Source organism: Ornithodoros turicata, unplaced genomic scaffold (assembly GCF_037126465.1).
Source record: "Ornithodoros turicata isolate Travis unplaced genomic scaffold, ASM3712646v1 ctg00000858.1, whole genome shotgun sequence".
NCBI classification, from domain to species: domain Eukaryota; kingdom Metazoa; phylum Arthropoda; class Arachnida; order Ixodida; family Argasidae; genus Ornithodoros; species Ornithodoros turicata.
Window position 1 is genome coordinate 63,565 of NW_026999407.1, and position 72,089 is coordinate 135,653.

General features: G+C 46.3%; 2 protein-coding genes across 3 annotated transcripts; both read right to left on the reverse strand.

Annotated features, from left to right (window-relative positions):
- Positions 1 to 30,143: 30,143 nt before the first annotated feature.
- LOC135375405 (uncharacterized) lies at positions 30,144 to 49,069 on the reverse strand. Of its 2 annotated transcripts, none has more exons than XM_064608125.1 (5): positions 48,989 to 49,069; positions 47,358 to 47,482; positions 47,125 to 47,220; positions 38,779 to 38,937; positions 30,144 to 36,580 (listed from the first exon to the last, which is right to left on the reverse strand). In XM_064608125.1, exons 4-5 carry the CDS (start codon positions 38,843 to 38,845, stop codon positions 30,846 to 30,848), a joined length of 5,802 nt encoding a protein of 1,933 aa, XP_064464195.1. In that variant the 5' UTR covers positions 38,846 to 38,937; positions 47,125 to 47,220; positions 47,358 to 47,482; positions 48,989 to 49,069; the 3' UTR covers positions 30,144 to 30,845. The 2 variants fall into 2 exon arrangements, with proteins under 2 accessions (XP_064464195.1, XP_064464196.1); XM_064608126.1 differs by lacking the exon at positions 48,989 to 49,069 and adding an exon at positions 48,373 to 48,388.
- Positions 49,070 to 65,459: 16,390 nt separating this feature from the next.
- Positions 65,460 to 66,383, reverse strand: LOC135375370 (zinc finger protein 239-like). The gene has a single exon (XM_064608086.1). It carries the CDS (start codon positions 66,381 to 66,383, stop codon positions 65,460 to 65,462), a length of 924 nt encoding a protein of 307 aa, XP_064464156.1.
- Positions 66,384 to 72,089: the final 5,706 nt, after the last annotated feature.

Here is a 72,089-nt window from a genome sequence, read left to right on the forward strand (position 1 = left end):
ACAAGACTCGGAAAAACGCTGAGTATTACATCGGTATTCTCTAGCCTTAAACGCATGATCCACGCGGTGAGATATATGGCTAGGGGGCAGCAGTATAGAGGAGTAGAGGAAGATATTGTGGAAGGCTTTGTGGAAAAGTAGCAGAGCAGAAATCCTACGACGAAGGGTCAACGTGGTTAAACCGAGCTTCAATTTTACCGCAGAGACACTGCTGTCGGGACGATAGTCACAGGCCATGAACCGGGCGGCCCGGTTTTGAACTTTCTCCAAAGAGTCTATGAGGTACGCCTGATGAGGGTCCCATATCGCCGCGGCATATTCAAGCTTTGGCCTCACTAATGTCGTATAGGCTAACTTTTTCACCGATACTGGGGCCAGTGTCAGAGTCCGCCGAAGGAATCTCAAGGTTCGATTAACGGCAGCTATAGTGTGAGAGATGTGATGGGACCAAGAAAGGTTGCTACTTAGATTAATCCCGAGGTACTTATATGAGGTAACGTGTTCAAGCAGAGACGAACCACAAAAGTATTGAAATAATGTGGGGTGGACCGCGTGAACGACATTGGTTTACATATCGGCGTTAATAGGTAACTGCCATCAGGAGCACCAGGAAGCGATATTATGAAGGTCATCTTGGAGAGCAATTTGTTCTGACGAACTTGATACATGACGATAAATGACGCTATCGTCAGCAAATAGGCGAATACGAGATGTCAATCCAGATGGAAGGTCATTAATGTAAATGAGAAATAACAGGGGGCCAATAATCGAACCCTGAGGGATTCCGGAAGTTACTCGGTCTAATGAAGGCGGGGAATTGTCAACTAACACGAATTGCTTTCTGTTACTTAAAAAGTTCCATATCAATGTAAGAATTCATAAGGTATCCATATCCTCCTCCTTTTTCAGTGTCATGCCTCTATCATTCCTGTCACTACTGTCACTCACACGCTCTGCACTTTTTTATTTATTTTATCTATTTATTTAATTACTTACCTCATATGCTCGAGGGCTTTACATGATATATAGGTGGGAAAATAAAGCGACACAGAATTACATTTTTATGAAATTCTGTGTTGGTTTATTTCTATTATTTTTAGAAGCACTACACAGTTGCTTCCGGAATTACCGACATATTCATCACTAGAGCGACTTTTGAGCACCTCAAACCTTCTTGATGTCCACCCTACTACACCCTTCCAAATACTGCCTCCGGTTCCTCCTCTAACCTGGCTTTCGTCATCCTCATCATCCTGCTTGTTCTCATGATGAACCTGATGAAAGACTGCACTTTCTTCCTCAAGTGCCCGCTCATTTCCTTATCTGCTTTTCCCGAAATATTCTCCCGCATTTCTACCGAATTTTCATCGCCACCATCCGCATCCGCCGAATTTTTCACATCCTCAGCGACACCGTCGTTCCCCTCCATGTCCGTGTTTCAAAAACACGGAAAATTCTCATAGGAAATCCACGGAGTGTGAGCAGGATCAGAAGCTCCTCCCCACGCCGAAACTCTAAGGTCGGCAGGGACGTTCCGTTTCCTCTCCTTTTCTGCCGTACACTTCCCACATTCTCCTTCATAGAAGGAGAGATACCACCGTCATCTAAGGGTCTTACAGTCACACTCAGCACCAGGGTGTCGAACCGAACCCGAACCCGAACCGAAATTTTCAGAACACTGCTGAACCCGAACCGGAGCAGAACCATAAAAAATAATAGCGGTAACCGGTTCGCAACAAAACGGTTCGGACACAGAAGTCAGCACAAGAGTTCCTCTCTATCCCCGAACGAAGACACATCGGTATCATCATCACGCGCCTATATCATGGATTTCAGAAATTTTCACCTAGCAGTCAGACGACGACGTATAGTAAGTATACTTTCAGCATCTTTTTAACATGTTGAAGCGCAGTTGTCCTTGTGAGCGCCGCGGCTGGCGCCCCACGCACGCGGTGATGCGGCGTCTACTCTTCAGAGACGAGGTGCCACGCGGACGAATGCAACAGGAATGGAGTAGGCCAGTTATGTAGCTCTACACGACGACTATGTGATCAAATAAGCGTCCAAGATTTATTTTTACACGTGAGCAGTAAAAATTAAACAAGTCAGAAACATGAGAAGCGGAGAAGGAGCGTAGGCAGAACGGTGCCTGTTTGATTGGTCGTGGTTTGAAAACTAAATGTGGTTCTGCTTATTGGTAGTGCAGTTGTGTCGTGATACATTGCCTTTGTGAGGTGGATTAACTAGTGCACTGCTGTGAGCTTGGACAGAGTAAGGCTGGCAGGCTTATTTTCGACATGCTTCAGTACGGTTTCAGATCGATTCACGCTGCGAAGGCAGTGTGCCGGCAAGTACTGTCGTCTATCTTACGCTGTCCATCTTATTAGGCTTTCTTTAAGTTTATCTTGCTGGCACTGTGCGTGTGAAAAAGAGATTTTGGCAACAGAAAGTAGCGAGACAACACCGCTTCATCAGCGTGGACTCTATTTGCAATAAGTGTTCATCCATTTCTTATTTCTCTCGCTAAAGAGCTACCTCACCGCTAAAGACGTCAATGCAGACAACAGCAGTAAGCTATTAGCCACGCATTTCCTGATAAAAGCAGTTTTATGGAACATATAAAACGGAAGCGTTGAACCGGTTCGCGAACCGGTTCGGGGCTGTGAACCGGTTTGCGAACCGGTTCGGTTTTTGGCGTGGCCGAACCGGAACTGAACCGGAAGGAAATCAAAACAACGCGAACCCGAACCCGAACCGAACCCGTATTTTTTGCGGTTCGACACCCTGCTCAGCACACCTTCGTGTAACCCCGTGGTAGAGACATTCAACGCGTGTCCCTCTCACCGTCAAAAAGCTGGGTAGTTCCCCTCTAAGCTCCATGAGAAGGAATTCCGTACCCATCTCGCAGTCCTCGTGGTCACCACTGTACTTCTCCTTCTGTGTTTGAATTACAACTCTGTATTGCCTCAGTTCCTTCTCTAAGTCTGTGTGAGGATAACCAATCGGGTACCTGAACACCGTGACCCTCTTCGTCTTTACTCCCAAATCAAAGACATCAACTTTACTCCCCCCAATCACAACCGATCCCTCCTCCTTAAGCAACCTCACTGCTTCCAAATCATTCATTACCACCTCATAATAACCGTACCTTTTATTCTGCCCACCACGAACTTTACCAGGCGCGGCAAGTTTAAATTCATCCAATACATCTTTTCCAAAGTAACGCTGAGGTGCTCGCACTTTGAACACCAATACACATTTGTTGTCGCACATTTTATCATAGCCCGTTGTCTCAAACGGGAGACACGGCTTCGCACCCAGTTATTCAAGAAAACAGTTGTAGTTACAAGGAACGAACGTGAAAAAATTTAAGGGAAATAATTCCACTAGGCCTAACAAAGCAGCAACGGTGCGTGTCTCCGTATTGCCAGCTGTAGGATGGGACAAATGAAAGCTTGCTCACATCACATTTCAAAAACAGTACTGCTCTCGTCCTAAAACAAAGAGCAGTGCACGTCTTGCTACCTCGTCGTCTTCCTACCGTTGCATTCTCATCAAGCAGGAGAATTACCTATGGAGGCTCTTTCGTGTATTGTCATCAAACAGCAGACCTACGTATGGAGGTAGTCCCCTTTGGACAGACACTAACTTTACGTTGCAGTCCCACAAGCTAGATAACAACATTCTCTAGGAGAGTTCGCTTTTCGTACTGAGCATATACCAAGCCAACAATCCAAACACTGAGGTGTCGCTGTGGAGTGCAGTACAGTCCTACGAGCTGGCTAGAACATGATATGCAACTCACCCTGAACGTGGCGGAGAAGACGAGTACACATCAGCCAGCGGCGAGAGCACTCCACAAGACAATACAGTGCTTCCTCACGGACAATGTTGCTACGAGGACAGCCCTGCCCTGACAGCCTGAAATATAGCTGCGTCTCCGAAGTCTGGGCCACCGAAAGCGAGTCGGCAACGATAGATTCAGATTTGAAAGTTGAGCTCGGTAATTAATAAAGCCAATTGTTTACGCGGAACGCGCGGAGCAGGCAACGGTTCCAGGAATTGTACGGTGGCCCAGGCGACAGTCGACAGCTGAAATATCTGGGTTACTCTACGCCACAGCAAAAGAGGGAGATGACGACGCCTGAAACAGTGCTGCTATTTCACACGTCCCGCAAGACGTGGAACCGTCAGAGCGAGAGATGTGAAAACGGTGTAGTCGCTCACGAAGAGGAAGAACATCGTGGCCCAACTTCCACTGAAAACTGGCGCGGCGGGCATCTAGCCAGCCCGCACTGATTCGACGCCAAGACAGCTACGTCAGAACCGAAGGAACGGGGGGACCAGTCTCCAACTCCCGGAGTGTGTATTGTTACTAACGCGAAATTCTACTAACTCCTACTAACGCTGGACGTGACTGTTGTTAACGCGAAATTCGGGTCTGGCGACTGTTACATATCATCAACGCCAGTCATCCAACTATGCTGGTGTGGCGGATGCGTTTAGAATAAAAATGCTGCTGCTCTCATAGCGGAACGCGATGACGACGACGCCTGAGTTAACTGGTGCCAGTGGCACAGTTCTGTGAAATATTCTGGCTAGGATCATGCCCAGGAACACGACCATGTCAGTCCGACAACGCCAAGCTCTTTTACCACCACCACCATCTAGGAACGCGTGTCTTGCGGTGGCAGTTTGAATCAGTGGTGTCGGCGTGGCAACGACTCCTAGGAACCACAGGACACTGTAGCACCGGGCCACTAGCAGGTAAGCGGGAAAGTGATGGGGAAATCAACGAACTTAAAGGGACCATGATGATTTCCGTGAATAGCGAGTCCTCCGCAGGACAACCTTCTCATCATCCTTGACTATCGAGTAGACACATCGACCTCTAACTGTATTCAGTACAACTGGGGCGGAGTTATCGGACAAAAATAGCAGGGGGCGTGACTGCTGGATAATTGCCTTTGAAATGGGCTTACTTCATAGCCATCCAATCTTCTCAGCCAACTGTGAACGACGAGGAGGACAGACGCCGCGGGTCCATGTGGGCGTTCCATACGCCTTATTCTGGTCAAAAGACACCAGTACCGCGGCTTGCTGACGGCTGTGCGCCTAGTGGATGACGTCACGCAGGGCCTGTGTATGCAAGCTGATTGACAGTCCAGGAAGGGCACAGACCTGACAGGGGGGAACTACAAGATACAGGACTAAGGAAATTACAACTATTACAACGGCATTCACCGCGAATACGCAATTCGGGTCTGCCGACTGCTATATGTCATCAGTACCAGTAAGCTAACTTTGCTGGTGTGGCCGGAGGCGTTTAGAAAATGTTCCTCACTCCTGATCCCCAAGCAGTACGAGATGACCATGACGCCTCAGTTAACTGATGCTGATTCGTTGAAGATCGTGTACTCATCTTCCTAAACGTTCCCTAACCATTTACTCCGTTTGTTGTCCGTATCTTGCATATTTCCCTCCTTGAAGCGTATTGCCAAGTGTGTAGGGTCGTACAAGCGAAGCCAACAGAGTGTATTGGCATCAAATGGAAGGCCGACCAGAGGGGCCGGCTTCCTGTAGCATCTCAAACAGACGCGAACAACATTCTGAATAGCAACTCTCGCCCCAGCGACAAAGGTTGTTTAGCAATTGCTATACGTGTCAGTTTCGCCATCCAACAGCCCATGACACAGGAAAGCCGCAAGAGGGAGAACGACACGAGGATGAGGACACCTCATAGGTTAACATCGAACTTGCCATTGTCCACCGGGAAGGGAATGTGAGAGGTCATCCAGCGGCGGTGAAACTCAACTGCTCCAAGCACCGCTCGCTCCCTGCAAACAACTCTGCGAATACCCGCGTTAACAAGCTGAATCACCTCCTGCATACTGCGGCTCTGCTGCGCATGCGCTCGTCGACAGCGTGAAATCGACTCCTGGTAATTTATTTCGACTACCAAGAGTACAATATGCCGCGTTTCCCGAGACATGGAGAGGGTAAACACCACGAACAGGGGTTCATTCAACAGTCAGGCTATAGAGGCCTGCTACACGATGCCACAGTGCACTCGGCAACAAGCATTAACTAAAAACATGTTCTGATGACTCCCTGTACTCGCAAAAGGGACAGCCGGGTGACGTTGCACCAAAACGCGTAAAACGCTCACGCAGCTGCAAGACATAATGCTCTAAGCGGCTCTGAAGACTGTCCCGGCGAGCGTCCAGCCAGCCGGCAGTGGTCGTATATGCGCCGCTATGTGACGCTGAATCCGCGTGGAGTTCGGGGGTGGCCGATCAAGCGCAAGAAGTGCCACGTAAAGGCGCCATACAGGCCATGATGTTATATCATCATCCGAGAAAGTAGCTCGCAGACTGCTCATTGCCACAACGTATGCCTTCAGGTGGGAAGTCCAAGCACTCTGAACACGAGCGTGTGTGTCTCATCACAAAAAAAAAGAGAAGAAGAAGAAGAAATGAAAGAAGATATCCTATAGGAAACGGAACGCGTTGCGAGTTATGACACTCGAATGACTGCAGGTGGCAGACATACAGCGGCGAGGAACAACAGACGACTGTAGTACAAAGAGGCCAGTAAGCGGGCACGGAAAGTGAGGGGTAGGCCTACAGATTTGAGTTCACTGAGAACAGCGGAACGTTTAAACACTGTAGGCCAGTTTACTCGAGCTACCCCACTACCATTGAAGACAACACCGAGGATTTTGACTTGGGGCTTTGAGGGTAAGCCATAGGGGGCAACGCGGGAAGATTCCGCATTAATGTAGAGGGCACCACTCTTAGCCCTGTTGAGTTGTGCGCCAGGCACTATACCGTAATCGTCAAATGCCTTCAGCACAGGTTCAAGGCAAGCTCCCCCGGTATCATGACAGAGGTATCATCTGCATCCGCGAAAACAGGAGGGGGGGGGGGGGCAACCACCAGGCAATCTAAGAAGCATAGATTGAGAAGTTACCCGTCTAAAAGAACTCGTGACAAGTTAAGTTACCGTATGGAAAATGTAGCTAAGTTAATAACGAAGCTCTTCAGCCTGAAATGTAACTGGCAGTTAGTGAGTTACCTAAAAATGAAAGAGTTACTTCCAAGTTACTTCGGACACAAAATAGTATTGCGCAGGTGCAGCGCGCGTGAGCAGCTGAGTTAGACTTTGAGTTGCCCGCGGAGGAGTGCAACACGCTTAGACCTTTTTGATTTATGTCCAACAGTAGACCTCTCCCTGTTTGTAAAAAATAAAGTTGTCCGTCTCAAAATAAAGTTATTGTTGTTTTGGCAGCGCCAAAATCTGGTAGAATTGAACTACGCTCGAAGCTAGAGGTGAACCAGGTCGCGCCCGAAAATAACGGTTTTGAGGGGATTACGGTATGGTCCCTTAAAGGGACGCGACCCTCGGTCCTAGTTTTCTTTCAATGGGAGGCAGCGAACAAGTGCAGCGTTCGTGGAATCCAACCCTCTCCTTCCAATTTGCTTCGGTTTCAGTCTGTCTACCAATGTTATGATGACGGAAGGCAGTTGCCTCAGTACAGAAGCCGCGGATATTTCGAACAGAGTTTGTTCTTCTTCTGGGCACCGTCCTCATCATTGGCATAGTATTTAAAGGGTTAGGTGTGACGTGTTTAAAGGTTCATTCAAATTTCTTTCCCCACGTAACCGCTGACCTCCTTATCTTTCGCTATGATTGCCAACTCTTGCCTGTTGTCCCGTTTCGTCCACCTGTTCGTGAACCTCCCATTATTCTGTAACCGGTCAGGAGCCTAGATCAGTTCGGGACGATGTCACGGATGGCCATCCTGTGGAGGACCGATGACCTGCCAGGGACCGAACAGGCTTGACATGGGTGCAAGACCTTCTGCGGCGAAACGCGTAGGACAGGCGCCTTGGCTAGAATTTTGTAGTCCCAAGTCAAAAGTGTTACGGGGCGACACGCATCCTGGTCCTGCTTTCTTGACGCTTCCCTGCAGAGAAGGACAATCACGCCACTCTGCATCGTGGAGCAGAGCGCGCCTCGCGACATTGGTTACATATACGAGTTAAAGCACCGCCAATTACCTTCCAAAAACGTTTGTAGAACTCGACTAGGGGGCCATCGATGCCGGGACACTTCCCGTTCGGTATTGACGAAACAGCAGCAAAAAGTTCATTTCCCGTGAGCGGTCCTGAGTGTGCAAACTCTATTTGTTTCACCGGGAGTGGGCGCTCTGGGCTAACAACCAGCTCGTCGGATGATGGCTCCTGATAAAGGGCCGCGCAATGCTCACGCATTGGAGCTCGAATGTCATCAGGTTGTGTGAGAAGTGAGCCGTCAGCTGACCGGACAACGCCGACATCCGAGGCCGTGTTTCCTGCCACAGAGCGCCGGAGGAGTAAGCAGGAGTAGTATGCTTCGCGACACCAGCGTTCAAGGTTTCGCTGCGCTGCGAAATTGCCCCAGGAGCGCCTTCTCATGGCCATCAGGCGCCTCTGCACATCCGCAATATCAGATTCAGTGTCATGGCTGCGAGAGCCAGGGTAGCGTAGAATAACTAAGACCTGCCTGAGTGCATCTTTACACTCCCGGTGTTCACTCGCGCGCCGTCTACCCCAACATCGAAAGCGATCAGCGGCTCCCAGCTTCAAAGCCTCCCAGTGATCGGGCGCAAAATCGAATACGGAACATTGTTCCGGCAGCCAATGTTGCATATCTTCTTTAATTTCTTGGTCTTCTAGTAAGGACGCGTCCAATCGCCAAAGGCAGCGACCGGAGCGAAAATTCTTCAGCCCTGACAGAGATAAAACGACTCCATGATGATCAATGAGGTCCCCGGTCGGTTTTGTGTTGCGCCCAGAGACAGAATTCAGCATTCCCGGAGACATATAGAAGCGATCCAGCCGACTGTGGTGGTTCAGTATCGGTCAATTCGTATCTGTCACCATGAACGTGGGACCAGGCGTCAGTTAAGCCAATGGCACTTACAAGACGCTCCAATTCTCTGCAGACCTGCCTACCGTGTTGGCGGTCGATCGTGCAACTAAAATCACCTGCAAGTATCAACTTTTGGCTGCCAAAAGGAAAGTGTGTATTGTCATCAAGCAGGAGAGACACCTATGGAGGTAGTCCCCTTTGGAGCAAGTATGAAGTTTTGGCAGCCAAAAAGAAAGATCGAAGAAAAAATCTTCCTGGAACAGCACCGCCAAAACGAAAGAATAAAATTCTTTCCCGGAACAGCACCGCAAGCGGTACTGCCCCGTCGACCTGTTTATCGGCCGTACAAGTCAAGGACACGGCCCACCCAGGGGCGGACCGCGGTATCAAGGGGCCCTTCTCCATATATGAAGGACCGGCTCCCTTTCGCCTCCCTCCACCGCGAAAGGTCGTGGCCACAAAAGGCGAAATATCAATGCGCGGATTTGAAAGGAGACGAGAGCACGAAAAGTGTGGAGGTAGTCCCCTTTGGACAGACACTAACTTTACGTTACAGTCCTACAAGCTAGATAACAACACTCTCTAGGGGAGTTTGCTTTTCGTACTGACCATACCAAAGCGAACAATCCAAGCACGGGAGAGCCGCTGCGGAGAGCAGTACGGTCCTAGCGAGCTGTCTAGAACATGACTTGCCACTCACCCTGAACGTGGCGGAAAAGCCGAGTAGACGTCAGCCAGCGGCGCGAGCACTCCGCGAGACCATACAGTGCTTGCTCACGGACAATGTGGCTACGAAGCACTGCCCTGACAGCCTGAAATATAGCTCTGTCTCCGAAGTCTGGGCCACTGGAAGCCAGCCGGCAACGACGGATGCAGATTTGAAAGTTGATCTCGGTAATTAATAAAGCCAATTGTTTACGCTGAACGCGCGGAACAGGCAACGGTTCCAGGAACTGTACGGTGGCCCAGGCGACAGTCGACAGCTCAGATATCTGGGTTACTCTACGCCACAGCAAATGAGGAACATGACAGCGCCTGAAACAGTGCTCTGCTGTTTCACACATCCCGCAAGACGGGCAACCTTCAGAGCGAGAGATGTGAAAACGGTGTAGTCGCTCACGAAGAGGAAGTACAGCGTGGGCCAACTTCCATTGAAGACTCGCGCGGCGGGCTACTAGCCAGCCCGCGGTGATTCGACGCCAAGACAGCTTCGTCGGCACCGAAGGAACTGGGGGACCAGACTCCAACTCCCGGATAGCTGTTATGAAAACCTCTGACAGCCCATAACTGGATGTCAGCATCCGGAAGCTGGAGTCGCAAACGTCACATCAACATAGGCACTGTAGTGATGAGGCAGGACTTCGAACCTATGCCGAAACCTAAGGCTCTCAACGAACCACCTAGTAGCACATAGTAGTACCCAGGGAGTACTGCACTAATGCGTACGCTGGGGTTCGGGAGTGTGCAATCCCTTGAAATAAACGCGCGACTGAAGTGCGAGGCACTTGTCGAGCACCACCAGCAAGGCTAAGCCGCCCTGGTCACGTGTACGGTGCAAGCGGGGCCTCGCGACCCACTCCACTGAACCGCCCCAGAGGAAACGGAACGCGTGCCTAGTGATGGCAGTCCGAATTAGTGGTGGCAACGACTCCCAGAAACCACAAGCGACTGTAGTACCAGGCCACTAGCAGATGAGCGCGAAAAGTGATGGGTAAATCAACAAACTTAAGCTGCGCAGGACAGCACTGCAACGATTAAACACTCGTGGCCAATTTACGGTAGCTATGCCAGTACAATCAAAAGTGACACCAAGAATTTTGTCTTCTGGCCTCAGTGGAACAGAGAAAGGAGCCCCGCAGGAAGACTGGAGGTTCAGAAACAGTGCTGCACTTTTTGATCTATTCAGTCTTGCCCATGAAACGGCTCCGTAATCCTCAAACGCCTTCAAAACAGGCCCTTGGGAACACTCACGAGAAGGGACCACAGAACGCAAAGACAGGTGGGGGGCATTCATTGGGCAGTGGCAATGTAACAGGAAGCGAGCACAGTCTCTCGAGTAGAGGGTTGATGGCGATGGCGTACAAGGCGGGAGAGAGAGGACACCCTTGACGGACCCCACAAGTTACGTCAAAGGGGGACGGCAGTCCGCCACCGACAGAGACAACGCTTCTAGCGCCCCTATACAACGTTTCCACATACCTGACCCAAGCAACGGCGAACCCATATGCCCTCAGCCGAGAGAACAGGTATGCGTGTCGCACACGATCAAATGCCTAGCACTGATCGAATGACGCCAGCACAGCGGGGGCATGACCACTGTTAATCCAGTTTGTATCGCCAACTGTGTGATGGGACAAGCGTTAGCTTGTCCACATCACATTTCAAAAATAGTACTGAGGTCCCTCAGAAGCCTTCATTGGGATCGCAAGCACCACGTGTTTGTGACGTGTTTGCAAAGAAAGAGATAATAATACAACAGTCGAATTGCCAACTGTAGGATGGGACAAACGAAAGCTTGCCCACATCACATTTCAAAAATAGTACTGCTCTCGCCCTAAAAACGAAGAGCAGGGTCAACTAGTGCTAGGCAGGCAGTCCCACGGAACTGCCAGTTAAGCCAATTAATCGAGTTTCTTTAGAAAAAATCTTCCCGGAAACAACACCGCAAGCGATGTTGCCCCGACGACCGTTTGACGGGCCGCGCATTCCAAGACACGGCCCACCCGGGGGCGGACCGCGTTATCAAGGGGCCCTTCTCGAAATATGAAGGACCGGCTGCATAGGAAGGAAGGACGAAATAGGAAGGACCGGAAGGAAAGGAAGGAATCGAGTTTCTGTATTGTTACCGCGGCGATCACCGCTAACGCGAAATTTGGGTCCGGCGACTGTTACATATCATCAACGCCAGTCATTCAACTTTGCTGGTGTGACGGATGCGTTCATAATAAAAATGTTAGTCACTGCTGCTCCCATAGCAGAACGCGATGACGACGACGCCTGAGTTAACTGGTGCCGGTGGCACAATTCTGTGAAATATTCTGCCTAGGATCATACCTAGGAAGGAACGCGACCATGTGAGGCCGACAACGGCAAGTCCTTTTACCACCACCACCATCTAGGAACTCGTGCCTTACGGTGGCACTTTGAATCAGGGGTGTCGGCGTGGCAACGACTCCTAGGAAACACAAGCCACTGTAGCACCAGGTCACTACCAGGTAAGCGGGAAAGTGATGGGCAAATCAACGAACTTAAAGGGACCATGATAATTTCCGTGAATAGCGAGTACTCTGCAGGACAACTTTCTCATCCTCCTTCACTATCGAGTAGACACATCGACCTCTAACTGTATTCAGTACAACTGGGGCGGAGTTATCAGGCAAAAATAGCAGGGCGTGACTGCTGAATAATTGCCTTTGAAATGGGCTTACGTCATATGTACAATTTTCTCTCGTAATTGCACGCATACCGCAACAACTCACGGGATGTTTTCAACAATATGTTTTCCAGTGTCACGTGACCAAACATGACGTCACTGCACAAGCCTCATTGAGGCTACTAGCCTGCCCTGACAGCCTGAAATATTGCCACGAAATGATGATTCGTGGCAATATTTCAGGCAGCCTATTTGAGGCAATTATCATAAAAATATTTAAATATTTGGCAATATTTCAGGCAGCCTCATTGAGGCTTGTGCAGTGACGTCATGTTTGGTCACGTGACACTGGAAAACATATTGCAGTCTGAAGTCACAGTAGGAGGGCATCCCGTGAGTTGTTGCTGTATGCGTGCAATTACGAGAGAAAATTGTAAAAGCATACGCTGCTGCCTCATTCGGCCCAAAGAAAGACTCCTCTGAAGCATCCCCATGTTTTCCCATGTCACGTGGCTCCAAGGCGCGCAAAAGCTGCGCGTGACGTCACGTGCACGAGCCTTATTCTCTCAGCCAACAGTGAACGACGAAGAGGACAGACGCCGCGGGACCATGTGGGCTATTGGTTTTGATTTGGACAACAACGACGTGGTATATCTGCCCGTCGAAATCACACGAAATACGGCGAAAGGCAAATATCAGGGGTCCGATTCACAAACGCGATCGTAAGTTAACGCTAAGATGCGCTAAGACGTCGTAGCCTGCGATGCACGTACGACGGCGTCGTAAGCGCGATTCACAAAGCTATCGTAGTGGAGAGGGTACCCTCTTTGACGAGGAAGTTGCGTTCTTCCTGTCACGTGCACCTCGGAGAGAGAGACAGCCAAAGGGTGCGAGACTATGTTTTCGCTATGGTAACGATGACGAAAATTTGTAATCGCACCAATAAGAGTCGTCCCTTTAGAAGTTGTTCGTCCCCAAATGTTGTGTTACTGCACGTGCTCTCGGTCTTTAAGGTAGCCATAATGGATGCCATGCAATCACAGACGAAACGCGTTCGATGACACAGCAAATATATTCCCAGTATGTTCGTCTCGGGGAGGGGGTGGGTGAGGGTGCTTTGTAAGCGGTGTGTGGCACCCTGATTTGCAGCTTTTATGGCTTCTTTTGCCTTTCTTGCAGACAATTTGGAGGGGTGTTGGGGGTGTCTTAGCGGGATGTAGGGGATGCTTGAAAAATCCCTGCGACCCTATTTTACGGAGCACAAAGTCGAAGCATTTGTTGAAGGTTACCGAGCAAAAAACTGCCTCACTGTCCCTTCGGGGATGGTCTCGAGGGTTCTGTGGCAAAGTGCAATGCGTTGGCGCGTATTACGGAGTTGTCTATTACGGTGTTGCGCGTATTACGGGGTCTTTGTTTGCCGTCTCCAAATCCACCGCTGCCAAATAACGCCGACATCTTTCTTCGTAAGACTGCTCGGGAGCTCTCGCAGGATTCCGCCGTAAGCTGCGAAGATTTTGCGACGCGCGCCCTTCGTGAATCTACACTTCGTCGCAACTTTCCCGTACGACGGAGCACCGACGGAGACAGATACGGCAGATTCCGTCGCACGAGCTCTCTGTGAATCCGACCCCAGAAACGGAGGAAGAGATTATGCGACACACACAGCGTCTATGGATCGTTCGGTACTCAACCGGTGTATGCATGTATATTCTGACGAATAAGAAGTTCAGAGAGAAAAACGTGCTCCAGTAACCATGCTGACATTCAACGACTACATTATAGGGTGTTTTCACATGACGTCAAACAAACGTGTTTGGCTGCCATAGTGGTGGTCACTTATTTGGCGCAGCTGCCGGGCTTATCCAGCGTTTGCTCGAATACGAAGCCTTGAATGGTGTTTGTGAAATCCGGGAGCGTCCGTACCCTTCTTTTATCCCGAAGACACTTCGTCATTGTCGTTCTCACATTTTCTTTGATGAAAACTATGGTTCTCGTATTGAAAAATAGCGCAGTTTCTCATCCTTCTATGCCGCTAGCACAACAAGTGACCACCAGTGGGAGGAGCTCACGAGCATGCACGTCACCGCGACGTCACAATGTGACGTAGATGAAAACTCCCTATAGTTGTCTCAGGATTTATGTGCAATCGTTCGTCGGGGAGCTTCGCTTAAAGGCAGTTACTCAAGCATTCCATCGCAGCATCATTTATTTGCGACCATGTCTCGCGGTACTCGAACCAAGAATGCACAATGCGGCATAGTTCTCTCTCCGTGAGAGGAACCATCGTAGGGCCTGTAGAAAACGCTTGCTGGAAATGTCCTCGGACAGCTCGAGTTTTCTACTGGACCTACGACGTAGTTGAAGGACGTTGCTTGTGGCATTATACCTCATCCATAACTGCGGAACTCTACTCCATACTTTTCTTTCTGCAGCACAGCCTTCCATTCCCCCCGGAATTTGGTGGTCTTTACTGACTCAGCATCCGCGCTGCAAGCAAATGAAAATTCTGCCATACGAGGCTTCTCCGCACCGTTGGTTATGGATGTGTTAACGTCTTACAACCTTGTCTACGGAGCAGGACATAGGCTCGCTCTCCAATGGGTTCCAGCCCTGTGCGGTGTGCAAAGCAATGAACTGGCTGACAGCACCGCCGAAGCAGCTCTCTCGTCTCGGGGACGGACGCGTATTACGCTGTTGAGAGAAGATCGGTGATTCATACTTCGACGCCTCGTGACTCCTCTGGCTACCCGCCAACGCACCGCTGACATTCTACCCCCCGCCATGCTGAGCAGAGGTGACCCAGCGCTCGCTTTCCGCATGCCAGCACATATCTCTCGGCAAGATGCCACATTAGTTCATCGAATGCGCCTCGACGTGGCCTTCACAGCACAGTGGCACTATCCCTTGAGACAAGTCGCCTCTCCCCCCTGCAGCCACTGCGGTGCTGTTGAGGATCTCGAGCACATTCTTCTCCATTGCCCACATTACCAATTTTCCCGATCCCCACTCTCCGCATCCCTCAACGAGCTATACTCCCACCCCCATCTCTCACAAAATTGCTTGACCCCTGGCCCCATTCAGCTCACCAACGCTCTGCCCTCAAGGCGCTCTTCGCCTTTCTGGACGCCACAATATTTCGATCCTTATTGTGAAGGGCCACATTATTTCATTCCCCGCTTCACCTCCAGCAACGAGGTAGAGTGTCGCCCCCTGGCGATGAAACTCCCCATCGGTCATCCCGAAATAAAGTTGTTGTTGTTTGTCTTAGAATCCTGTGTCAAAGGTTAGATACGATCTAGGTGAAATTAAAACACATTTCATGGTAAAGTATGCGAGCTTGTTTGCAAATTTTGCAGTTTGTTCTCAAAAGCCCGTCCACGAGTCGTCAACACATTCTGTGTATGGTGTCACTCCCAGTTCACATCGAAGGCGGGCAGTAACACCTACCGTTCCCTCCCGTGGTTAATATACAATATATTTTCTATTTGAACCATTTTAAACTTCGTATTTCACAGAGTGAATTATCTTGCTTAATTACTATCTTACTAATTACTAATTACTATCTTACTAATACAGGGGAACCAATTCGAAATGATCGTGGGATCGGTCCTTTCGAGATTCTGCAGGACAGCTCTAAAAACATGTGGTCAATTTACTCTAGATATGCCAGTGCAATTAAAAGTCACGTCAAGAGTCTTGACGTCTGGTCTCGCTGGAACACGTAGAGGAGCCCCGCAGGAAGGGTGCAGGTTCAAAAACAGTGCTACACTTTTTTATCTTTTCAGTCTGGCCTGAAGCAGCTCCGTAATCTTCAAACGCCTTCTAAACAGGCTCTAGGGAACACTCGCCAGAAGGTATCACAGAGATGTCGTCCACGTACAGAAGTAAAAAAAAAGGAGAGGTAGGGGCATCCATTGGGCAGTGTCAGAGTGACAGGAATCCAACACAGTCTCTCGTATAGAGTATTGGTGGTGATGGCGTACAAAAGAGGACAGAGAGGGCATCCTTGACGGACCCCACAAGTTATATTAAAGGGCAGCGACAGGCCGCCAGCAACAGTGAAAACGCTCCTAGTGCCTCCTGTACAACGTTTCCACATACCTTATACAAGCAATGGCGAACCATAACACCTTCTCCAACAGAGGTGAAACGCGCAACAGAAGAGTTGTAGCTAGGATCTTATAATCGCTCGTCACTAAAATAATCGGGCGATAAGAACCTGGGTCCAGTTTTCGAGACTTACCTTTGCACAGGAGGAAAACAACACGAATCTGCATGCGAGGGCATAGCAACCCCTGAACAAAGACGATGTTAAATACCCGAGTCATGCAAGAGCTTATTATGTTCTGGAAGCACTTGTAGAACTCAACTGAGAAGTCGTCGATGCCGGGGCACCTTTCCGCTCGTCATTGAGGAGACAGGCACAAATGCTTCATTTTGGGTGAGCAACCCTGAGCCAACATGCTCCATTTGTTACGCCGGCAGCGGACACTCTCGGCTGACAACAGGCTCGTCGTGAGGTGACCCTGATAAAGGGCATCGTGCAGAGAGTCGCTTACAAAGGCCTTTCGAGACATTAAAGGAGCCGTAAACAGGTATAAAAGGTGCTCATTTCTCTGGGTTATTATTGCAACGTCGGCAGTGAAAGCTCCTCGTAATTACTAGCTTTCAAAATCAAGAGGTACTCGCATGCGGATGAAATTAGGGCCTGGCCATTTTAGCTCCCCCCTGCGCTCTAACGTCACGTGGTGGTGGTGGTGGTGCTGGTAGGGCTTGCCGTTGTCGGCCTCACCTATGTGGGCAACGTCACGACTCACGCCCTGGGGAAATGTGCGTCCTGGGCCGACTTCTAAGGGAACTGTGCCGACATATGTCTGAAAGCGTCTGAGGAAAACCCAGGAAAAACCCCAGACAGCACAGCCGGCACCGGGATTCGAACCCGGGTACCTCCCAGTCTCGACCTCTAACTTCACGTCATTTTGATGTGGCACTTTCCTCACCAATTACGGTCAAGGGTTCCACGTATAATTTTGTTCCACTTTGCGAAATGAACTAGATGAAAGGGAGTCTTCTATTCAATATCAGAACAGTTACAGTTTCGTATTTAAAAACAAAGGCATTCAATTTACGTATCATACGCGCACTACGGTTTTCCGCGCAGTAGCACGCAGCACGCCGCGAGTGCGCATGGATATCCGTCATTACAGTTCCGGAATCTTAGGTAGGAGCGCGATGGGCCGTCTTCGTCATCTTCGAATGGTTCCGACGAGTAAACTGCCGTGCTTTGGTTTGAGTCACGCGGAATCGCGTCTCCAGCTCGCCTGGTACAGTGGTTAGCGTGCTCGCCATGTGACCCAGGACCATGTCACCATGTCACACGGTTTGAACCCGGGCGTCCAACGACAGCAGTCCATCTGCTGGCGTTTGCTCCAGGCGAAAATGTTGGAGATATCATGACGCTCAATTTCAGAACCACGGAACGCAGACTCAAGTTCCATACAAACAAACGGAGCACTCCGCCTTACAGCCATAGAAATCATAAGGAGAGAGGCTAGAAGAAAAGCTGGGAGAGAGAGTGATGGGGGATAGCAAAGGAGTTGTACGGGGGCGATACCCTCTCCCAATGTCCAAGCCCGGGAGGCGCCATAACCGACATTCTGGATTCGGCCGGATTTGCCGCAGCCTTTCGAATGTGAAGACCCGGTGCGTTCGGCGCAATGATATCCAATCCAATGCAAGTCGCTTCCGCTTCTGCTGGGTTCCGCCTGCCATGCCGTGTGCGAAGCAGGGAACGAGTATCTTACGGTTTAAACCCTGCGCTTCGACACGAAGTAGCGGCGCAGAGAACTCATAGGAGCCACCGTTCGTAACACGCTAGGCCTACCGTATCGATCACGGCGGCCCACATGTTGACATACTCCTCTCCGCTGGCTTGGTTTCTAGTTATTGTGAGAGCCCTATGGTTACAGCTGATAATGAAGCGTGTTTATTGACTGGTAATTTGAAACGTCATGTTCGGAGCTCTGCCCGGCGATTGGACGGCAAAAGGCTACGTAGCCATGCGACGTATGCGTGATGGAGAGAGGCTCTCTGGTTACTCATCGTTGAAAGCAGTTATATGGGTCACTGCGAGCTGGTATGAGCCGAACGAAATGAATATTTGGGTATTATGACCAGCGTTTTTTCACGGGGTCCCATGAGTTGTGAAATGTTCGGCGGCCTGGTTATGGTCCCTTTAAGAAATGGAGATGAATTCAGAGTTCCGTTCTTCCGAGGAGATAAAGGTTGTATTGGGTGCGTTTTCTTATTCAACTCTGGCAACTCCGAGTTACTCTCAGACGGCGAAAAATAGCCAGAGTAGCCAGATTAGCGGAAATGATGTCATAACTCTGCGGCGAAAATTAGCCAGAGTAGCCAGGGAGTCACAACTCTACTCTACTCTGCTCTGAAGAAGGGTAGCCGTCGTTCTGACGTCACACACAAGCTCGCAGACGACGATGCGTCGTCTGCTACCAACCGTCCTGTTGACAGACAATATGGGTGGTGTTCATTTTCGAAATGTAGGACTGGTTAAAAACTGTCGAGCATTTTCAAAATCTGCTGGAGTGCACGCATCTGTGTTAAGTTGTTAAACAGAGTGTCTGCCAGCCCTTCCACATCGTCTCGCCCGTCAGGTCAGTCCGCCATTTTGAGGGCAGAGTAGTCACGTGATGATAAAGGCTCTGACGTCGTTACCCAACTCCTGGCTACTCGGGTTGAATAAGAAAACGCACCCATTGCCAACTGTAGGATGCGACAAGCGAAAGCTTACCCACATCACACTTGAAAAATACTACTGCCCTCGCCCTTAAAACGAACAGCAGGACCGACTAATGCTAAGCAGGCAGTCCCACGAAACCGCCAATGCCAAATAACCCGTTTCAGAAATTCGAAATGTTACTGCGAATATCGCTATAAGAACCGAGTTACAGAGCGACCGGGGCTCCATATAATCACTGGCTGTTATCCAAAGTTGCCGGTGTGACACAAACTTTGAGAAGGAAAGTGTTCGCCACTCCCGCCGCTTAGCGGCACCGCAGCGATGACGACGACGACGATTCAGTTTTAAAATAATAGAGTTAATATAGGAAGACTCTAGACAACGTACTTGGAGCGCCGTCAATGGGATTCTCCTAGCCCCGAGCGTCGCCTCCCAGGTCCAACCATCCGTTGGTCATGTACAGTTTTAGTGGACGAATTTCTGCCCACTAACTACAGCGGAGCTGCTCCATTTGTTGTCAACCCTGTGTAGTCACGTGGGATAACAAACGGGGAAACGAACCGATGGAGGGAACAACGTCCCGATGTACGAACCTTCGGAATACGTGCAGAATTCAGTAGTGCTACCGGAATCGCAAAGTAAACGTTGTCATATCAAACGTGAATCATATTTTATCTATGAGATTACATGCGACACCGCCATCCCTTTGCTTTCGACTAACACACATGAAGATGTTTACCGCCTATGACGCGTTGAAGTGGCGTCTCTACGCTTTGCGAGCGAAATCAATAAATCGTTATGCATCGTAGCAAATGTAGGCACGTATTTCCGAAGACAACAATAATCCAAAGACGAATACACACGGTAAACCACTGATCTCTATGTATAAAGGTTGGATCGTGCATAGGAGAGGGGCTCGTGGGAGAGAGGTGCGGAAACCGGCCGCCATGTTGGAGGGCCCACTGGCGCCGGCTCTCCCATAGGAAACAATGGGGAGCGATTTGATTTGGAGTATTTATTGGGCGCTTTAAAGGCTCCTCATTGCTGATTAGCACGCATCTTTCTTAGGAATCAGTGTGCTGATGTATTCCAAACGTGCTTCAGCCGTGTTCCTCTAGTTTTTAATGGTAATTGCGTTCTTTTTCTTCTCCGCTGTATGCCGTGTATTCCGAATTCGGGGATCGTAACTGTCGTGCACAGGGCACATACGTATGATGGTGCATTTCGTAAATGTCAACCTATAAAATTAATTATTTTTACTCGGAAAGGTTTCACGCTGTTTGTTATTGTAAGGTACTTCCGATTTTATATTTTTTGTTTGTTTTCGTTTGTTGTTCGGTTTTCGTGTGGTGTGGCTCGTTATTTTATTCACCACATCACCACTAGCACCACTAGGTGGAGTATGGACCCTGGCAATGAAACTCCCCATTCCTCATCTTAAAATAACGTTATTGTCACGAGTGCTTGGCAGAAGTTCAGCTGTCAGCGTATTTCATTGCAGAAATTCGAAGCGCTGTGCACGAAGAGCACGCACATGCATGACATATCACACACGCTGTAGGAGCGACTGCACATGCGAGGTTAACACAGCAGTTTATTTACTTCCACCGAACCTCACAGATTAAAAGAACAGTGGAACAAATTGGCATATTGGCGTAGGTTCTGCATCCGGTTCTTCGGCACAGCTGAGCAGAGGTGAGCATCCTCACGAGGGCAAATGAGGGTGAGGGTGCCCACACCCTCACATCACCCTCACCTCACGCACATTGAGGTGAGGTGAGGAAAAATTTCTAAAAGGAAATTGAGGTGAGGTGAGGAAAAATTCTCAAAAGAGAGATTGAGGTGAGGTGAGGAAAATGTTTCGAGAGGGAGGTTGAGGTGAGGTGAGGAAAATTTTCGAGAAAGAGGTTGAGGTGAGGTGAGGTGGAAGATTTTTTTACAAAGACTTTGAGGTGGGGTGAATGAGGAAAAATTTCCGAAATTGAGATTGAGGTGAGGTGAGGTGAGGTGACAAAAAAATTTTGAGAGGAAGGTTGAGGAAATGTGGAACGGCTGTTTTCAATTGCGCGATCTCTTAAAAGGGCACCGAGAGCCAGCTTTTTCTAGACGTGTGTTTCTAGTTGTGCGTTTCTAGATGATAGACGTGTCAGATCAGATACACGTACAAGTGAACATAGCTTATGTGTGCTTTATATGTATTTAGCTCAGATTTCAACACAATCAAACTAGTCAGTTGAGTCACATACATGATGTGAAACACATGAACAACTCACTAGAGTTCCGTGTGCTTTGAGTGTTTAGATTTCAACAAAGCCAAACTGGTCAGTCTGTAAGCAGATGTCTTTCACGTATTATTTGGAACGATAGTACATGACAACCAATGGCCTTATCAGAGACTGATGTAAGAAATGGAGGCAACAACACGCGCTTTAAATGCAATAAGCGCAAATAGTGGCATATATTCCGTATTGCCACAAGTTGAAATATTGAGCTTTTTGTACGGCAATGAAGTTAGGTGAAAAGGCACAAGAGGTCTGTGTCTACATAAAGTAATTTAATTAGTAAGTCAACGCATAAGTCACTAGTAATCCGTACAGCACGTCTACCTGATTGCTTCAAAACGAGGGTCATGAAGAAAAGGTCCCCGAATTCCGGCTACAAATGAATACGTCCGCTATTTAAATAACATTGATCGATACTATGAAGTCATAACCGACAAAAATGCAAAATGTACAAGTAATTCGAAGTATAGCTGCATAGCATCCCGAAAACGACTTCCGCAGCTCCATTATCATTCTCGCTTGAGAGATACTCGATAAAAGCCGTTCCTGCCTTGTCAGTATGCAAAACAACTCAAAATTGCTCGGTTTGTGCAACTTCTCTACCCATGTACCCTACGTCCAATTTTTACTGCTCGTACATGTAGTGGATACTTGTTGCAAGAAGGACGAACCAAGCAAGGCAATGAATCTTAGCTGTGGGTACTTGTAACTTGTTGTCAGGAATCAACCAACGAAGCAGTAAAAAGCCAACTGCAACGTATACACCTACCCACTCCTAATACTTTTTTGATTCCGTGTTAGCACCACGAAGCAACTGTGGCTATGAGCGACGCCACTCCTAATTGAAAGAGCAATTGTGAAGTGAAAACGTGCACGCGGAATGCACGCGACAAATGCACGCGATACGAATAAACAGATTTTTCTTCAAAATAAAGAGCTTACCTGCGAAAAATTATCCCTCCTTCTCTGTCCGCGTGAAGTGTACTCAAAGCTGCAACAAACTGGCATGACATGCCCTTTAATTTAAAGGAAATTTTTAAAAAATACGGGCAGCACCGCTTGAACTAAATGCAGACGACAGGATGCAATGGGCCCACCAATATGGCGGCCGGTGACCACGCTGTGGACCACCCTATGCGCGATCGAGCCTATACTATAGAGATCCTCCCAGTGCGGTAAACCGACATCTTCATGCTGCTCTGCGCGCCAACGGGAACCGGAAATGGCGAAAACGAAACCACTCGCCATTCCATGCTCTTGTCTGTCCAGTTTCGCGATAATCATGTGACGACAGCACAGAAGCGAGTGATGTAGTGGGAAAATATTCACTGCCTATTTGTTTAACGAAGACACGTGAGATATCCACATAGTGCGCTGAGTTTAGAGAGCGAGTGATGAATTTAGGAAAAGGAACACGTCAAGTTTAGCGGAATGAAGAAGCCAACGTAAGGCAACACCTTCCATGACCAACGGATGGCAGCTCCATTGTAGCATTTTTTTTTTTTTTTGAGCGAGTACGACCCCCCTGTTTGATACCGAAATAAATGTCGACGATGGGGATATCACATTGTAATGGCATATTATCAGTCAACCGCTGAACTATTGATACTGCAAAGCTGTTAATTATGTAAACGACCAGTTTAACTCCGCTTCCCTGTAAAGTGGCGTAAAAGTCTATATGCAAGGAAAGGGTAATGATAACACGATAAAATCAACAGTTGAGACGTTATCCGACGTCCTTAAGAAAGTGACACGCTGACACGAGGACACCCCAGTGTGGCATGAGAAGCGAAAATGTGTGACGCTCAGCTCAAGCGTACATAATTTGTCTTTCTTCAGTTTGGAACTATATCTGTGAGTATTCTGGAGTAATGTGATCGACGTAGCAGACTGCACGTCCCAGGCAACACACACGGCACATGGAATGGAACTCCAACGTTAAGTGTATGGTTATGGAATGTGGAATGCAAAGCTTCCACTTCAGATTAACGTAGGTCACACATAAAATTTCAACGCGTGGCCCGCACTGCGTAGATATACCGCACTTTCCTCGGTGACCGACCGACGGCAAAGAGGGGAACGTTAGCGCTACTACGATTCTCTGTAGAAAAATTACGCGACAAGGAATGTGCACTGCACAACGTTTTCCCAGAATGTTTTACATCCAGGTTCCGCCTGGGAAATGCACTCATGAAAACAAACTTTGATATCTTATGGGTGAATCAACAGCATTTTTCAATGAAAGGTGAAAGTCACTGAAAAGGTTAGCTAGCTGTAGGACTCGAACCCACATTTTCTGGATTGCCGGTCCAGGGCTCTACCAATTGAGCTAAGCTAACACGCCTTCTCAGCCACTTCCAGGGTGCGTCATCTGAAGGGACAAACCAGCCACTCTCTCTCACTCATCCTCCTTTCACTCTTACATTTTCGCTCACTCATACACACATTCATACGACGGGATCGACGCAAGTGGCAACTGTTGAACATGAAAGAACTGATGTTCTGAGACTGGAACAACATAGAAAGCTTTGTATGTATTTGTCCCTTCTATGTTGTTCCAGCCTCAGAACATCAGTTCTTTCATGATCAGCATTTTTCAGTTCACCGTTCGAATTCAAGAACCCGCAAATAATTGCCGCTAACCTGGAATCAGCAGACCTAAATGTTTAGACAAAAAGGCACAAGACGTTCTCTTTTCTTTTAATGTTCCCCCAGGACGCAGAAAGGCGATAGTGTGCCATTTCACCGTCATAGTTTTAAAAGATATGTTTGCATTTAGCTGAGAAGTCCTGTACATGTGTATTCGAGCTTTTAGTGCATATTTGGAATATGGTTAGTGCGTAGTTGCGTGCACATTTCAATTTTATTTCCTTTGGGATGGGAGTGAGTAGAAAGCCAAAAGGCCTAACAGCAACAACTTTATTTTCAGAAGGAGAGTGGGGAGGTTCATTGCCAGAGGCGATACTCTACCCCATTGCTGGTGGGGATGTGGGGAATGACATACTCAGCCCCTCCACAATAACGATCGAAGTCCGATGGTGTCCAGAAATGTCAAAAGAGCTTTGAGCGCAGATCGTTGCTGGGCTGGATTGGGCCAGGGACCAAGCAATTTCGATAGGGAGAAGGGGCGAGAGTCCAGCTGACTAACAGACACGGAGAGTGCGGTTCGGGAAGGTTGGTAGTGGGGGCAATGCAGAAGAATGTGCTCCAGATCCTCTAGAGCACCACAGTGGCAGCAGGTGGGACAGTCAACTTGTCTCAAGCGGTAACGTCACTGAGCTGTGAAGGCCACATCGAGTCTCATTCGGTGGATTAATGCAGCACCTTGACGAGAAGGCCTAGCGAAGGCTCTGCTCCGAAGAATACATCATACGACAGCATTATAGAGAAATTACGCAGAAGAAGCGCATAAAATATAGAAATTCAATTAATCCCCGGATATAAACAAATCGAAAAATTCCGGTTTCGAAAACAAGGAAGTTTTTACTGACGCATCTATAAATTGATTAAACAAAGACGATAACATGTTTTGTACAGACTGTTTCTTGTAGTTAGTTCTAGATATCGGTACATCAAATTGTACGTCTGTAAGCTGATAGGAACAAGAACGTTTCCGAAGATTACACACATACAAGAATTCGGCACGATTATTACGAACACTTAGGAAATACGTTAATGTCAATTTATAATTAAAAACTATGAAATTGGCATAATGTTATAGCACTTAAAAACCTCTCTGGAATGCACAAGATAACGCGAGCCAGCAATAATTTTCGAGGCTCTTCTTTGCAGGACAGATACTACATTTACGTTCCTGGCGGTGGTAGTACCCCACACCATAAAACAATAACTATATCTAGAAACAAACTGTTAATTATATACTAGCAAACTTTACACTTTCTGTTCGCAGATAACAATATAACATTCCAGTCGTCGTTCCCATGTTGACGGACGGCGAAGCCGTTGGTTAGATTGGTGCGCCATGGCAGAAGCCTTGTGACACACACGAACCACCGGTAAAGCTGCGCCATCTCTTAGGCGAGAGCGGGGGCTTGGTAAGTGCTAGACCTCCACGTCTTCCTATTGGCAGGCATCCAGGAGGCGGAGCCTCCCTCGCTCTTGGTCAGCAAACACAAGGATAGTCGAAGGAACTCTGCATGAACGGCCTATTCTTGGGAAAGAGAAACCACGTGACACGATCGGTCCAATTGCGGACACCTAACGGCGGCTCCGGCACGGGAAGGAATGCGATACTCTGTACCCCTATTTAGTGACTCTATCCCCATCTTGCCATCCGGGACCGGAAGGAGGAGTTGCGAGTGTGCGAGGGAGAAAACGATCCTCTGCGCATGCGCCTATCCTCCTTGTGTGCGTGATCACGTTCGCGAACGGGGGACAAGTGTTGTTGATCTCTATCGGCTAGACTCGCATTGAACGCCTGTGAAGGCGATCACGATGGCTGCCTAATCACGATTTCACGCGATGCGGATCGCGAGTCAGTATGTTCGGGGTATTAGGCAGAGCAATGGGCAGCGAGAATTAGACGAAAATACGCAAGGAAGCTTTTCAATTGATTTCGTCCACTAGGTAACCTCCGTTTGCGCTATTTTAACCCGGTTTCACCAATGTCGAATCGCACCTGAACCGAGATCAACGTTCCCTAAACTTTAATTAAACGTTTAACTATGCTTCACGAGAGGGAGTTATTGTTACTGAAACATTCATCACGGAACCAACTAACGGTTACAAAAAAGAATTCAGCGATAAGTTCAAGTTTTAACAACGCTTCATCTCGGTTCAAGGGTAAGCAGCGTTGCTGAAAGCGGACCTCTCTAGTACAAGGTAATACTAATACTAATAATAATTCTTATTAGTAGTATGATTATTGTAGTAGTATCAGTTGTAGTATTGTTGTTGTGTCATACGTACTCTAGAAGTCCCGATGTCTGGCTGTAGCTCAGAACAGCCGGTATTCGAGCAATGCATCCCAGACTTACCCTCGTTATGGGTTTGCTCCGTGACTTCCTTGAGCACCGCCTCTCTTTTTCGCTAGGGGAGCAGGAATTCCTGCTTCATTGGTCTAATCGGTAGATATGGGCGTGTTGCTATACGGAACGTCGTGTTTTCAGCGAGGGATTCAGATAATGCAAATAGTGTAAATAATAAACCATTTCTTTCTTCCGTCGAATTTCGCCTGATATGTGTACATATACGTACGAACGGCTGCTAGATTGTACATTTTTCTTGCATATTTTTACATACTTATAACGCTAGTTTGCACGCACAGCATCTAGGTTGTTACTGTGTTAGATAAAAGTGAAGTGTAATCTGAGCAGTTAACTGTGTAATTAGATAATTATGTTAATAAAATATTCTGAAAAGTAGTGTCCATTTTGTTCAAGCAACCTGTAGTTGTATAGTTGCAATGTATTTTTATTTATTTCCGCGTTAGCGCCGCGAAGCAACTGTGGCTATGAGGAGCGTACAGATGTGGACAGATGGAGAGAGGACAGCAGGAAGGAGTGGGGGGTTAGTATGTGTCCTGGGCCGACTTCAGGGGGAACTGTGCCGACATTCGTCCGGAAAGTCTTCGGAAAACGCAGGGAGAACATCAGGCAGCACAGCCGGTGAGGGGGTTCGAACCCGTGTCACGTCCCAGTCTGGGCGTGGAAAGTGATCATCTTAACCCTCTGTGCCACGGGTCATATATATATATTGATCTGGGTATACATTTTGAGGGAGTAACTTACAACCACGACGATGAAAGATAGAAACCATTGAAAAGGTCAGCCAGCTGTAGGACACGAACCCACATCTTCTGGATTACAGAGTGGGTTCGAGTCCTACAGCCTGGCTAATTTTTGCAGTGACTTCCATCTTTCTCGTTAATTTCTTAGGCAATTTGAGACTTTGTATCTATTTGTCCTCTCTGTGTTGTTCCAGCCTCAGAACATCAGTTCTTTCACGTTCGAACCACAATTAAGTGAGATCTTATCACTGGACCAGCCTCAGACGTCCCCATGTTGTTCTTTAGACGGTTGTTATTGCGCAAACTACCATTTGTTGTTTTTGGAGGAGTATGTTCGCACTCAACCGGTTTGAGCTTACTCGAGAAAACACCGAGAAAATACAACTGCTTATCACAAACGCGCATTAGATGCACTGGCAATTACGACGATCGACACTACGAGTGCTACAATAAACATTTATTTTGAGAGTTGTTTTTACCCGGACCTCGTTCCAATTATACTGTATGTAACTGAAACAGAAATAAGTGACTTTACGTATTTATTTATTTAAGTACTTTAAAGACCTCGAGAGCGTATTACATAACGGAGTGGTGAGTAGCACGTAGGAAAAAGTAGAATAGAAACACACAACAAAAGTATTACAAAAAGTAAATAAGAAATATCGAACTGACAAGGAAAGAAGACCAGGTGCACCATGGGAAGAGCATGATGAATCTGAAGCCCTGCATTGGAGGAGAGCGGCCTTAAAACCAGCAGTGTCGTGTGTACGACAAACATGTTCAGGCTGAAGATTCCAATCACTAGTTGTTTTACGAGAGAATTATTTTAGAAAGGAAGTGATATTACGATGGAAAAGCTTAATCAAATGGATGTGGTCTAGACGAGATGAAATGTAGTAGTTAGCAGGGACTAGGAGACGATCGCGAGTGTTTGTGTTGTGATACATTTTATGGAAGAGACACAGCCTGGCTATCAACCGTCTTGACGGGAGAAGATCGACGTCAAGGTTTTTCTTTATACGTGAAACACTCGCGTCTCTGGAATAGTTAGATGTAATGAAGCACATTTTGAACTGACTCTAATGCTTGAATTAAGTACTCTTGATGGGGATCCCATATGGCCGATGCGTATTCGAGTTTGGGCAGCACGAATGCACGATATGAAAGCAGTTTTACGTGATGTGGTGCAAGCACAACATGCCTTCGAAGATTTAATTTGGTAACTGTAAATATAACTCTACAAACAACACACCATCATTGGTCCCATATCGGTCCAACATTGGCAGCCAATATAAGTTACGTTGGTCCAATATAGGCCATGCAACTCGGTCCCATAATACGACAATGAAACTGCCAATATTGGTCCAATGTTGCAAGCCCGTGGTGAGCCAACGTAGAATACGAATGGTCTGTAGCTATAGTAACTGCCACTCCGATCTAGTTTTAATTGGTTTGAATGGCAGCACGACAACGGGGAGGCATCACGGTACAATGCATTTTTTCTTTCGGCTTTTTTCTTATATTTATCTGTGTAGACACTGAAACTCTGCCATGGGTGGCACGCGGTGGTGAGATAGTAGGATCTCGCTCGGTCTTGGATTCGGGTAGTCCTACAGAACAACCAATCACTGAGAACATATCGACCAAAAAAGTAAGAAATAGTTGTTGCAAGAATACTTCGCGAGAGCGCGAGTTAAATTTTAGCGATACTATTCTGGTTTTTCCCTTACACACATCACGAGATTTCAGAATATTAAAATATAACCATCGGTTGAAAGCTGGCTACATTGGCACTTTATCTTAACGACATAGCAGTGTAACGCCAACGAAGCGACATCGTTCACTACGCAATTGGAGAAAGTAATTTTATGGGCGACATTGCTTCAAACCTCAATAACAATAACATGCTGGTCTGAGATAAACTGTGAGATAACCTTTTCAGTGACTTTCATCGTTGATTTCTTAGGCAATTTGAGGCTTGTTTGTATCTGTCCCTTCTATGTTGTTCCAGCCTCAGAACATCAGTTTATCTCTGGTTCAACAGGTGCCGCTTGCGTCGATTTCCGTCGTATGAATGTGTGTATGAGTGCACAAAAATGTAAGAGTGAAAGGAGGGTGAGTGAGAGTGAGTGGCTGGTTTGTCGTCCCGTCAGATGACGCACCCCGAAGGTCGCTGGAGAGGCGTGTTAGCTTAGCTGAATTGGTAGAGCCCTGGACCGGCAATCCAGAAGATGTGGGTTCGATCCCTACAGCTGGCTAACCTTTTCAGTGACTTTCATCTTTCATGCTGGTCATGTTAATTTTCGTGTACTTGCGGTTGAGCCAAGATAACACCACTTATAGCTCTTCCCTGGCTTGATTGGCCCTCATTAGCCTCATTCAAGCTGGGACAGTGCCAATATTGGACCAATATTGTGTGCTGCTCGGGTAGTTAAAATCCGCAAGAGTACCTGCAATAACAACTTAAGCACACATCCCGAGCTTTCACAAGCCGGCCATAACTATAACTTGTGCCCCCTCGAAACATGTGTCCGTGTCTGCTATGAGGCCCTAGGACATGTCCTGCGGTGTGTGCCAGCCGCTAATCCTGCATCTTCGCTCATGATGATGAAGGACAGAAGAACGGCCCAGAAGAATAACAGTCTCTGTTCGAAATATGGGGGGCTGTCTTTCTGGGATACTTCCATTCATATTTCTTTACTAGATTTTCTTCCCTTCTGCATCTCTTGATGACATGTAACTGGACACATTACTTCAAAGACAACTGCATGTAATCATTTAATCACACGTACACAAATCCAATTTGTGACGGGCATTTTTGAGCCAGTCCTGGTTCCTTTATACAAACCTTGATTACGTCAAAGTAATATGTTCCGTAATCTGTAACTACACTGTAATCTGTAATCGTAACTGGAAAAGCAATTTGGAACCCGTACATTTATTCGGTCGTAATAAAAGTACGAGTGTCTCGTACGTATGTTTCTCTAGACAATAGTTACTTTACACAACTCTGCAGCGAAGTGAGCGAGAGTTCCGAAATAATTTGAATTAAGCCTTCTCAAATGTGCGAAAAACACCGTTTTATTTACGTTCTTTGACATTTGGGTATATACAGTTGACACCAAGAGCTGTAACGTTAGGACCCATATACATATATCCAGTGTTGAAGCGTACCACACTGCGAGATGGATTCTACTTCACACATCTTTCGACTAACATTGGTGACAAGCTATTACCACCCTAAAAGGTATAACACTGAGCAACTTTTTTTTAAGAACGTGATGCTCAATCGCTGTAGTAGAGATATTAAAGGTGAGATACTCTATATGAACATATTCACATGCAGCAGTAAGGTAATACTTCGGTATACCGTAGCCAACCATATAACTAGCACATTAGGAATAAACTCATTTTTTACACATTTTCGGATCACCTTATGAACATACTACGGAACGGTACTTTGTAACATAAGGAACAAGAAGAACAAAAAACGCTTTAGCCACGGCCGCCACAAAAGTGATTTTTTGTTTCATTTTTGACTCGGGCTGAATATTTGTCCTTTCTCGGATGCAGGCAAGGTCTCAGTATACTGTGTTGAAAGCTCTAATAAAACTGCTATATCGTCTTCAGAGCTCGTGTCCACTGACAACTCGGTGCCACTTGGTACTTAACCACGACCGTTGCCAATCGTCAGCGTCATGAACGAAAGTCACTCAAGCGAGTCCATTTCTGAAGGAAGCTAATCAATTCGGGACCTTCGCTACTTTAAAGGGCTCCTTGTAATAGTTTCTTGCCTTCATCCTCCTTAGGAGAAACATTTGCATGTGGAAGCAAGAGAGAAATATAGTTCAGGAGTAGTGACATCTCAGTCTCTCTTGAACAGAGGATTGGATTACTCTCTTCATAAAACTCTCGAATGGTGTTCAGTGCTTCACGTAAACACTTATCTACTGCCCTGACATCTGAGTGGAGTACCATCAGTTTCAGACAAGGCGTAGTTCTCATCCTCGTATAGCCCCTACGAGATGACAGCGGGAGAATAGTCAATAAACTCGCTGCGTCATAATCACAAGAATATGGCAATAATGTCACCAGCTCTTCTCTCATATAACGTTTTGGAAAGAATCGCTCTTGTGAATCGCCTATGCAATGAGGACAGTTCATAAGAGAGTGAGGGATGAGACATCTCACAACATTCATTTTCTCTTCTATCGCGGAAAAAGCGCAGCACGTGAAACCCCAAGTGTCGCACATATTAGGGAATGAGTGGGGAAGAAGGAAGTTCACGACATCAACGGCACCACTGTAACAGGCCCAGTGAAGAGGTGTCATTCCAACATTGTCACGGGAACTCATACTAGAGCGGAGTAATAATAACTTCACAACAGCCAGGTGTCCATTTGAGGCGCACACATGCATGGGCGTTTTTCGATACACATTGATCACGTCCACTGATGTATAAAAAGGAATGAGAAGCTTCACCACATTTGGGTGTCCCTTTCTGGCGCTCAAGTGCAATGCAGTGTTCTCTTTTTCATCTGTAAAGCACACGGATGAAGGGGAGAGGTGAATCTTAACAGCTTCCACATTTCCTTCCTCTGCTTCTATTAGCAACTTCATATTGCCATCGTTGTCGACCATTTCCGTGTCGACATCGTCAATGTGTTGATGATCGGTGTTATTCATGTCCGACCACCTCCGATATAAGGTAACAATGTCCTCATTTTCTACTCCACGTTCTACATAATCCTGCTCACTGAGATTTAAATGCGGCAGTAAGAACTTCACGTAATTAATATAATTTACTTCTTTTATCTCGCGTAGCTTGTCCTTGGCAATATTATGTAGCAGTTTACGGCTATGAAGATCACCAGCGATGACATCTAAATGGAGGAAGAGAAGTTTCAGACACCAAATTTCTTTTTGGAAATCCCCGTTCGCAGACACATACACGGAGCTTCTGCTGATCCTCTGTGCATGCCTAGGGTCACTGTGTCGCAAATAAGGCCATAGAGTTTGCATCACTTTCCTTCCACCACATTTCGCCCAGACGTACAACGGTGATGAGCCGAACGTTTCAGGTGAGTTCACGAGCGAGTGTGGGATGAGACACCCTACAACGTTGAAATCCGACCTGAACCGATATTTCAGACTTGGCGTAGCAACGTCTAAGCACGTTTCTCCTTCGCAGTTAAGCAGGTGCGCACTTGTGTGAGGTAGAAGGAACGTCACAGCTTTAAGGGAATGAGACTTCGAAGCCACATGAAGTGTTGTGTTCAGTCTCATGTGATGTGTGTCATATGTGCCAGTGCGAAGGAGTAACAACTTCATGGCCTCCAAATCATCTCTCTTTGCACATATATCCATCGGAGCGTGTTGCTCATAATCGAGAACATTCACTGAGGAAGGAAGAAGTAGCTTCACAATCTCTGCATCTCTACTCAAGTGCAAAGGAGTTTCAAAGCGTCTATTTCTATTGTTAACGGATATATGTGCGAGGTAAAACTGTGTTGTCTCCAGATTTCCTTCTTCCGCGCTAATGTGCAACAATGTGTTTCCATCATAATCAAGAATTCCCATATCGCAGTAAGGAAGGAGCATGTTGAAAACAACCTCAGACTCTGCGTAAAAAGGAACAGTTCTACCGCTACTATCTGTAAAACTATCAAGGTTTCCAATTACCGAAGACTCTGCAGAACATCTCGAGCTTCGATTCTTCCGTGATTCTAATTGGTCCATGGTGTCTCCGTTTAGATTTCCTGTACTCTCTCTCGGGGACACATAGCTCAGATACACGTCTAAAACGCCTCGTAGGTCGTGTATCACAGCCGTGAATATTGCTCGTTCAAGAAAATGTCTCTTTTGCTCGAAGGTTTCACACCTGCGCAGATTTTGTGTGGAACGTCTCACTGCTTCCTCACTACATCGATCGCATAATACGTTGAGTCTCTCTCTCACAGGTGAAGTCTCAGTCCGCAGATATTTCTTCAGATCCGCAGTCCGGAAATAATTCTTCCAAATATTCGCATTCGGCAAATATGTCATAAGAGACCTTTCCCGCAGATGTCCTTCCCACAGATGTCTCATCAACTCTGCGTCCCATGGGGAAAAGAGTTCTACGTACTCGAATGGTGACATTTTAAACAAATCATCCATGATTAGTTCATCATCCATTGGAAGCCTCTTCAATGCCGTTTTATTAGCATGCAGGGCAGCTACGTGCAATGGCGTCCTTTTGAGCTCATCCACCTTCAACATATCCTCTCTTTGGATAACATGTTGCCTAAAATATGAGACGTCGTTGTTCATCACGGCAGAGTGAAGTCGATAGGACTCTGACGCCAGTCCATCGAACAACAGCATTACACCCTCGTAGTCTTTTTTACCATACGATTCTAGGACTTTGTTCCTAAAGCTCGGTTTTTCTCTGATCTTTGCCTTCTCCAGGAGGTAGTGAGCTGCGAAAAATTCGGCGAAAGTCTTATGAACGAACTCGGGCGTTCCTCCATCGTTAATTCCATTCACAAAACCTTCTTTGAGATAATTGTCCGCAACGCGTTTGATGAAACTTCCTCCGGGATCTAACTGCACTAATTCTTCTTCACTCAATAAGGTTTTCAAGGCGTCCTGAGGAAATATACACTTCATAGCGAGGAGACCATGGTTTGCGTAGAACGGAGATTTCGTGGCGTCATTGTCCCCTCGCACGGCACTTAGGGCAATGTCTTCCTTCACCTTTTCCTTTCGGTGCACAAGGTGCTTGTACTCGACAAACATCTTGTAGATGTGTACAGTGTATATACTTCCGCCAGCGGAGATGTCAGCAATTTCGAGCAGCGAAGAGTAATCGCCCGACTTCGTGATTTCTCCGCTCTCCATCTCAGCCATCATACGAAGTAGGAGAGGGGTTTCCAGAATTGTCTTGTTTTTCTCCTTCAATGTCGCGTATACTTGCTGGAATTTTTGCGCAAATGCGTCATTCCTGGTGGCTGGAGTTTCTATTTGGCCCCTATATCTTGTGAGGAATTCATTCTGGTTTTCATCAGAAAAAGGAACGAGGTCATATGACACACTGTGCAATGTATCTTGTACATGGGGTTTAAACACAGTGCGAGTAAGAAGGTACACCTTGTAAACTTTTTTGTTAGCTAGAAACCGTATAAGGTTTAGCACACAGTTGCGGCATTCCTCGTTGACTTCATCGAAGCCATCCAATGTGACGACGACCTCGAAAGGGCTTCCATTGTTTAAGCTTTCTTCGAACAGAACGAACTCCAGACCACCTTTTCGTACTTGACACAGATCCGCTAGATATTTCAGACTAGGCGATGCAGTTTTAACCGATGCCATTCTCTGAGGAAGGTCGACGTAGAGCACCCACCGCTTCTTGTCTTGACTTTTTAACTGTGTACACAACCGAGATGCTAGCACAGTCTTTCCCATACCGGGTGCGCCAGTGACGAGGACGACCTTCTCGGGCACTTTCAGCAAAGTCTCTGTAGTATAATAATGACTTCCCATCATTGGAAGGTGACTGAGACGGTCATTTGATTTAATCCACATCAGTCCCTCACCGGATTCACTGATCCGCAACAGATGCACTACCTTCCCTTGGTAATTATCATTTTTCAGGAGAGCTTCATAGTCACGTGGCTCCTGAAGGACCACAAATTTTTCAAAACTCTCTAAATTATCCTGATGTTTGGCTTCGTAACCTTGAGGTACAAGTCTTGCAGCACAATCATCCGGACACCCCAAAAGTGCGAAAGCTTCATTCTCGTCGTCCATTCTGCACTTTTTCAGGTCAATTTTCACGACCCTTGTAAACACTCGCTCCACATAACAGTTTTTAACACCTTCTTCGAGTTCATGAAGAGGAGGTCCCACATCAATGTACAGTGATTCACATAGCTTTAGGAAAACCGAAGTGTCAACAAAACGTAAGAAGGTGTTGATATTCATTGCTTCAGGAAAGCCAGAAACATATTCGCCCTGAAGTTCTACGCGAGATTTTTGAAAAACTTCTGTTTTGCAGCTCTCCGCGACATGCTTCAAACTCGCTTCAAGGATGTTATGCTCTACAAGTCCAGCGGCAAAGAATGCGTCTTCTTGCACTTGCTTCAACAAGTCATCCTTGTCTCTGTCTTCCACAAGGAAGATGACTTTCGCTCCAGTCACACTGGACACTTCACTCAGAAATTTGAGATCCATTCCTAACTCTGTGTTAGGGCGGACCGTCACGAGCACAAATGCACATTTGTAGTCCATTAACAGCTCTTTCCACTCCTTCTGGGATGTTTCGAAAAACAAGTATGGCTGGCCTGAAGATTTCACAGCGTTGTGAACCATTATTTCCAGAAGCCTTATTTCTGGACCCGTAAATACGTGAAGGGGCCCTTTGTTCCACACACTGTTCGTTAATGGTTTCTCGAATTTGACGTTAAGTTTGCCAATCTTGAGAGATCTTTTGAGTCTGGCATTTCCTTCTCTGATCTTTTCTGCGTCTGCCGAGGGGATCCCACTCTTAATGTATTCTCGCATGTCTAGGATGACACGGTCCTTGAAAAAATTTAGTAGTTCGGGTACTTCTCGTTCCAGAATCCTATGACCTTTTTCGCAACCATATTGAACCAGAACGTGAGGGATCCGTACAATTAATTCTTCTTCTTCATTCTTCTTGCTCATAAAAGCTTGCTGGATGAGAATTTTCATACCTTTTTGCTTCGGTTTTATGTTATTCAGGATGTTTTTGTATTGCTTTTCCCGCTCCGTATCGTCACTGTAATAAGGCTTGCCATCGTTCCTATACACTAGAAAAAGTGCCATATGGCATAACTCATGAATAAGTGTTCCCCAGACTACGGCTTCTTCAGCACGTCCCCCGATGAAAACTCTTTGTTCTTCGTAGTTAGTAAGGCCGATGTCGCTTCTGTTGCAGCTTCCCGTGGTCCCTTGAACGTTTTTACTGCTGTAGTCGAATTTTATTTTTAGATGCGGCGCTGTTGCAGCCACTTTGAGAATAATCCTGTTTAATTCATCACTGGAGAGCTGCTTAAACATCTTCTCCTTTCGTACACCGAAGTCATCACATCTGGTGATGCTTTCTGATTTGCTTTTCAAATAGTCGATGTCAGAGTCATCGCATTCTGTGGTGTAATATTGTTGCCGTCGAATTTCAGCTCGTTCAACGCGTGTGAGACCTTGGTAACACGATGATTCTTCGTCGTCTTTGAGTCCACATTCCCGCGAGACTAAGAGGCCATGAATACGAAAGGCTTTCTTTTTAAGTGCTTTGTAACGAGCTGACTCATCTGTGACAGGATCCAACCACAGTTTCAATGCAGGTGCAGCATCCAGGCACTTTAGAACACGAGCCTCGTCTTTCGCTGCAATGGCTTCGTGCATTTCCTTCCTGACGTCTTCCCACTCTTGCGACCTTTCCAAGTCGAGATCAAATTCAGATGTCGAAGCCATGCCTTTGGAGATGAAGCGAGACATTCCTGTAATTTTAACGAGGAATTTAGGAACGTAAGCAACACTAATTTAAATACAAGAAATAGGTCAAGTGTGGTAATTTGTCTGGACCGCGACTCTTGTTTTTCGGTGTTTGCTCCGCGAAGCAACTATGTCTGCAGGGACTCTTGTTTTCTACTCTGGGATCACGTTGCATAATAAAAGCAGCAACGATCTGTATTACCCTGCTGTTTTTTTTTATGTTGTTGTCTAGTGTCTTTGGTTTTTCAGTGCTTATCGATACCTTGACTTGTTTCCTTATTTGACTCTGGAGGCCACGACGGTCATTTCACGGGAACAGGTTTGTTTCATCGGACACATAACAAGAGACAGTGGGGTGGAAGTGTGCGGCTTCCTTATAGCCGTCGACCGTATCATATCCTTGCAAGAAGACAGAGGTAGACAAAATGTGGACAAATGCATGTACACAAGACTAGATTCAAACAAACAATGAAGCATTTCATACACTGAATCCAAAGGAAGACACAGAAACAGAATAAAGAGAAAGAATACACTTGGACGTCTCGTCGATAAGGAATGTCATGTATGTAACGTGAATTTCTTAATGAAAATACAGGAGCATTAGAACTGCACGATGAAGCCGATATGGACGATCAAACATTGAACAGCATTGTGAAGCAACAATAATATTGCGATAAAAGATCAGTACAAATGATTAATGAATTCAGAACAATGCTAGGACAGAATACGAGTGAAGCAACAGAAGTTTTCGAGTATGTCCGTTCCAGTTAGTAGTGTTTGTTCGTCTGCTTGTGTTACCTAACACTTGGGTAGGGTCCCAGACAGACAAGACAAACGGACAGAACAGGACTCAGACAGCAAATGAATTATTTTTGTCACAGGTACGCTAGGTCGGAGTAAGGAGGTCATGCATACACAGTAAATTTATTTACACCTCTATGAGTGTAAAATGAGTGTTGGATAACTCACACCCTTATGGGTGTAAAGGCTGCACCCCAATGATGGGTGTAACAGGGGTGTCACATATTACACCCAAACGAAGGGTGTTTATTGGGTGTATTGACCCCAAAAACGAAAAAAAAGGCTTGCTCCCAAGACAGAAGGACGTGACGGTGAACGGTAGGGAACAGGGGAGTTAGTATGCGTCCTGGGCTGACTTGCGAGTAACTGACATTCGTCGGAAAAATCTTCGGAAAACCCACACAGTGACAGGATTCGAACCCGTGTCACCGACGTAGAAAGCGATCATCTTCACCACTATACGACGGGAGCTGGTCTCTGGGAGCTTAGCTAGCTGTGCACTCCAAGAGCTTCGAAGAGCTTCGCTAGCTAAGCAAGTCCTTCCGGTTTAACCAAGTCGACACGGCAACAGCAACCTGCCTTCGACATTTGCAAGTGCTGTTGAAGGCTGTTTCTGTCCAACTTCCCTCGTTTTTTCTTAGCTGTTCGTAATCTTCGGTTTTTCTACTTTTTCTTTTCGTATATTAAGTTCACAATCACTCGCAGTAGTTAGCTCTTTAGTTACGTAGACACGTGTATTTTAATTCCCATGTCACCAGCACCAGTAAACCTTCCAGCCAGGGAGTCAAACCCCTGTCACCTATTTTCAGATTTAGTCCCGTTGAAAGCAGCGCTGACTGCAAAAAACGTCGACCCCTAACTATGAGTACAGTTGTCCTACAGTTGGCAATAGGACTGTAAATCTATCTCTCGTAATTCCCGTTAATTTTTAATGTAATAAAAGTAGCAATTGTTTTTAACCCCTGTACGGCTTCCCAAGTCTCTCTATTACCTGTGGTCGGTATCTTTTCGCGTCCATCCGCATGTACCAAGTTATCCATACACACACACACAAGAAGATATAGACACTGTATATATTACAAACATTATCACAATTAAAAAGAAAAACACAGGAGCTTCGAGCATTGTGCGGCATACACCCCTTTTGCACTGATATGAGTGTTCCAAAATTTAGCATAGTGTGTAACAAAAGTGTGATCGGGGTGTATTGGTACATTACACCCCTTTGACACCAACACGGGTGCTTAGTGGAGTGTAGTATAAGTGTAATTCGGGTGTGTCCCCATAGTACACAGTTTTCACACCGGGAAGGGCATAAAAAAATTACTGTGTAGACCGCGTGGGATCGTGAGGGGTTGGGTAATGCATTCTGGAGTCGGGGCTAAATAAAAAGATTACGTACCGTACAGAAGAGCAAGGAAACCCTTCAAGATGGCGCGTATGCAGGCAAGCTGGTGGTAGAAGTCCATTATGTAAAAGCCTGAGCCTGGGCACTCAGACTGTGTGCTCCTGTGTTGATGTCGTCCTGGGCAGCTCAGGTAGCAGAGTACGAGCAAGGTATCTGGAGCGAGAGAAACAGAAGAATGTACTACAAAACACCGTATAGACTGCACTTAAGTCCAAGACATGATTTTCTTTCCAAAGCAGGGAAGTGACCTGATGAATTAAAAAAGGGGAATTCACTTCTCTTTTGAAAGGACGCTCGTATCCAGAAACTCAGCCGTGAAAGCGGAACCACTGTACTCGGTATCGGTCGACAATCCACATGGACATTTTTTCATTTTCTTTTATCGTACGAAAAGAGCTTCGACATTAAATGGAGGGACTTTAAATCCCTTTAAAGACATCACGCCACCGGAGCCTCCGCTGCTCCGGCGTCCTCTTACTTCCTACCCAGCTCATACCACACAACATTCACACCAGGACAACTAAAAGTATGATAATACCAAGACTGCTAATTTCGGGACAATTTATACCAGGACGTCATGCAGTGCTAGCACGATTTATCGCTTGGCATGAGTTGTCAAGGTACAGGTTGTGCTAGTCTTGGTCGAGTTTGATACGAGTTGTCTCGTATGAGTTATCCGGCAGGATCTAGTACGCCCCAAAACTATGCGATGCACCTGCACGGTTGCGGCATTCTTTTTCTCAATGCCGCGACTTCACTGTTTCTTAGCCAGTGAGGTTTGGTCGTTCACCAAGAGATGAAATTCCGGCATGCCATCAACGTACGGCGTCTGCATTTCCCATGGATTCCATCGAATGATAGTCAAGCTGCGCCACTCTATCGCGTGGGGCATTTTGGATACCGCAGTCTGTCGTCCACGAAGAACGACGTAAGAGTACAGTTTGGCATCGACTGGGACCGAAGAGACCATGCCTTTAAGTGGGCTCTGTTATAGGAGGGTTGGAAGAAGTTCACAAGGGATGCGGCAGTCCGGGTGGCCACTCTGCGGTCACTCTGCAGGGGCTCGCCCCAACGTCACGCAGACCTTTTGAGCAGGTAGCCTGGTATTCTGTCGTATTCTTTTTTACGGGACTTCCGGCATTGACGTATATCAATTTTGTAGAATTGCGTCTCTAATAAACGCGTACTCCGTTTCTTCCATTTAACAGGCATCAGTATACTGTCACAACTTCTGTGGTAGACGGACCCGCTTCAAACCCGGAGGTGTGCATTTATGTTAGTCTCTTGGATGAAGACTATCCTTTTGCAAACCAACCGAGTGCGTGAGTGGAAATATATTTGAAGCCCTTCCGCACGCCTTGTAGCGTGAAGGAATCTGCGCCATCCGCCGCATCCCCGAAACAGGTCAAAAGAATTTGTAGGCGGTAATGGCGTATCCTGCACTACTTTTGTACACCGGCCTTGCAATGTTGTGGGGAAGAGAACGTTTTAAGTGCACAAAGTTAAACAGCTCCTTCGACTCCTCTCGTAGCACCCTCCTCCTTCACTTTCCTCCACGCCCTCTCCGCACTATCACCGTACGTTCCTCTCTGCTTTCCTCCTCCCATACTTTCATCCTTTGCTTCCCTCCTCGTTCGCTCTGTTCATTAAGGTTGGCTTAAGGCGGTGTCACACTGGGCCGACAATCTACAGAACCTGTCGACTGACATCCAAAGGCGTCGAATCAGTCACACTGCACATACAAAAGACGGTCGACACACACATCCGGATGTCGGCCGTCGCCGAATGCCGCTATCGACGGACCCCCCTGACAAACAAGCCTGGCGCACTGAATGGCAGCCACAACGGACAAGTCCCTTCTTTTAACATGGCGTCCTGAATAAGCCTTTTGGGAAAAGTACGTCGAATTCTCGTTGTTTATACTTGGTAGTCATTATCACGAACATCGAGGCCAACACAGACGCAGTTGTATCTCATTTCTATGACGCTATGTCTCCCGTGCTTCAGTTCTCCTTGGAAGGCTTTGCAATGCGCTTTCCGTGGCGGCCCTTGGTGACTGCGTCAGGTGAAGTGGGATTGTGTGCGCTGTCATGTGTGTTGTTTGCCTTCATGGACCCCTATTCAGTTTTGGGATTTGTCAACTGTGCTCCGAGTGGTGACCTCATAACTCTTCTATGTACGCTTCGATACCCCACTTCTGGACAATCGGACTCCGCAACTGCAAGTTCAATTTCTTCCGTCTTACTATTGTACCTTCAACTGTTGAGTCAGCTCTGTCCTCCAAGCTGAGTTTGTTACAATACTTAATGTCCCCGCATAACTAGTAGAGTGTTTGTAATAAATTATGCTACCGAAACGAGTGTGTAACTGGATTACTTAATGATCGGGTGACCTGCATTCCCCGTGCTTAGGCTATGCAGGTTTCATGCACGAAAGCTTTTAATATAGTTGCTGTTGTTAAGAAAATGCAAATACTTCTACCATTTAATACCGTTCGTGAGTAGGAAAGCCACAATCTTTGCCCGAAAAAAAAAAACTTTTCGTGCAGTGTGTGTCTGTTGTCGGCGATATACATTGAGCAACGATCAAACCGCTGACGACACATCGTCGGACACTGTCTGTCTTCCGATTTTCTCATCCAAATGTATCATACAGAAGCGACATTTTGTCGAATTGCGTCTGTCGCTGTCGGTCGACGCAGTGTCACAGCCGTGCTTTGCAATACAAAGTACCGTGACAAAGTCTGTCTTCCGTCGGCGCCATGTCAGTGTCGGTGTCGTGTCGGTCTAGTGTGACAGCGCCTTTAGAGTGAGACGGAGTGGAGCGTAACGACACGAATCATCAGGCACCGCCGGTGAGTTCATAGTTCGACGGCACTCGGTGAAACGCGATGCGTCAGCAGCCGTCGGGGGAGCAGAGCAATGCTCAACATCTGGCACCGGCCACCGAGCTGTGCACGGCGTGGGCTCTGATGGGCTCGCGTTTCTCATGCAGGAAGGAAACACAAGGAGCGGCTCTCCGCGCCAGGCTAACGTAGCCACCCTCTAGCGGTCGCTCGAGTCAACATCGCCCATTGCTTCCTGTCCACCACGTGATCCCCTCTAAAGTTTCGGTTCTGCGATGCTTTGTTTCTCGCGCTGCTCTCCGTATGATTTTGCTTTTTGAAAGTAATTTATTGTGAAAACGTGAGCACCATCGTAGAAACGACCTATGGTAATGTGTTACGGCTACGGCTACGTGTTGTTCGTAAGTACACGGTCAGTTGTTTTACTTTTAGTCGGCCTTGTGTGTTGGAGTCATCTTGAATTGTTCATTTGGGACCTCAAGCTGTGCCACAGATTCATTTCATATCTTCTGTTGTTGTACAAATCTGATTAATGGAACGGCATTCTTTTCCACCTAATCAAGGGACGTACATTCGTTGGAAGTAACCGTTGCAACACGTGATGTTTCCAGTCCCACGGAATCCTTTTGCGTTCTGCACACTGTTACTGGTCTTCTAATCGAACAGTAAACATTCGAACACACAGAAATAAAGCGCAGGCACGCGTTCAACTTAATACTGCCATATAAGCTGTGTGACACAACTACAGCTCGCATCGTCTGCTCTGCTGGCGCCATGCTGTCTGGAGGGTCACGTGAGCGGTCAAGTGGTAGACAGGAGTATCCCAGAATACAATGCGAAGCCGGATACGCTCGTCCCGTCGGAAGGGCCGCTCCTTGTGTTTCATTCCTCCATGGCATTTTGCATTATGGCGTCGCCCATTCTCATTGTCCTGGACTCTCTGTTAATTTGTTTTGCCCACACCGGCCTTGTGACGTCACCCGCGGAAACTGGTCTATAGAATACACTACCGATGGTCTATAGACGCGCGACTTTCTTCTTCAACTGAATGTGCACATTGGGGGTCCCAACCCTATTACAGCAGTACAAGCAAACACAATGGGAAAACGGATTGTTTTCTGTCGAATTCCAGCACGCGTGTACAGTTGCCAAGTATGACCGCTTTCCCTAAGTTACGAAGTGAGAAAACCTTTGATGGCTTTTTCGTTAGATTATGACCCCGGTAGGATTAAGATGAGGAAGAGTGGCGTAGCGATAGGTTCCTGTAGGCACGGAGTTATGGCTGCGACGGGCGAAGACTACGTCTGACTCTAAACCAGCTTCTAAAGCGCCGGTGCTTCTCAACGCTGGTGCGGGCGCCTAAGAGGTGCGTTCCAAAATGACACACATTTAGCCACCATGAGTATGTGACATCATGGCATTCTTCCTGACCCACATGAAAATGAAGGGAACCGAATTCGACCCGCACATTTAGATATGGGGAAAACAATCACGTAAATGTGCAAAGACTAAATGCCTACAGGAATAATGTAGAGGTATTTTTTTTATTTTTCGCTTTTTCGCGCATTTCTCCACAATCGCGAATTTAAGTTCCCGCGGGTAAGTTTGGCCATATCGGGGCAAAAATTGTGCGGCGTTCTACGCTGTACCGTGATTACCTCGACCCTTTCTACTCCATGCAGCATATAAAGTTGAAGCAAGCCGCAGAAGAATGGTTTCTGCCATCATGCAAGATGTAAAGAAATGAAAATTGATCACGCTTTCGTTACCCCTACAAACACATTGCACTGTACACGTATATTCCACCATAGGCTTCGTGCGAAGCGTCCACCGCGCCACGGAAAATCGTGGCGGCAGCCATAGGAACTAGTTGTGTGAGTCCACTCGGTTTTCGATTGCTATTCTTACGCTTTCAATCGTCACCTTGCATCGCTGACGCCGCATCTGAACTGATAACTGCGAAAGGTAATGCCGTACCGCACAATCTGTTGCGTCCTTGGGTGTACAAAAACATATGATAATGCCGGGTATGGGGAAAACAAAGGTCCCTGGTTGTGTGGGCAGAAAAATGCTTCCCCTAGGCTCCTGCGCACCCAAAAATACAAGGGTGTGGTTGCGGATAACTGATGAAACACGTCACAGCCGATCGAGTTTTACCATTCGCTCTCCCCATTTGTTGAAAAAGGAGGCATAGACCTTTTCTCGTATGTTAATAGATAATAATATATGCACGCGAATGTAATCGCTTTTATGTTCACCATTGAATGTCGTGTGGCTTTTATTCTTCATAAACATCAATGTTAATTAAGAAACCTGTGTCCCCCAATTTCTAAAATCAGGAGGGTGTATGACAACATTTGGTCAGCTAGGATCAGTTTCATCGAGTTTCCAGAGTGATTGCTCTATTTTTGTGTACACGGAACCCCGTTAGACCATTGTTTCCGCCCACGCAAGCAGGGACTATTTTTTTCGGGACCCGAGAACGCCCCACGGGGTACAAGGTTCTAGAGTTTCCCACCAAATCCACACGAAGTGGACATGAGAAGAAAATTAATGTCGGCCGTCAAACGTATACGTGTCACAAAATAAGCTACTCCGTGGATTCTATCTGTCTTCTTTTTTGCCAATGATCCTAATTGCTTGCCGTGATCAGACCGTATATCGTTCGTGTTGCGTTGAGTGATGATGTATGTTCTTCATTCAGAACCGAATTTCCGATTAGCTTGGACCTTTTCGCCTTTCCTGACTCAGCTAAAGAGAATTCTGCATCCCTGTGCTGTAGGTGCAAACTTTGCAAGGTTGCTGTAAAAAGTATAAAAGAAAACACAAGCAAGTGCGGTGCTTACGAAGAAAAGCTAAAAGAATTGTAATAACGCAGACACGCCTGCTTCTGCATGCCTTATAGTCTGATGACCGCTGAGGACCCAAACTAGTCGTTCGGAGTTTGAAGCGATTGAAATCCACAAAGTTACAAAACCGATTCACACAATTTCGATGTTCATGACGCTCGCCATACACTTTTGACTGGCTTTCATATCGGACGACTCACACAAAAAGTTGGCTTTCCCACCGCAGTGTCCGCGCGAAGCGCCACCTTTAGTTTGTGCACGAGGCGTATACCACGAAGCCGCGACATGCATTTCCCCGCCTTCTCAAAGCCAACTTGTATGATAATACGACATCTCAACCAAACTGTGTGTGCCCTGAGTGATAATGAATAAGAACTGGCTGACATGCAGGTACTATGGCCTCCTGCAGGGTCCTAAAAGGCCATTGTACAGGATCTTTTCTCCCATTACCCATGTGAGGAGAATAAAGGGATTGACCTAGAAAGTCGCCATCCCCGTGAACAACGGATGTCTTAGTAAAGGTCACGACAAAAGTTTGCGGAACAAACGAGCACTTTACTTTCACCTCGGCACGACACCCTCGCGGCAAGCGGAAGCTGGCGAAGTCAGGTCAGTTCACTGCTTCAGAGGGGTGGACGACTGCGCCGTTAGAGACACACTGCGGTAGTTTCGGTATGGTGCCCGCAAGGTGAGTTGATTTAACTGTTGTGCTCGCCAGTAGCACGTGACTCAAAGATTGCTAAGACCGGGAGCTAGGGGGTATTACAGTGATAACAAGGATGAATCGTGGTGGCGGCACTTTACAGTGTATTGCTTTTATTGGAAAGCCCTAACAGACAAGAGAAAGAAAGATAGCTTGTAAACAGTTCGTTTATTATGGAACTGCCCAAGCAGCACAATGCACTGAAAGTCGAGTGCAATAGGGGTGGAAGGTATGTGTTTCATCAGTGTTCTTTAGTTTCACGAATCTGTTCAAGGCTTTCCACCTACCCGTCCACCCCTATTGCACTTGATTTTCAGTACATTTCGGGTCAGTGGTGACCAGCTGATAAACAATTGACGCTGACATTGATTATTCATTGATTGACTGCAATCCAAATTCAACTCACTCCACTGGCGCATACAAGAGTATTAATACCGAAACTACCGCAGTGTGTCGCTAAGAGAGCAGTCGTCCACCCCTCTGAGGCAGTCAACTGGCCTCATTTCGCCAGTTCCCGCTTGCCGCTAGGGTGTCGTGCAGAGATGAAAGTACACAGCTCGCGTGTTCCGTAAACTTTTGTCCTGACCTGTACGTGCCGAAATATGCCCGATATTGACCTCGGCACGATATGCAAGGGCAAAACACCCCCGGGAACCTGTGTCGCGAATTTAAGTTTTCGCGAATCACTCCTCAAAGCAGTTTCGTTCGAAAACGCGAAAATATTTTCCACGCGAAAAAAAAAAAGAGAAATGTCTACAGTAATAATATAGGTACAAGTTCCTCGGCCTGATATTTGCCGGAGCGCGTTTTGCCGTCACGCGCCTAATGTATTGGTGTGTACGAGTTCTACAGTGGTGTACAAGAGTGCCACAGTATTTTTATGAAAGTTCCACGTTATGTTCCTTATTTTGTGATCGAGGTATCGTATATCATATTTTATCACCGAGTCAAAAACGGAACATAAACAAGGTCCCATGACTTGAAGATGACTTTTCGTGTGATGTGGAGCCAGGACACGAGCGAACTCTTGCTTGTGGTTTAAAAAAAAATGTGCCAACCTTGCGCGAACTTAGTGGAGCAATGTGGCCAGACGTGTGGCAGATCGCGCAAACTCTGACGGCGCACTTCTCAAAACTTAGACATCAACTTGATGATACTTCACAAGTAGAAGCAACACTTTGAGAGAACGCAGTGTGGGTACAAGGATTTCAATGACATAAGTACACTAGAGTCCCCAATACTACAGGCTGAGGAAACTTGAGCGATGGGTGACAAAGAAAAACAAATACGACGTGGCTGTGTCGCCCATCGCAGAGGCTTGCTCAAGCTGAGGTTACTCCAACAGCTAGTCTGCATCTGCGTCATATTATGTATAGGTCCTGAAGACACGTGACTTATTCCGTTGTTTGGTCTGGCAACCCAGAGTGTCCGAAGGGGAATTCAGGAGGAATGAAATCGATACTTTGCAGATGCGGACGTATAAAGAAGGAATAAGGAACGATTGATTGATTGATTGATCGAATGGTGAAGGCAAAAATGTAGATGCTAGTCCCAAAGCAGTCAAGATTTGCTAGTCCAGCATTATTCGGGACTCGTTTATCAGTAAAATAAATTTGTCTTTTAAACTTTATTTTCTGCGACTTTATTGGCACGTCGTAGATACAGACCATCGACTTTGGAAAGTTTACTTTCAAAGTTCGATTTATGAGATTCATTTCTCAATTTAGTCTATTTTTACATTGTTTACTTCAGCGTCGTCCCATTGTTTCGATTATGGGTTCTGTATCAAGGTCGACGACTGTATCCCTTTAGGAAGGAACCTGTGACGTCAGCAGACATTTCTTTTGTTCTCTATCTTGGCAGGGAGGCGTAAGACTCCCATTTTGAACAGATCAGAAGACGAAATAAGATTCTGAATGACAGAAGGCTGTGACAGAACTTACCTTATTCGATGTTATAGAAGTGTAAGGGCGTCGCAGTTCCCCTGGGTGCCCTTGGTTGGATGAGAGAGTGTCTTCGAATGACTCAACGAATACCTTCTACGCCAAAGTAAAAAATAAAGAAATAAATGTCGAGGGAATGCGAGCGTGACCAAGGTCACAGGGACCAACTATGCTATGTGGCTCACCGCAACATCGCACCATGGAGCCTATAGTAGTATTAGAGTCTCACATACCTTTGTTGGACATGACGTGATGTTTGTCCAAGTACCCCGCGGATCACGTGTCAGTCTTTGGACCCTGCACTGATGGTTTCCTGGTTCGTCGTCATGGGCTTTCCAAGGTCAGACCAATGTCCCTCCTGTAACGTGCCACGTGACTTACAAACCGCCCTGATGATCTGCCATCGTTAGAGATGACACGTGACGTCACAAGCGTGGCGGAAAGCGTCTTGTCTTAAATTCCATATAAGGCCCACTCCATGCTTTGTAATTACATACTTCACTTGACGTGCCAAGGTGTATGTGGTAGAAAGCATGCTACGAAACGATGATTGGTGGACGGTCGAGGTTCACTTTAAGATAAGGGATAATGCCGAAACTAGCATAGTGGTTAGGATGATCGCTTCGCCACGCCGAGACTGGGAGGTGACACGGATTCGAATCCTGTCACCGGCTGTGCTCTCTGAGGTTTTCCCTGGGTTTTCCGAAGACTCAGACCAATGTCCCCCACAGTTCCCCCTGGAGTCGGCCCAGGGCGCGCATTAACCCACCTGTCCCCAACTCCTTCCTGCTGTCCTCTCTCCATTTGTTCACGTCTGTACGTCACTCATAGTCACAGTTGCTTCGCGGCGCTCACACGGAATTCAAATAACACTATATATGAAAGAGATAATAACAGTTGCGCTAAGTATTCGGGCAATAAAAGACGTTTATAAGGTCATGCCCAAAAACTGTGAAATATCTCATAAACTGTCCATAATCTTTTAAATGCCCCCTCCCATGTCTAATATTATTGAGCTTTAATTCCTCCTAAAACAACCGCTCATAGCCATCTCGTTGATAGACACACCCTTCACCCTTCATGGAGGACATTACGTTTATATTTTTCACGAATGACCGTTAGAATTGTAATATCATACACTTGACAAACTGCACAAATATAAAAATGTGTATTATAACACGCATTAATTAAGCTAGAAGGGAAAATTATATATTACGATAACTTATCCCCTATGTGAGCAACACTTACACACACTCACTGCACGGTGACTAAGGAAAAGACAAGGTTCGAGAGGGTACTTCACGTGATGCCTTCATGGGTTCGTATCGTCTTATCAGTTGTTTTTGCACCTGCAGACCACCCAAGGTGACCTTTCCTAGCGAGGACATCATTAAACTTACACTTTATAAAACGAACTATGACAAACAGACGACAACAATTGTTCAGAAAGACACCACCATACACGAGAAGGGATGGCAAGTGAGATTGTTCCCCACTGCGGATGCAACAGATCGTGTTGAGATGATAAGGGGGATACTGATGAGCGAACTACGCAGATATTTAGTAACGTTAATGACGAATATTCGAATTGACCGTAACATACCCGCCAAAAAAGGGAAAAAGAGGCAGACGGCACAAATAGGTGGGAATTCTGAGCGCCCATCGGTGAGAGTGGCGCTTTATATTAATCCAAGGAGAAACAAGGGCACGCTTCGGTGATCCCTGTGAAATTTAGTTAGCCAGACGCAGGGTACGTACAATTTACAATCACTGTGAGAACAGCAAAAAGAAATCGGGACTACACAGTGAAACGCTACAACGCAGCATAAATAATAGTGAAAGATATACGCATTGGGGATCTCACCTTACTCTTTAGTTTCACTGATGTTCACGTGAAGAGATGGAGCTCCATCGATCACCTGGCGGGGTCTGGAGGGACGCTTATGGGAAACCTGCTTATGTGGAAGGCAGATAAGGCGTTATCTTTCACCGCGCCTTTGTTTGTCGTGCGAGTAAGTGTCACCTCCTGGTGTGGGAATGTGGGTTTAGAGTAAGACCGAAGGAATAGAGTTACACCACTACACTGCAAGCAGTATTTAAATGATAAATCGTGGCTTGAGTAGTAAAATAGTATGGAATAGTAGCATAGCATGGTTTGGTACATGATGCCTTTTAAGCAAATATAGTATAGAACGTGGTGAACTCACATTCATAGTCTATGCCTTGACTGATAGAGCAGAGATGACGTCATCGGGTATCATTGCTTTGGAGCGAGTATCTTAGTAAATGAAAGTGGTATAATGCGGAGAAAATTTAATAGAGGAGAGGATATTGTTGGCACGTTCCACCAGAGTGAGGGCGAGATTCAACACAATCCCTTTTAAACTCTGCATTAAAGAGTGTACGTAATCTCTTTGATACAATCCCTGCTATCTTCCAAGACATTATGCACCCCTGTTCTATCCTTTCTGAACTACAGAAGGCAAACAGCTTTGCAGGTCCTCTGGGGTTATAGGGAAGATTGGAGTGAATCGATGTGCTCGATTTGGCCGATAAAATCTCGAGACCATGTTCGCATAAGGCATCAGTCCGAAATAGACGGTAATGCGAAGTTATAACGAATATGAGATATGTTTATATAATATGTTATATTTATATATATAAATATATATATTTATTATATAATATAAATATGTTTATATAACGAACTATGAGAAAAAGCCGACAGCAATTGTTCAGAAAGACACCACCAGACACGAGAAGTGATGGCAAGTGAGATTGTTCCCCACTGCGGATGCTACGGATGCGGAAGAGTGCGGGCAATGCTGGGCAAACTACGCAGATATTTAGGGATAGTAACATTAATAAGGAACAATCGAAATAACCGTAACACGGCCACCGAAAAAGGAAGAGAAAAGACAGACGGCACAAACAGGTGGGAATTCTGAGCGACCATCGGTGAGATTGACGCTTTATATTAATCCAAGGAGAAGCAAGGGCACGCTCCGCGGTGATCCCTGGGGGTTTTAAGTAATCACCTTCCGGACGCAGCGTACGTTATTTACTGTGACAATACAGATTAATATACAATGAGTCGCAGAGGACTTGCAGGATCAGGGAAGATAAACGCAAGAAAATCCCGCTTCTAAAAATACGCTATACAGTTGATAAAAAATAATTTACGAACCCTGTGAGAACAGTAAAAAAAAATCGCAACTACACAGCGAAACGCTACCACGCAGCATAAATAATAGTGAAAAATATACGCATCAGGGACCTCACCTCCCTCTGGATTTCTTTTAAGTATAGTAGTGTAGGAAGTGGTGATCTCACATTCATAGTCTATGCTTTATTTGAGAGAGCAGAGATGACGTCATCACATATGGTTGCTTTGGAGCGAGTATCTTAGTAAATGAAGGTGGTATAATGCGGGTGAAATTTAATAGAGGAGAGGATATTGTTGCCACTTTCCCCCATAGTAAGGGCGAGATTCCATTTTAAGCCTTTTTCTTTAAATTTCTGGATTGAAGACATTATGTAATCTCTTTGGTACAATCCCTGTTGTCTTCCCAGACCTTATGCAACTCTGTTCTACCCTTCCTGGACTATAGAAGGCAAACAGCTTTGCAGCTCCTTTGGCGTTATAGGGAAGATTGGAATGAGTCGATGTGCTCGATTTGGCCGATAAAATATCGAGACGAATTTCGCATAAGGCACGAGTCCGAAATAGACGGTAATGCGAAGGAGATTATAAATTGTAAAGTTAACGCTACCCACACGAAAGTTATTCGTTTGTAGAATGCTCCAATGGAGAACGTTCGAAATGGTGACGCCATATTTGCCTTGTCTCTGTATTATTTACGACGGAAATGTTCCTGAAATGATGATTAAGTGATGATATTCGACATAAATATGTTTGTAGAGTGGGTATTATAATGGAACTGCATTAAAACCTTCCGGGTATTTGCTTCTCCCTACAATATGTCTTCTGTAGTCCATCATTCGAGACAACTTGGAGAATATGACTTCAGAACAGACGTCTTCCTTCAACTGCACTACATCACGATGGAAGAGTTTGTCAAAGAATGTTGTCTGTAAATCGAATAGCGCTTTGTTTTCTGATTATGTTATCGTACAACTAGAGTTTGTTTACATGCATCCATTTATATCTGTATGCACGCATGTCATGCGCGTGCAAGATGTGTTTCCTTTTGTTTCGTAAATTCATTCCTCGCTGCTCTAAAGTCTTCGACGATGCAGATATATTAATAAACTAAACAGACATTCTAGCCAGTCCTACTGTCCTCTCTCTTGTTAAAACCAGTAAAACTGTGCAATCCTCCTCTCTAGTTGTCGCCGTCTCTTCCCCGTAATGGCAGCTGTTGTCTTAAAGAGTTGTCAGGAAATAATAGAAAAAATAACACGGCGGCTTCCAAAGTCTTTGATGCAATTATGGTGCTTATCTATTCTCAGAACCTGTTGGAAACGGCGTGTTTGATGGCCTCTTCGCTAGATAAGGTCTCCTCTTGGGTCCCGCCGGCACGAAAACAACTGATAAGGCGATAAGAACGCACGAAGCCATGAAGAGCAATTCCACTCGAGAGTTGTCGGGAAATAGAAAAAATAACACGGCGGCTTCCAAAGTCTTTGATGCAATGATGGTGCTTATCTATTCTCAGAACCTGTTGCAAACGGCGTGTTTCATGGCCTCTTCGCTAGATAAGGTCTCCTCTTGGGTCCCGCCGGCACGAAAACAACTGATAAGGCGATAAGAATGCACGAAGCCATGAAGAGCAATTCCACTCGAGAGTGGTCTAATCGATGAATGTTTTATAAAAGACACCAACATTCAAAGTTCGCACAACGACGTGAAACAACGACGGCAATAACAACAAGTAAATTAGAGTGAATGATAATATTGGGCCAAACTTAAGACTCAAAAAGCAAACTAATGGTGAGAAAGGATAAATAGGTAACTATAAACTATTTAGGACTACGCATTCATATTAGAGATGGGATGAATCCAAATGGTTCCGAATTCGAAATCGTTACCAAGGAAAGTTCTTCGAATCTTACGGAACTCCAATCTTTCCAATCATTTCTTTAAAAAAAGGTCTAAAGAACGAGGAAAAAACAACGTACAGCAAATTGTTTCGTCCCCCCCTGTCCACCAGGAAAAAACAACGTACAGCAAATTGTTTCGAATCAGCATATGATACCTTTGTTTAATGAAAAACAAATTAAATGATTTTTGAATTTCAGGAGAAAATATAGCCATATTGTTCTCCTTAAAGTTAATTTCCCGTATTCACCAGTCCCACTTAGCCACTGGTTTAGTGACGTCTGGTTTAAGTTGATCACGTGAGAACTTCGTCCGCCAATCACGAGCAATCCTCCTCCCCAGTTGTTGCGGCCTGTTCGCCGTACAGGTGTCTTTGGATTGTCTCGCGGCATGGCTGAGTGGGTTAAGGCTCGTTGGTGGTAACAAAGGTCGTGCTGTAGACTGGGAGGTGGTGGGTTCGAATCCTACCACCGGCTGTGCTGTCTTAGGTTTTTCCTGGGTTTTCCGAAGACTTTCCAGACGAATGTCGGCACAGTTCCCCCAGAAGTCGGCCCAGGACGCATACTAATCCCCCACTCCTTCCTGCTGTCCTCTCTCCGTCTGTCCACATCTGTACGCCGCTCATAGCCACTGTTGCTTCGCGGCGCTAAAATGCAATAAAAAAAATAATAATACTAAGAAACGGCGGCTTCCAAAGTGTTCAATGCAATGAGGGTGCTTATCTATTTTCAGAACCTGTTGCAAACGCTGTATTTCACGGCCTCTTGGCTAGATAAGGTCTGCTCTTGATGATTGATTGATTGATTATGTGCCGGTCTGCTCTTGTATGCCGCCGGCACGAAAACGACTGATAAGGCGAGAAGAACGCACGGAGCCATCACGAAAGTGGTCTCGGCGTCGAATCTTGACAATGGACACCTACGTTCAAGCTGTGCACAATGGCATGAAAAAAAAACCAGGACGAGAATAAGGACAAATAAATTAGGGTGAATGATAATATGGGGCCAAAGTTACGACTCAAAACAAAAGTAACAGCGAGAAAGGATAACTAGTTAACTAAACTATTTACCACTACCATTCATATACTATGGATCGATATCTTGTGCCCTCAGTATGTGATTACCTCTGCATTCCGATATATTTGCCTCAAAATTTCACTATTTTCTAATTCGCTATTTCACTATCCTCACCTATTTTCGCTGTAACGCAATTAAGAGCCACAGGTTGCAAAACTAATCAGAAGTGGAACTGTTACAATTGCAGTTAATGGAACAGAAATGTAACTAATTCATCAGCGATGTTGAAGTCCGTATAGTTATTTCGGCGTGTCGGTACATTATACATAGTACATAGCGATAATGCGTAATAGAGACAGTGAACGTTATGGCCGAGACAGGCACTCTGTAGCAGCAAGCTGATTTGAATCGATGCAACGAACACTTAAAGTGACTTCGACTACACTCTTGTCGATACCCGTCCGCCGGACCCGTCAGGGTGTCATACTACCTAGCGGGACGACGCTTTCATAGGAGACGCTCGGAGACGCTTTCATACGAACCAAATATACGGCAACCAAAGTAATATTGCCACGTATCTTCTTTGGGGCGACCACACGCAACAACAGGCAACCAGGCGTCGAACGACGGGCTGGGGCCTGTGACACGTCGCGCTACATTGCAAGCGATCCTTCTGGAAGCATCTGCTCCTTCGCTCGCATCAATCAAGGACGGGCCGACGAGCCTTGGAGAGGCTTCCCGAGCAGCACATTGTACTAAAAGTCGAGTGCAATAGGGGTGGACGGTACGTGTCTTATCAATGTTCGTTGTCTGTTCAATGTTTCAAGAGTCTGTTCAAGGTCTTCCACCCCTAGGTGGTTCAAGGCCAACCCCTATTGTATTCAACTTTTAGTACATTGAGTTGCCTGGGTTCTGTATGTCCTCCTCTCCACCGACGCGCGCTTTCTACAATGTTCGCCGCCGTGCATAAAAGTTTGTGAGCTCCCAGTCGGACCATTATTCTGTAGAGGACGATGGTCTTCCTCTACATGAGCCCCTACCGGCGATGATGGTATGCCACTGAGAGGCGATGACGGTAGCCTATCTCCATGGCCGCGCCGGTGGAACTGAGGCAGGTGCTCCAGGCGCGTGGCCATCTTCGTCGTTGTCCACGGCCCGCTACAGTGCTCCCCCCTCAGACGCGGAGCGGCGATAAGAAAGATCGAAAACTCACCGCCACACTGTGACCCCACTAGGACGTTTCGCTCTCCTCGACGCCCGCTTCGACATGGTCCACCTGGACATAGTAGAACCGCTGCCCCCGTCCTCCGGCAATCGCTATCCGCTCCTTGCAGTAGAGTTTCTCCAGCAGCTGGAGCGTCCTCTACCAGCCACGTGTTAGCATTTGAGTAGTAACTTCGGGGCGGGTCTCCTGCTTTCCTTCGGTTAGACTTGTCTCGCTAAATGTTATCCACTAAAGCGAAGCTTATTACAATCGCTCAGTACAGCGCACCTTTATTTAGTGGCTCTAGGTTAGACAAAGTTACACTGCGCGTTTGTAATTTCTTGTAATGAAACATGTATGAGACGCGACGCGCTTGCTAGGAATGACTCTAGCCAGGCAAACCTCGCCGAAATGAAAAAGGAGTTGAATACTCCCAATTTATTCCGTGGGTTTGACATTTTTACGGTTGCTGGTTTTCATGATTTTCTTTTTGTTATTTTTTTATTTTTATTTTATTTTTGCGGTGGGTTTTAGTTTTCCTGGTTTCTGACGGATGGGTTGGTGTTGGGTTGGTGCTCTCTTTCGATACATTCCTTGTGGAATTCGAGGGAGAGGTGAAATTGCGGTACTACATGATCATCTTTATAGGAAAGGCCCGTAATAGATAATAGTGAGTTTTAGCATACCGTACGCTGTCGTTTTTGCGTACGCAAGGGATAGCATCTTGGGCCTGCGCAATGCGTAAAGCCCTGCTTATGCCTTGCGCGTGCGAACCACCAACGCTGTCCCTTACGTGCGCAAAGGTGACGTTATACTGAAACTCACTATTAAGTGTATAGCAAAATACGCGGAAATCCACCCCTCTCATTACAGGGCTTTCTAAACGGCAACCTATAGAGACCTTACGTAATCCTTATTAAGCTAAAGGTGCCGTCATGTCTACTGTTCAATGAAAGAATGTCTAAAAATTGCTGTGTAGTTCTGAATCTTCGAAATTTCATTTTCGTTTCGAACGTTTCTGCAGAGTATACTATTATAGTTGTGCAATCAGCTCTCAGACATAATTTCGTTGACGCCAGAGAGCTACAAGGCCAAGGAAACGCCAGCTCAGTATCCATGGCAATTTTAATCGAAATTTATTATCCCCTGTACCGTTTGTGAATACTTTATGCAAACTCAGTGACCAACGTAGCTGTGACCTACCTCTCGGCGTGTTTTAACTCTACATATCTACCCCCCCCCCTCCCTAACCATAACAATACCATAACCGTTCAACCACAACATAACAATTGGGCAAACCGACAACTACTGAGATTACATGCGTACGGAAATAGAATTTCGCAAAAGTCAGGGATTTTGGCACGAATCCAAGCCAGCACACGTTGCGACAATGCCCCGGGACATCTTCAGCACTAGCCGAATGATGTGCATTCACAGGTCCTTGACCCTTTGACAGCGCTACTTTGTCCAAAAATTTGTCCAGGAAGTTCATGGGCCAGAAACCGTGTCATAACAACAGTCAGCAACTTTAGCTATTTCTAAGGCCAAGTAGAGCGGGAACAGCCGCAACACAGTCAAATCGTGTAGTCAAAGCAAGCGAGGATACGCACCCTTCACTACCGAACATTTTGCACAGCGCCGGTAGGGGACATATGACGCTGGCTCCACCTGCCTGGTGCAAGGAGCGGATCTCCTCACCGCCCGTGGACCGTTACACTCGATGGCCAGAGGCGTTCCCCATGCCGGACATGTCAGCCGAAACTCTCGCCGCCACCTTCTTGTCTATGTGGATATCGCGTTTTGGCGTACGATCCCAAATCACAACTGACCTGGGGCGGCAGTTCGAAAGCCAGCTCTTCACCGCTTTCGCTTCCCTCCTCGGCACCACCAGGCTGCGCACAACGTCCTATCATCGGGTCACCAAATGTAGAGGACGATGGTCTTCCTCTACATGAGCCCCGACCGGCGATGATGGTATGCCACGGAGAGGCGCTGACGGTGGCCTATCTCCATGGCCGCGCCGGTGGAACTGAGGCAGATGCTCCAGGCGCGCGGCCATTTTCGTCGTTGTCCACGGCCCGCTACAATTGTTTTAATTAGTTCTGTCTAAGAGCTGCCGCTCTCGTGTTAGCCAGCTAAGCAGCTAGAATAAAGCGTTCGCCGATTATTCGCCGTCTCGCTCGTCTGTTTTCATCCGTGACAATATATTACTACGTGTTGGGCTGAAGTAATGAGGTGCTCGCAACGATGTTCCACTATGAGGACCAGCTGCCGGGCAAAGTAATTAGGGTGGCCGCTTTCAGTGCCGAGACTGGGAGGTGAAACCGGTTCCAATCCCCGCACCTTCTCTGCTGTCTGATGTTTTCCCCCAAGGACGCATACCAACCACTCTGCCTCTCACTCCTTCCTGCTGTCCTCTCTCCATCTGTCCATGTCTGTACGCTGCTCATAGCCACAGTCGCTTCGCGGCGCAAACGAGGAATTTTCTTTACAAAATTCCTCCGCGCGAAACGGAAGCGCTGGACAGCTGGCGATATACAAACTACCGCATAGCTCTGTCCTAATCCACGTTGAAACTGCAATACCGCGCACCAAGATATATGATGTGTGCAGTTTGAGGGATGCTAGCAGACGAGGACAGAAGAAACCACATAGGACTGGCGTAATATACAGACTTAACAATACTGAGTACTCGAATACCCGAGGCACTACTACCATCCACGGACGAAATTTTTCGTGTGCGCTGTGTATTAGCGGATCTTCAAAGACTGATACCTCCCCATGAGGAAGGAGGGACGTATGATATATCGTACGCTCCAAATCGACATTATCAATGATGAAAATTGGCCAATCGTAAATCAAAATCATTCACCCTGGTAAATGATAGAGTTACAAATCTCGCAACTTTCGAATCCTCTCTTCAAAAGCGTTTAAAAAGCCAGGAAAAAAAAAAAACTCTTCTACTGAAAACACGAAGGGAGTTCCCTTCCGGTTCGCTGGATTTCTACCAAACTATGTTTATATTTTTGTAACCCGAAGAAGCGCAGTCTCGTGCACGAAAGTCATGTTTACCGTGTGTAAATAAATAAGTAATTCCTACCGTATAAATATCACTTTCTGATTTTCTCACCACCGACAACTTGAAATCGCCTATTTTTTCTGCCTTCGTATCGTCTATGTTCTACTGAAAAGTCATTTGAAAGTATTTTGAAGCATAATTTGATAACTTTGTTTAATAAAAAAACAATTTTGGGGCAAGATAGTATCTCTTGGCATATATACATCTTGCCCCATACATATACATATATACATATATATCTTGTACATATAACTTCGCCTTCTGATCCTGGGACCGCGGGTTCGAACCCGCGAACCCAGGACGCCAGCAACTTGGTGGCAGGGTACATCTTGCTTAAACACCCCGTCTTCTGCTAGGGACGTTAATTAAATTGCAGTTGCACATGCATTTAAAGCACCTTGTAAAAGGAAAGAAGGTATTTAATTCCAATAAGATAACTGCTTGTACTGAATTGGTATGTGTGAAGGTGGGCGCCAACAGTGAGTAAACAAATGCATGTGAGAGTAACTTAAGGGGAGCATCGCATCCGTCGTGGTGGATATCGGAACTGTATTGCCATTATATTCCTCGTTCATCACAGACAATGACGCCGAAAATCCGACGGGAATTGATGGAGTTCCTTCTCTACAATCTAATGTAATGAAATGGCAACAGCAGATGACGGATACTGAGATCATTCCTGAATACCCTTTCTGTAGACGTCACTTGGGCAAGGCGAATCGGTGAGCGTCTTTTGGCACAGACGACGCCAATCAAGGAAGGGCACAGAGAGCTTAGTAGTAGACGGAGAGGTCCTACAGCCAACAGTTCTCTCGAATCCAAGGGAAGCCTATTTTAATTCAATTCTAAGCCAAAATCCAGTTCTAATCCAACACAACCCAATTCTAAGTCATCCAATTGGTCACTATTAGTTCCGCACACTTCACGGTTTGATTGCAGTCTGTAAATGAACGCAAAGAGCTTTGGACTCTGCACGCATAATAAATATTTCGGAGAGACTTCTCAGTCAATACTATGCACTAAACGAATGTGATTTGTTCAAAATTTGTCTTAGTTGTTTTGGAATGCGGAATAACGAGCGAATAGACATGAGAAGTCGATGGTAGTCAGGACCGGCCGAAAGGGGAGCCAAACTTACTCCTGATGGGCCGAATGGTATGCATCACCGTGCTCTTTCTTTGGTTGCATGCCGAGCGTTGCCTGAATTATCTCGAACTATGGGCTCTATGGGGAGCTGTGTGAGCCTGGTCTGGCTCTGGATGCGAGCGGATGCTCCACGGCTGCACGGCAAAGGGTGAGTTATTTCCCGTAGTGGTTAAACCTTTTCCCCGATGTGTTTGGTCTTGGCCCATTTTTGCCTAGCTGTGAGTTCCTTTTATGCGAACATGACCAGTGTATGCACTGCCCCATGTTTAGACTTGATTTGCAGTGTCTTCTTGCATTTTTACCCGCACCTAGTACATTTTCTGTGTTCCAAGCAAACCGGAATGAGCCCAAACACTGTGGTAAGGCCTAAGTGCCCCGATGGCTAGCTCCTCACTCGTCGTATTCTCTCCCGATGAGCAATATTTTGGACATGATCTCATACTTGTTCAACAGTGTCTTTCTTGTTGCCATGATTATCCCCCTCTAGTATTTTGTTGCTCTGTCTCTCTCTTTCGTGCATATCGACATCGGTGGCGCCATCTGGTGTGATGCCTTGCATCTCGTTTGCCACTATCCCTGCAACCGTCGTGCACCGGAGTGATTTCTTCGAGATGGCGTCGTTGATTTTCAAATAAATTATTTCTCTGTGTCTGCTCTCTCTCTATTTATTTTCTACAACCCGAGTTTTACGAAGAAAATCGACGACAAGTGTTGCATTGAGTAAGATTATGCACTATTTATAAATAAGCACTTTTCGAGTAATTTGAAAAGTGAAAAGTGCAATACTTGTGGATTTTCTGTGCAAAACTTGGGTTCGATAATAGACTTATCCTTGTTTGTAAACAAATGACGTCATAATGTTCGACACTGGCACCAATTTGATAGAGCTGAACTACGTTCAAAGATAGTGGCGAGCAAGGTCACGCACTAAAGCTTCGGTCTTGAGGCGATTACGATGGTCTGTGAAAGGGAATCTATCTTCGGTCCTACTCTTCTTTCCATAAGAGGCAGCAAACATGTGGAACCCAGCTCTCCCTTTCCGATCTGTTTCGGTTTCAGTTTGTCTACCAACGTCATGATGACGTTTATCGGGTAGAGGTTTATTATTACTGTACTTCAGGGTTGATTTTGCGGTCCATGCTAACTAGTGCTCGCAGACGACGCTCTGACACAATTTCCAACAATGTTCACGACGTGACCAACATACTCTACTTATCTCAATATGCGCAGTGCTGAGGCATCCGAGGAAACTGAAACGTGAGCACAGGCATAAGCCAGAAGCATGCAATACGAAAGCGTTCAAGGGAGATGTACGAGTAGTAGATGTAGTAGCGGATGTCAGCAAAACACTTGAAGTCAGGCACAATTTCGCAAAGTGGAACAAAGACTATGGGGGAAGGAGGTGAACCAACTCTAACTAAGGCTGTGGTTCTTGTGATTTATACAGCGCAGGTGGTTTCTTTCATTTCACAGTGATGCTCCACTTCTTTCCACAGTAAAGCCTCCATGTTCGTGTCGTGTCCTGTTCTTTCGCACAGGTGGATGTCAAGTCGAGGAAAAGCTGGCACTACCAAGTGAAAGAGGACGACCCGGGCCACCAGACGAGTGCTCGGTCGTATTTTTCGCGTCATACCCAAGGCCCGTTTGCTGAACGTCTGGGAGGAGGCGCCCGGGTTTATGCCGTAGCCGTGCTCAAATTCCTGGCTTCTGAAGTGCTCCAGTCAGCGGGCAACGCGGCTGCCTGAAATGAGACGAGGATGTTCCCCCATCACCGCCTCGACCTAGCCATTCTCTGCTGGCAGTTTGTCGTTAACCTCTCCTGCGTCAACATATAGGGTCGTGGACAAGCTGGCACTACTGGTGCGTATCAGTACATTTTCTTGTGTCTGAAATTACATAAATAGGACATTCTGATGGCATACCAGTCCAGGCGCATCTCTGATTCTCGGTCTTTGAAAAACTAGATGGCACCACATTCGCAATGCCTTGTCACACTGTTCGCGTTCCAACTCCACAAATAATCCTTATTGTGCACAATTGCACGATGCACAAGCACAATGTACTGAATGTCGAGTGCAATGGGGGTGGACGGTATGTGTCTTATCAATGTTCTTTAGTTTGACGGGTCTGTTCAAGGCTTTCCACCTACCCGGCCACCCCCTTGCACTTGAGTTTCAGTACATTGTGCTGTTTGGGCTTGCACCACGCTCCGGTATTTGCTGAAAGATAAAGTGTAGTTCAGACGGAACAAGCTTAGCTCGATTCGGGACTCGTTTTTCTCGTATGAGTATTGTTATTTTTGTTTTGGTGTGATATAATTAGGTCACGCTTATTTTTCTCGAGTCAGTGATGCCTGTACTCGGTTGTGCAATTTTTTGGTGTATCTTCATATTACTCAAATACCTCAAAGCTGTACTAGTGCATACTGTGTACTATGCTGCTGCACAAATGTTATCGCTTACTGCGGATGATAGTAACGGGCAATACACCCGGAGATGGAGTTATAAAATTGGGGTCACCAGCTATGAGTTCCAGCGCTAGTCGAATGCCAACTGAAAGTGCCATGAAATGGTCATGGAGAAGTTATTACATACGATCAGAGCTCGCTTGTCAGCATGGTTTCTCGGAGGACGTCAACTTGCTGTCCTTGCGGTTCTATAACATGTGACGGCATGTTTTCAGATGCGCGTTTCAAGTGCACACACTAATACATAAAAGGGAAGTTGATCTCGCTCATTTTTTAACCTATTCTTCAATTCGATCTTGATACAGTTTGATATAAACTTTCGCATTCCTCTCACGGGCGAATTAATGGTAGTTCACTGTGCTATCAAGTTTGCTGCCAAGGTCGAATTAACTGAAGTTTATTGGGTTAGCAAAGCCACTCGTCCTCATCCAGTTCCCCTTTCTTTACAAAGTATGGTATAGTTTTCCGAAGTCAGCTCAAAATTTAGCACATCTTACCACTTTTCCATTAAAGGTTCCATGCTGGGACCGCAACACCACAACAACAAACTGCAATTCACGGGAGAGCCATGTATGTCTGCATTAATAATCGAACTCTCCCGCCAGCAATTGCCTGCTGCTGTGTGGCAAATGGATTTATATGGCCAACAACATAGGGCACTGCTGAGCTCGCGTGTAACAGAGAAGGATCACTTAGTTGGGGTCATCCCGCGGTCGCGCATTGCGGGTACACCCGCATTTTACCCGCAGCGGTCGCGAATTCCTACCCGCAATTCGTGACGATATGCGGGTAACTGCGGGTACCCTCGACTATTCTCGCACCCGTGCCCAGCTCTACATATTCTTTCCTGAACATGGTTCACACTGGTGGTGACACTAAAGCAAACTGAAGCCTTGTCCCAAACGATTTGCCGTATCTTTTAAGTGCATGTAAGTGCATATTTCATACGTTGCTGCATATTTTCCCCGCTCGTCACATATGACGTATCAATCTGGACCACATTTCGCATTGCAATCCGCCGATTAGACACTTGGCACTGTGACGTCTGCTTGAGATTCCGTCCCTGCTGCGTCCATGCCACTCTGGTTCCACTGAAAACAGACTGTGCCCTCTCTGTCTGCAACAGAGAGTATATGACGCGTTCTCTTGGCGCCTATTGTTCGTCTGTCGCTTTTACGTCGTTTCCTTACGATGCCAAGACCTAAGCCTTCAATTTCAGGCCTCTACAAGAGATGGACGACAGAGAGTCCAGATTTGTACATCGACGGAAGGGCATTATTCCGCAGGATTTGCGAGAAGAAGGTAAGAAAGCATGGAACATTCAACTACATAGACTTGCAACACTTAAGCTTCCTCCCTTAACGTTTACAAGGCATGGGCTTTCATGCATTAGCGAGGATTACGAACGAGAATCTTTCGAGCAAATAAGCGTAAATGGGGCTCGCCTTGCTACACAATGTACGCGCAAAGACGTTTATTAACGACACAACATCAATGTCGTTCTTTAGTTTTTATTTGCTTCACAGAAATTCATTGTCACGGCTGGTTATGTTTCCTGAACCGATTTTTCCGTTTTTTTTTTTCTGTCTCTTATAGGTCAATGCAGAGAGGAAGTCCCAGTTGGACCAGCATGTGAGGTCTCACATTTCTGAAAAAGCGAAGGGCAGCAGAACTTCAGCAACTTCTACATCCCCACCCTGCGAGCTCTCGCCCTCAGAGCTTGACGAATTTTGTGCGGAAGACCTTTCTGAAGACTTTGTCGCAACTAACATATTCCGTGGCGCAAACTCGAAAATTCGACGTTAAGAAAATGCCTCGAGAAGTACACTCGCAGGAAGATACCGGCAGAATCAACTCTCCGAAGCAATTACCTGTCTCTTTTGTACGAGAAAGCCGTGAATGAAACAAGGTCTTCTGTTGGGAACGGCCCAATGTGGGCTGCTGCGGATGAGACGACGGACGCCTGCGGTCGCTATTTAGCGCATCTGGTTGTTGGAAAACTTGACGATAATCAAAGGTCCAGAGGCCTTATCTGCTTGCGGGTTGAACACTCGAGAAAACAAACCACGACACCGTAGCCAGATTTGTAAACGATGCTCTCAAGCTACTCTGGCCATATAGGGGGCGGAGAGAGAACTTTAGGATATTTTATGCATGTGCAGCTGCGTACATGATAAAGGCTGCTGACACCACGAAAGTTTTCTATGCAGACGTCGTGCACGTAACGTGTTTGGTGCATGGCCTCAAGCACATGGCAGAAAAAGTTAGGGGGCCAAAGAAGGTGTCAGTCGGGAAGAAAGTTTTTGTGAAGGCGACAAGTCAGAGAGAAACATACCGAGCAATGATGCCAGACGGTCCCCTGCTCCCTGAACCTATTGCGTCACAAGAAGGGGAACCTGGCTGGAGGCAGTAGATCTCTACGCCGCTCACTTCGACAACCTGAAGGACGCGGTGAACACGTTTTGTTCCGAGGACAGCGGCGCTGTCGGAGAAGCACAAGCGCTCTTTGAAAAGCCAGTGCTAGCTGTGGAGATACAGTCAGTGAAAACGCACTTAGTCTTCCTTGCACGAGCCATCCGGAGGCTTGAAATGGGAGGCCTCCTGCCTGTCGAATCCTTGGATGTGGTGAAAGGTGTACACGAGGGGCTCGCAAAGGTCAGTCGGCGATCTGTTTGCTTCGGTTCCTGACGCCACCCTACCGAGGGTTGTGCAGGCGCACCTTACTTTCAGTCTTCGTGTATGCTCCTCTCACAACGGGCGACGTAGGGAGGTCATTTTTGGCAGTACTCAACGGTACCTGGTGGCAAACATTTCCTTCAACAGTTCATATCATCCAAACACGGCCTCCTATTATTATTATTTTTTTAAATATCCCGCTTTAGTGGCATTTCACTGCAACCCCAACGTATCCAGTTAAAAAAGTTTACAGCTTCATATACAGCTCGAGTTTTTACCGCATATATGACACATTTTTACTGCATGTTTTGACCAGGTTAAGTGCACAGATGCGTGCATGTTTCATTACTTTTCACCGCATATGACGGAACGAGGCCATCGTTTTTCTTCTCATGTTATTACTAAGGTTGATGGGAGCTGTACTTCTAGTCGTTGCAGTCTCCGGTCCACCCTTTCGGCACAAACCAACAAAAAAAAATGTTCTCGAGACTGACGTCACAGGCCTTACTCTCTCATACTATACACAATAATCCCTTGGTGATTTCTCCTGAGATTTCATTCAGAAACTGTTAACAAATTGCAACGCGTTCCACAACAGATGCTCGTAACACATATGCTTCACAAACGAATTCATCTTACGTGACGTCTTGTAGAAATATTCTTTTATTTCTTTGGGTTGACTTATTCGTTTATGTCATCAGGTGAGGAGGTGCAGGGCGTAAACCAAGCATTCATCATAAACAGTGGAAAGGAATAAAGAAACACACAGAAAGGAACACAGAGGCAAAACGGAAGCAATGCAATGCATGTTTTTCATGGAAGTAAACACTGGTTAGTAGTTCAGAGCCACTGTATGTCTGTCCCTTCGTTGTTTGTTTGTTTGTTTACGTTTCACATGTGTCACCACCTCTTTTTACCCTCTGCCTGTTCGTGAGTGAGAGTTCCAAAAATGTGAAACACAAGTAAAATACGGCGGAATACAGATCGCATCGGAATAGCGTTCGCCTATCTGTGCATTCGCATGTGCTCCTTCAGATGTCTGCATCAAGGACATGCGACAGCCCAGGACTGGTGCACTTTAAAGTGTACGCGGCCTCTAAGCACTTGTATGGTCACCATCCCAAGTGTGTCGTGGCTGCATGTTAGGTCACAGGTTCATGCTCTGGCTGAACTAGCTCTAGCAGCGGCTTCTCTAACTTTGTGCGGTCGTGCTCTGCAGCACAGAGGTTGCACTTGTATGGCTTCACACCCATGTAGGTCTTCTTGTTTCACTGCAGGTTTGTGCTGTGCCTCAGCTTTGCAGAACAGAGAACGCTCCTTTGTGGTTTCTCACTGCAGGCTGTCTGCTTGTGATATTCTACACGACAGGGACTGCACATGTTTCACACCGCAAGTTTGGGTTGTGGATGAACACTGCAGGACAGAGGTTGCAATTTTATGGCTGCTCAGCCGTGTGTGTTCGCTTGTGACGTGACAAGGTTCCGCGCTGTCTGAACTCTGCGTGGCATAGATGGCACTTGTATGGCTTCTCGCCCGTGTGTCCGCATGTGCTGTTGTAGGTTCCCGCCCCTGCTGAACTCTGCATGGCAGACATCGCACTTGTATGGCTTCTCGCCCGTGTGTGTCCGCTTGTGCTGCTGTAGGTGCCCGATCAGGCTGAACTCTGCATGGCAGACTTCACACTTCTATGGCTTCTCGCCCGTGTGTGTCCGCTTGTGCTGCTGTAGATTCCCGTTGTAGCTAAACTTTGCGTGGCAAACGTCACACTTGTATGGCTTCTCCCCCGTGTGTGTCCGCTTGTGCTGCTGTAGGGGCCCGCTGCGGCTGAACTCTGCGTGGCAGAGGTGGCACTTGTATGGCTTCTCGCCCGTGTGTGCTCGCTTGTGCCGCCGTAGGTTTCCGCCCCAACTGAACTCCGCAGGGCAGACATCACATTTGTATGGCTTCTCTTCAGTGTGTGTTCGCTTCTGCTGCCGTAGGTGTACGACCTGACTGAACTCCGCAGGGCAGACATCGCACTTGTATGGCTTCTCTCCCGTGTGTGCTCGCTTGTGCTGCCGTAGGTTCCCGCCCAGACTGAACTCCGCAGAGCAGACATCGCACTTGTGTGGCTTCTCTCCCGTGTGTGCCCGCTTGTGCTGCCGTAGGTGCTCGCCCTGACTGAACTCTGCAGGGCAGACATCGCACTTGTATGGCTTCTCTCCCGTGTGTGCTCGCTTGTGCCGTCGTAGGTGCCAGCCCTGACTGAACTCCGCAGGGCAGACATCGCACTTGTATGGCTTCTCTCCCGTGTGTGCTCGCTTGTGCTGCCGTTGGTGCCCGCCCTGACTGAACTCCGCGGGGCAGACATCGCACTTGTATGGCCTCTTCTCAGTATGCTTCGCCACATGGTTGTCGTCACTTCGTGACCACGAGAATGCAGAGGGATAGATGTTGCACCCAGAACCCTTCTCTCCCATCTGTATATCCGTCGGAGGAGGACTGGAACACTTTTCAGACACATTGTGACACTCTGCAAACATGTGGCATTCGAGGCTGGCATTCGACATGCATGCGAGTGCACGTGGCTTGCTCTGGTCTCGATGTCGCTCAGCGGGTTGGTCATTCATAGTGAATAGTGCAGTGCCGTCGGGCTGCAGTTCAACTGTTGATGTGCTGATCTTGAACTGTGCACTTGAAGAAGCGCAACCAGAGTATTCTTGATCACAAGTGCCTTTAGGCTTGTCCTTAATATGGAGCGTATCAGAGTTCCCTCTTGCGTCTGAAATTTCACAAATCGGACATTACGACGGCATAACAGACAAGGAGCATCTCTGATTCTCGGTCTATGAAAAACTACATGGCACCACATTCACAAAGCCTTGTCAGGCCGTTCACGTTCCAACTCCACCAATAATCCCCATTGCGTATGACCGAGGCCACGAGCTCAAAGCAACTCACACCACTCCGGTATTTGCCAAGGAGTGAAGTGTATAGGACTATCGCACCGAACCATCTAAGCTCAATTCGAAACAGTCACAGCATTTTGTTTCTTTTCTTTTCCTGTATGAATATTTTTGTTAATTTTTGTTTCAGTATCATATAATTAGGTTATGCTTAAATATGCACAGTTATATCACCGCCATCATGTGACCCCGAACGTGCAGGAAGGGCTTCCGAGCCATTATACGCATTTGACACAGCTAAGCCATTCCAGTGAAAACTAGCCAACGATGTACTAGCTCAACCCTCGAGGAGCATCTCTGATTCTCGGTCTATGAAAAACTAGATGGCACCACATTCACAAAGCTTTGTCAGGCCGTTCACGTTCCGACTCCACAAATAATCCCCATTGTGTATGACTGAGGCCACGAGCTCAAAGCAACTCACACCAGTAGTAGACGTAGGAGGATTATCCCTACATGGATAGATTCGACCATCGCTACCCTCCTCGTCTGATATCGGAGGATATTTGGAGCAGGATAGTTTCCGCCCAAGGAGGAGCGCGAGCCAAGACCGCCTCGCGCGTTTCGCAGCCGGGCGCCGCGTACAGAGGGCTTTCCTTCTCTTCTCACGTTCGAGCATGCATGAACATGCAAAGTACATAACCACCAACCAAAATGTTATTGCCCGCCCATCTTATTCCCTCTCCGGCCCAGTTCTACATACAATACATCCTGAGTGAGGAAGTCCACTCCATGGAAGAGTGTTTCATCTCCCCATGCTTCCCCTTAACATAACGTACTTTTCCTTCTCGAGCCCAGACATGCAAGCAACAGACATACACATTTGTACAAGTGAAAATATTTTATTAATCTAAAGTACTAGCAATCAGCACAGAGAGGTGTAAAGTTGAAACGAACAATTTCTGCAGGCAACATTCACAATCTACACACACACACTACAAATTTTATGATATTGTAATATCTGCAGTTAAACCAATTTAATATCAAATGGATAGATTCGATAACTCGACCGGGCAGACAATCACTTCCCCAGAGCAGATATTTATTAAAGAACCTTCAGGAACACAACTTTTAATTAAGGAAGGGATTCTTAGTTCATACAATAATAATTAAAATTAAAATTTCTACCATAACAAGTCTGAGCTTCTTCTATGTGACCTCCATCTTCTTGTTGTAAATCAACATAAAAAAATCATACATGTAAATAATTAATTATTCCATGCTCAAATCATTTCAATGCTATTAAATACGAGTCTTTTCGATTGAAGAGCACAACAGGGGGGACACACCGTACCATCCAGGAAAGCACTAATTAAACAAACAATAGTTAACACTGTCAGAGGGACATCATTAGCACAACTTTTAATTAAAGAATCTTTAACTTCGAAGCTTGCTATCAATACGACCTGAGCTAGGACGAATGCCGAGGAACGTGAACTATATAGGGAGGACAATTTTCATTGATATGAAAGATGATACAGCCCTCACTTTCTTGTGCATTCAGAATCATTACATGTACACACATTAAATACAATTCCGACTCACATTTACGCATTTTGCCGAACATTTCCGTGAGAAGAACACAGTGACACACACACGCACACACACAAGCTCAGATAAACTTATTTCCTGACCCCAGTCCGCTAGAACCGGTTTCACCTCTCCTTTCACACATCCCTCTTTCACTCTTTCCTCGAAACGAGTGGGAGATCTCCCTCAACCCCAATCGACGATTCCCTCCCAAAGTCAAAATACATATTGGGTGCCATCATCATTAGAGTGAAGGATGATATCAATCCACAAGTAACACCATAAATGCAACGACTGATCTTGCTGTTATATGAAGGCGATATTTTTTTATTATCCTAATTGAACAATATACAATGATCACAAATAGTCTATATGTAAGCATCTTCAGGGTGACCAATTCGAATTTTGTTGTAACTCACACCCCCGTTTTGTTTGTTTGTATGTTTATCGGATCACCATCACAAATAGGTGTAAGGAAATAATAATTAACTGATTATATTAATCGAAAGCTACCAAATACGAATCTACCAAGTGAAGAGCAAAACGCAGGAACATGTGGATAGTTGGAGAAGTAGAATCAGACACACGATCACAGCAACAATTATCATTAGTCAACACTACAAATATTATGCTAAAAAGAGGAGCACAAGTTAAGAACATGTATATAGATGGAGAAAGTATAGAGCAGTCAAATCGGACACACAGAATCGTAGCAACAATTAGCAATAGTCAATGCTTAAAGAATTAATAATAATGATCTACTTATACTCATCGAAGGCTACCAAATACGAATCTATCAAGTGAAGAGAAAACAACAGGCACATATTGACAGATGGAGGATTTATATCAAGCACGCAGAATCGTAGCAACCATTATCGTTTGTCATTGCTTGGAGGAATAATAATTCTCAACTTATATTAATCGAAAGCTACCAAATACGAATCTGTCAAAAGAGGAGCAAAACACAGGAACATGTAGATATATGGATAAAGTCTGGAGGAGTAGAATCAAACACACAGAATCGTAGCAACAGTTATCAATAGTCAATGTTAGAAATAACATGCTAACAGGGGAACATCGAATAATCATTAAATGGATATAATCACGGCGAGCAGTCATAGAGGTAATTAAAACAATCAATAGTCAATGCTAAAAAGTGTCAGAGGGATATTATTAACACAACTTTTAATTAAAGAAGAGTTAACTTTTATGCATGCTGTCATTGCGACCTTACCTAGGGCAAACACCAAGCAACACGAATTTCTATAGCAGGACAGTGTTCATCAATCTGAAAGAGGCTACAAAGCCTACATTCTTTTGCATTCGGGATCATTACATGTGCACAGATTAAACGCAATTTTGACTCGCATTCTCGGATTTTGTTGAATATTTCCATGAGAAGGACAAAATAGCATACACACAGAGACAAGTTCACTGTCCCCCAGTCCCTACAGAACCGGTTTTCCCCGTCTTTTCATTTGTCCCTCTCCATTCTTTTCTGGAAACCTACGGGAGAGGTCCCCCACCGCAACCTACGGTTTCCCCATGGCCGAAATTCCTGTTGCATGGTAAATCAGTGAACTGAAGGATGACATCAACGCACAAGTAACGTCATAGATTTTTCAACAATACAATGGGTAAAAGCAAACGGCATGCTTTAATTGAACGTAGAATCCCCAAGTGAAGAAGTTGTAACACAAAGTAAACATCATCGCTTTTCTTTGCTTTTTCTCTCTGTAGTATTCATTATCACTACAAATTTTAAATATACTCATACCGTTTTTTTTAACATTATGGATAAACAACCGCTTCACATGTATCGAATCATTATTCTCTCCCTTAATCAGGAGCATAAATTTGAAAATGAAAGACCATATGAAATGAAAGACCATATATTGCATTCGGGATCATTACATGTGCACAGATTAAACGCAATTTTGACTCGCATTCTCGGATTTTGTTGAATATTTCCATGAGAAGGACCAAAATAGCATACACACAGAGACAAGTTCACTGTCCCCCAGTCCCTACAGAACCGGTTTTCCCCGTCTTTTCATTTGTCCCTCTCCATTCTTTTCTGGAAACCTACGGGAGAGGTCCCCCACCGCAACCTACGGTTTCCCCATGGCCGAAATTCCTGTTGCATGGTAAATCAGTGGACTGAAGGATGACATCAACGCACAAGTAACGTCATAGATTTTTCAACAATACAATGGGTAAAAGCAAACGGCATGCTTTAATTGAACGTAGAATCCCCAAGTGAAGAAGTTGTAACACAAAGTAAACATCATCGCTTTTCTTTGCTTTTTCTCTCTGTAGCATTCATTATCACTACAAATTTTAAATATACTCATGCCGTTTTTTTTAACATTATGGATAAACAACCGCTTCACATAAAACCCACACTGTGTCCTTGTTACATGCTCTAGGTGGTACATGTGGCACATGTCGCAATCCCCTTTAACTGGGACTTCCTCCACGTCGGTTCTGGGTAGTTCAATAGTAGACTGATTTATCAGTTCAATTTCTCTGTCAGGACCCGCACCTGTGTCCTTCTTACATGTCCTTCTTGAGTGTCCTAACCGATACGTGTTACACACTTCGCGATCCCCTTGAACTCAGACGTTCTCTATCGTCGGTTCTGCGTGTGCCTCAGCTAAATGCGAACATATCTTTTCAGCTTTTTAATGCAGGGAAAAAAGCCATTAAAGAAACAAGTAGATGACACTAGACGCGTTTGAAATTCAAAATTACATATTAAGATGGCTTCTATGGCTGCACGCAGAGAAACAGATAGTCATGGAGCGATGCGACATCACCTGAGGACACGTGTTTCGCCGTGTTTGCGGCTCGTCAGCTCTGGGTAGCTGCGCATCGCTCGGAATCGGCGAAAGAGGGGTCGCTCAGCTAGCAATATCCACATGGGAGGGTGACCGAGCACTCCTCGATGCCACAGTGCAAGCCAGTGAATTATAATGAGGAAAAAAGCCACTCAAGAAACAGGTAAATGACACTGGACGTGTTTCAAATTCAAAATTACAGGTTAAGATGGCTTCTATGGCTGCACGTGGAAAAACAGATACTCATGGAACAATGCGACAGCACCAGAGGACACGTGTTTCGCCGTGTTTGCGGCTCGTCAGCTCCGGATAGCTGCGCATCGTTCGGAATTGGCAAACCAGGGGTCGCTCAGCGAGCGATACATACCTGTGAGGGTAGGGTGACTGAGCACTCCTCAATGCCACAATTTCAAACACGGTTAGTGTCATTTAGTTGTTTCTTTAATGTCTCTCTAATGAATTTATAATTCACTTTCTTGCACTGTGGTATTCAGGAGTGCTCAGTCACCCTCCCAGGTAATAAAGATATTCAATAAGGATGAGAAGCGGAGACAGTGCTTTTACACGACAAAGTATAAAGGGGCCGTTATTAAAAACTATGAGGGGTATTCGACGTTTCGACAGCAGCGCTGCCTTCAACAGAAATGGAATATTATGGTGACGCAAGACAATTCCAAAGAATGAGAGGGGAATATGTACAAGGGGAGAGGGCAGCACACGTGCTTTGTCAAACAAAGGTAAAAGGGTACAATGAATCGCTCCATGTCCCGTCAGACGGCTATTATATCAGACGGCTACGAAGTTGAATGAAAGTGAAATAATAAGACGTGGACTACAGAACAGGATTACAGGAACGTTAACAAAGACTAATTTATTTAATGGGTAATTTAGCACATAGATTAAAAAAAAGAGAATGGTCGACGTTTCGACAGTGGCACTGTCTTCGTCAGGACAAACTTTTGTCCCGACGAAGATGTCTGCGTTTTTGTCTGAGGCCCTA

Bases quoted from the DNA above. Each gene is read 5' to 3' on its own strand.
- LOC135375370 (XM_064608086.1), bottom strand. From the start codon at position 66,383: ATGAATGACCAACCCGCTGAGCGACATCGAGACCAGAGCAAGCCACGT.
- LOC135375405 (XM_064608125.1), bottom strand. From the start codon at position 38,845: ATGGACTTCTACCACCAGCTTGCCTGCATACGCGCCATCTTGAAGGGT. The intron at 36,581-38,778 runs GTACGTAATCTT...TTAAAATTACAG, and splicing joins TTTCCTTGCTCTTCTGTACG to GAATGTCTCGCTTCATCTCC.